Source organism: Arachis ipaensis, chromosome B1 (genome assembly GCF_059453495.1).
Source record: "Arachis ipaensis isolate K30076 ecotype BB chromosome B1, ASM5945349v1, whole genome shotgun sequence".
Taxonomy (NCBI): Eukaryota; Viridiplantae; Streptophyta; class Magnoliopsida; order Fabales; family Fabaceae; genus Arachis; species Arachis ipaensis.
In genome coordinates, this window is record NC_142436.1 from 11,320,128 (window position 1) to 11,392,047 (window position 71,920).

Consider the following 71,920-nt stretch of genomic DNA (forward strand, 5'->3'; position numbering starts at 1 on the left):
AGTACCATTTACAATGTTATTTTTAGGCTATTTGAGTGCAAAAATAAAAACGAAGTCGTTTCACAGAGTCTAACTTGGTATTTGGCTGTTTACGTCAACGTTCTATTGACGTCTATGGGTCGAGAGTTATCTTAGGGACTGACATGAGTTATATTCGCAAAATTTAGAAATTAAATAGAGACAATTGAAACTTCAGAGACTATATTGATGTTCACGTACAAGTTTAGAGACTAAATTAAGTATTATCATATTTGACAGATCACTTCACTATTTTATTAATATCACTTTATTATATTTTATTAATGATATTTTCATAGAAGTATTTGTCATTGGTCATTTTTGTTGTCATCATCCATTGTATGTGAATTTAATTATATATTTTGTGTGCACATAATGTATTTGACAGGGCAATGTTAGTTTTAATTCCCATGCTTAGCACGGATTCATACAATAACTATTTTAGTAAATCACACATATGTTCTCAATATCTAAAAAAGTGAGCCTAGATTAAATGATTATATACATATTTCTGAATCAGATTTCATAGTAGTTGTCTGGCTGACTTGTGAAAAGGGGTGTTTTGAGAGGTTGATAGTCTTACCACGCCTATTTCGCATGAGATTAAGCAGTTTATTTGTGGTTTGAGATATCTTAGTTCGACTGAGTTGGAGCCACAATAGAAGTGGTGGCCTACAGCAACAAAAAAGTATAGTGCAAGGGAGGGTTATAGATGGTTATTAGAGAAAACATTAAATTGGAATGCCAATAGTAACTGGAACTAGTTATGGAATACAAACATTCCAGAGAATTTCAAATTTACTATGTGGCTTGGCTTACATGATGCTCTACCAACTGAGACCTTTCGATTCAAGCGGCATTTAGCTTCTTCAAATATGTGTAAGAGATGTAACAAGGCGCAGGAGACTATGGAGCATTGCCTTAGAGACTGTGAATGATCAAAGGCAATTTGGCATATGTTGGATCCTAGTATCCTAGACTCGACGGCTGGTACTGCTCTTGAAGAGTGGTTTCAGAAGGCCTTGTCTAACAATGAGGCGTCTTTTGGTACATGGCTTTGGTGGGTATGGAGACATAGGTTCAATGACATATTCAATACTGACAACCTTTGGACAGACCACAAAGTTGTTGTCTTGGCCAGAATTTCCGCCAAGGACTTACAGGTTTACAGGAATCGAAACAATGCCTTTAGGTCTCTCCGAAATTGCCTGTGTTGGGAACTACCGGTAGGCAACAGTTTTAAAGTTAATTGTGATGCAAGCTTGTATTTGGATTTAAATTTAGCGGGATTTGAGTGTATTATTAGAGATTCTAAGGGAGATTGGATATCGGGCTGCTCTGGAAGCATTCCCCTGGTCTATCATCAGATGTGAATTATTTGCTGCTTGGAGGGAGCTGGTTTTAGCTTGGGATTACGGTTTGAGGGATATTATATGTGAAACGGATTGCCTTGACATTCTACCCATCATGCATGAGCTTACAAGTGGGTATTCATCTGAAGTAACAGATTTGGTTCACAAGATTCAGGAGCTTTTATCTTATCCTTAGCTTATTCACGTTGAGTGGGTGTCACGAGAAGCAAATAGAGCTGCGAATTGGATGGTTAGATATGGTGCCAAGAGTAACTCTAATCATGTTATTTGATCTGAGCCTTGTGTTGATCTTCAACAAATCATCTGCTCGGATATAGGATAGTGTTTCCTTTGTTTCTTTTCATGTTTAGACAAAAAAAAATTGATTATATAAAAAAAAAAAAAACTGAGCTATAGAGTTGGTGGATTTCCAGCGTGGGTACGTGTCTATATAAAACGAGAAAAAGACAGAGAAAGAAAAAAACTGGAACAGAACAGATAGAAAGGAAAACCGAAACCCGAAGCGTTAGCTCAGAGTAGACGTTGAAATGACAAATTTGCCCCCGTCATTATCAATGAACGCAGCCTTTGGCGGCAGCGGTGCTGCTCCTCCGCCTTCTCCCGGTGGCTCCTCCCAGAGCTCCCCCGGAGGCACCAAGGATCGTAAGATGGCCTCCGCCGAGCAGCTTGTCCTCGAGCTCAGCAACCCCGACCTCCGTGAAAACGCTCTACTCGAACTCTCCAAGGTTCCCCTACTCAACCACTTTCTCTCTCTTTTCCTCCTCAATTTCCCGTGAATTTGTCTCATTTCTGCTCTCAATTCTAGTGATAGAGTGTCCATGTAATTGAAGTGAAATTTTTCTCTATGAATGTGTGTTAATTTCAGTTCTTGTTATGATTAGGTTTTGTGTGTGTTTTAAATGGTAGAGGAGCCAAGGAGTAGAAATGTAGAATAGACTAGATCATGCCACTCTTGAGTTTGGATCCTCAAACATGGAGGCTTTGGCGGACACTTTATCTTGCCATAGCCATACCACTCCTTTCTTCAAGATAACATCAAACCATGGTTTACTTAGCCATCTCCCAAATGTATTTGGTTTTCTTCCCATGTTAATTGTGGAGGCTTGAGATACAATGTAGGTAGCTGTTATACACTTAGATGCATTTGGTTTTGAAAACATGACAAAGACAAGACATTGAGAACAAAATACAAATGACATATACAAAAATGAATGTTTTTATATTTTGTTTGGTAATAAATTAGAACAAATTATCAAAGTCCAATTTATTCTTATTCAAAAAATTTGAGAAGAAAAATATAATAATAAAAAATGTAATTATGAAAAATTAATAAGAATAATGAAAAAAATAAAAAATATTAGTGTTTTTGTGTTCTTTCTGTCAGGATAGACACAAAATACACTAATTCAATATCTTTGGACACAATGTCTCTCCATGTATCATCTGCCAAACATGATTTTATGTCTCTGTGTCTCATGCCGGTAAAGAAATGCAGTCTTATACGGCTTTGTTTAGTGTTTGTTGAGGCTCTATTTCCCTTTCTGCTTTCGGCATTATTTATTTATTTGGATTGAGATTTATTTGTGTTATTAGTACTCAAGTACTGTCATTTGTTTGCCTTTTTTTTTGGTCGAAATTTGTTTGTATTGGTGCACATTGATGTTCTTGGATTTGTTCCACAAACAAGAAGAATTTTCTGTCATAGTACCGAATACAATCCTTCCTATGTCTTTCTCTCTTGTGCCAGTCCTTGAGCTTGAGATTACAATATGTTATAACCAAAATTCATAAAGAGGCTAATGGAAGAGAACTGTAGGAAATGGCCACTGTTGTGGAATTCAGGGTGTTTTACTGCTACTTTAGTTGTTCTGGTCGAACTTTTAACCCATTGGAATTAGGTACGATATTCGGGGTTGAACTGGCTGAGTCTTTGGGCTTCTAATTCTTCTCGCGCTTTCTTTATAGAGGTGGCTGCTGGTTAAAGGGTTGAGTAGGGTGTTTCCTGCTCCTCTCCTCAAGATTGCTGCTGATGCTAATTGACAGGTATTAGATGGAGTAAGCGCGGCAACAAAAACAAAAAGAGAGAAAAGAATGCGAATTAGGTTAAGATGTTAAGTTGACATGCGAATCATAGTTGCTGTCTCATATATAGAACAGAGCGAAAAATTCAGTAAAGTGTGAATAACCAATGCACTGTTAATATGCTTTTGTTAATATATTTCATTACAAAAGAACAAGTTTGCTTAACTAAACTTTGTTGGTCACCTACACATACAATTTAAATGTTATGCATGTACTAAACATTTTAATTGTTCGAATCCCAAAACTTTAAATCTCTTCTTTCGATGATTTGAGGACTTGAAAAAAAGTGACAGAAATAATAGGATGAATCACTTTTGTTCTGTCTGTATGGCTTGATATCAGAAGAAGTGTTATGGTTTCGTGGATGAGGGATGCTAGTTCTGGAAGTTAGAAGAAGCTCAACAACCCTCTAAATTTGCAGTTATATTCAGATTTTTAAATGAAAATTTCAAGTTGAGAATTTTTATCCTAGCTTACCTTGCATAATGTGGATGCTGGACTGGGTCCTTATATTGGCTAATGGACTTATCTAGGCTTTAGTATTTTACTACATGAGGTTATTGGACCCAAAAAACACAATAGACCATAATTTGAAGCTTATTATTATTTTGGCGAGTTTGCAATATTTTTTAGATAAAGGGCTAGGTATATAAACATAGTACTCACATACACACATGCAAACACCAACACCAAAGTTAATTTATAAATCATAATAACTTAACTAGTGAACCATAACATACTTTCAAGCCTACCCTTAACAAGTTCTATTTTTCATATCTAACATCCTCTGTTCCCATTCGAAGTTCCAAAACTGCTAGCATTCCCATAATGCTGAATTCAAGTTATCCATGATGGAAACTGATTGCATATTATGTGATTACTGCTTTTGTTTGACTAGGTTTGTTTTCCATGTCCATTATTTGCTATTGCTTCTCCTATCATACAAGTCTCTGATCACGTTTTTTCCCCCCCTAATATTTTTAGAAGAGAGAATTATTTCAAGATCTTGCTCCATTATTATGGAATTCATTTGGTACTATTGCTGCACTTTTGCAGGTATGCTTCAATAATTCTTGCAAATGTTTACTTCCTTTGTACTACATGCATTTCAAAATAAATGTCACTTAGTTATGTATCTGGACACATTTTGTGAAGATACATTGACAGTTAAATGTACCCAATTACTCAAAGGCCGCACATTTATTTCACATGGAGGAGTTATATTTTTGAGCTCATAAGTTTCTTTATAGTCCAAATACTTTTATTATCCTTCACTCCATTTGGTTTGCTACTATTTCACATCTTTTAACAAGGTGATCCTTAATATTTCTTGAACCTACTCTTTCCATTTGAAATTTTGAATATTTGTCGAAATTGAGGGAGTATGATGGTGACTTAGAAGCAAATGATGGTCAGATAATTTAGTGTTTTTTTAATTTTATTATTTCCTTTTGACGTTTAATTTATATTGCTATATTCTCATCTTTGTACATTTCACTATTAGTGTATCCTCATTAATTTAATTTAATTTTTTTATTTTGGTATTTTTTTATATATATCAAACAAACAAACCTGTATCATATACACCTTTCTTGCATTGGAATTTTTGTTTTCTTTCCAGTAACAGGGCCAATATTAATTGTTGCTAACTTATATTTTATATTTTATTTCTTTCAGGAAATAGTTTCAATATACCCTGTTCTTTCTCCACCAAATCTTACTCCAGCACAATCTAATCGTGTGTGCAATGCACTTGCTCTTCTTCAGGTCAGATTAGCTTATCCTATCAAGTTTTACATCTTGGGTTCATTTCATCTATCAAGGAACAACTTCATTATGTGATTGTATCATTAACTATGCAATTTTGACTTTACATTGTTTTTTAATACATAATGAAAGGGGTTGAACTACACATACTACCTTGAGATTCAGTTATAAGACACTTGGTACCTTAGTATTATATAAAATTTGACCATGACCTCCGCTATAAACATCACTCCTAAGAGGGATGAATAGTGTTTCCCTGACAAATCAAAGAAAGGTCAGCGTAATTCACTCCGATGAAAATGTTAAGAGGGTGTATAGGATTAACACACACAAGAAATTTTTATGGTTTGGACTTCAGGTATGGGAACTTGGATATCAATATTTTGGATTTCAGGTTTAGGTCTACAATTTAGGGGTTTGGCCGTTTGGGGATTGATGTTTACGGATTTGATGTTGGAGGTTTGGATTTTGGGGATCTGGCTTTTGGATTTCAATGTTTTTGAGAGTCTGGTTTGTGGGTTTATGCCGATTTGTTAACTAATGTCAATGTGGTAAAAAGATAGGAATAACTCATGAGCAACTGAGCAAGGAAGGATAATTTCCATGTCCTTGTTTTTCATGTTCTGATCTCCATGTAGGCTGTATTGGTGAGCACATATTTGCTTTCGAAAAATAGGACAGAGTAAGAAACAAATGAGCCATCCACTAACATGAAATTTTCTCTTTCTTATTTATTTATTTATTTGTTTTTCATTTTGAATACAAAAATAAGTTTTAGGTTTCTCATGTTTTTCATGCAGTGTGTGGCATCACACCCTGATACAAGGATGTTGTTCCTCAATGGTAATCTCACTTTATCACTCATTTGAAGGACATTGAAACCTTCTTGTACTTATCATCTTTGTTCTCGGACTAATTTCTTTGTTATATTTATTTTATATGTTCTGGTAGTGATAGAAATAGCATGATTTTAAATAAGCATTTTCTATTTGCTGGAATGCTCTCAAGGATGCTATAAGCTTCTTAGATTTGGTTAATGCATGGTAATGTGAAGTAAAATGAGTGATGTGAAATCTTTAGGATCACCATGAGCATGATATAGACACAACACAAGCCAAGCCAAGCTGATGGGGATAAACATCAGCATTGTAGGAGTATAGCCTTCATGTTGGTCTGTCTTTATGATAACTATATTTTTAAACAGGTCCAAAATTCTATCTTTCGCATACTTAAATGTCTCTGTCTGAATTTTTTAATATATATATAATGAAGATGATGTTTGATGGTTGAACTGCTGTTCTAGAGGATAGTTTATGGGCCATGAATTATATTTTTCCTCCCCGTTTTTTGTTCAATTTTATGTTAGTATAAATGAGGGATGTATGATGATTTAATAAAATGTCTTCTCTCCAACATTTGTTTCTATGGAAGAAATTAATCTTGTCTACAAATTTTAAATGCAACTGTCATAACCTTGTCTCAGTCTGCGTCAAAACAGAGTTTCTTTCTTGCACAATTTGGAACTAAGTGCTTGCTTGGTTTGCATTTTCATTTTCTGTTTTCTGTTTCTGTTTTCAAATGAAAATGTAAACCAAATAGGCCCATAGTTTTTGTTAATCCCTATTATATAAAGTTTGATATTGTAGTTCCAAATTTGTGGAGCATAACTTTCTCTTCTACAGCTCATATACCTCTATATCTGTATCCCTTCCTTAATACAACAAGCAAATCAAGACCATTCGAGTACTTGAGACTCACCAGTCTTGGCGTCATTGGTGCTTTGGTGAAGGTACTTGTCTATTGCTGATTCTGTGATATTAAATGCAGAAAATACATTTTATATTAGTAGCATTCTTGCTGCAAAAAAGTAATTGGTATACCGTCATGATAAAATGAAAAAAAAAAAAAAAAAAGAAAAGCTCTAAGAATCCTCCATTGTCACAAGAAGGTCCTTAAACACAAAAGCTGTGTAATTGAGCAGGGACTTCTGGATCTAACTTGCCTGGAGCATCTAATTACTCTTGTCAAGGATCAAATTGAAATTCCCATCTATTATGCTATTATTGATAATTATTTTCTTTTACCTTGGTGTATTGATATATCATCTATATCTTTGTTTTTTGATATCTAGTAATTGTCCCCCGCCTGAATTTTTTTCACCAGGTTGATGATACGGAAGTCATAAGTTTCCTTCTTTCAACTGAGATAATTCCATTGTGCCTGCGCACCATGGAAATGGGCAGTGAACTATCAAAAACAGTTAAGTTTTTGGCTTTCACTAATGGATATATCATAAATGTAATTTAGTCACTCATGCCTACATAACTTGGTCAACATGATGACGTAAGAAATTGAAATTACGAGGACCCCAACTTAAGAGATATTGATTCTAAAATCTTAATGTTCATTTAGTTTTTTTTCTGCCTTTGAGAAGTTAATCTTGGTTTAAACTTTTAAATATTCATGTTTGAAATTTTCTTGGCATGTTTAGTTATTCATTGTGTGCATGGGATCTGTGCTGTGTGCTTGTCATTGCTATGATCTTGTTATGTACTAGTATTATGTTTGACACATGTAAATCTAGTATGGCAATCTAATGTAAGCTTTGTGGTGACAGGTTGCAACTTTCATTGTTCAGAAAATCCTATTGGACGACGTGGGCTTGGATTATATTTGCACTACAGCAGAGCGTTTTTTTGCAGTAGGTCGAGTTTTGGGAAACATGGTGGCAGCTCTTGCTGAGCAGCCTTCATCTCGTTTGTTGAAGCATATCATCCGATGCTATCTTCGCCTATCAGATAATCCAAGGTTGGTTGTAGCCTGTAGTTGCAATTCCGTGCTTTTGACCTCAACCATTCCCAGCCTTTTGCCAATTTCAATTTGCTCTTTCTTATTTTTGATTGATCAAAAACTCTTGTTTTGTCTAAACAGGGCTTGTGATGCATTAAGAAGTTGTCTTCCAGACATGTTAAGAGATGCTACTTTCAGCAACTGCCTTCGTGTAAGTAATCATTTAAGTTACAAAATGACATTGGCTAGATGCCCAGATTAAAGAAATTACTGGCCGGAGAGAGAGATCATTTCACCCTTTTGCCATATCTTTCAATTTCAAAGTTAGACTTCTCATTGACGTTGATAGATTTAGACAGATAGTCCTACTTTTAGTTTGCTTATATTATGTGTGGTGTGGGTTATGTACTCAGGAGGACCTTACAACCAGGAGGTGGCTGCAACAATTGCTTCAGAATGTTGGTGTGAGTCGGGTGCCCACTCTGCAAGCCGGAGGCGGCTTCGACCATATGATGGTGACATGAGTCTGTTGAATCTTACTTTATGCATGAGCTCATTGTCATTTCTAATTATCCGATCACATTTTCTCTCGTAATTGTAATTATCAAGTCTACTGAAAAATTGTTTTAAGATGTCTTGTAATTTATATAGTATGTAACTTAATAGGTGGTTTTTTATAACAAATGTTCAACCAAGGTTTAGGTGGCTTAAGTTCTAGTTCCTCTAGATTTAGTTATATATTATGGAAAATGAAACATCAAGAAATGTGATGGGAATGGTATGACTTGGTAAATCTCCATAACATTATTTGGAATTACAGTCAAATTAGCAAGATATTTTTGGTTTTATCTTCTAGGAAGTGGATATTGCCAATTTGATAACATCATTCTTTTGTTGTTTCTACTCTTAATGAATATTATTACCATATGTTCGGTTGCTCGTCACGATGAAGGTCGGCTGGGTGTTGGGTCGAGAGCAACTAGAGAGAAGAAGGTATTAGGACCTGATCGTGAGCTTTGCATCGAAGAGTGCCGCCACGAGCGTAGGTGGGTCGGCGAGTGGGGCCACCTGCAAAGACACTTTGATGTTAAAGTAAGTGTCCGTACGATGAGGCGGCTAATTAGGGTAAAAGATGACGTACTTTGGGGGAGGGGTAAGTCCCCCATTTATACCTTGTACTCAGGTATCGTGATTGACATGTTCAACGTGGCAAGTTGCGAGAATCGCGATTGACATGTTCGTCTTACTCGAATCTTCTCGCGTGACAGTCTCCCTCTGCTCGTGACCCTGCCTGTGGGACACATCTTGAGTGCGCGTGGGTTGCCTCCAAGTGTTGCTTGGGGCGTCGTTTCAGATTCCGTGTCCGGGGCATTAAACGCCTTTTATGACTGATTTGAAAGCAGAGGGGAAAATTCATTTTGCCCTTGTCTTTTTGTGCTCCCCCTTCGACGGTTACCATCACAACATTCATATCTTTCTCATATCTCTCTCACTTCCCATTCTCCTTTTTCATTTTCTCCCATAACTGCTACTTTTCAAGTATCACTTCACCTTTTGCTTCTTGTGTGTTTCATTGCATCTGTCCCCACTCCATCGCTTTCTTCTGCTTCACCTACTGGTAAGTGAATTTTTGTGCTCATTTTGTTCATTTTCATGCTTCTTTTGCTGCTATTTGTTGTGTTTGGTTACTACTTGCTTGAATTGAACTTGCCATTATTAGCTAGCTCTTAGGGGGTACCATAGGTGTTTCCTTCCTGGATTTAGGCCTGAAATTGTGTGGAATAGCATAGGATAGTGATATAGTAAAACGTAGTTCAGTTTTAACTTTCTTCGAGTTTTCGACTTTCCGTTTTGACTTAAGTGGTGCCCTACTGTAGGTATGGCACAGCAGCCTATGGCGCAAAACCCTACAAATCGTTACACTTGGGTTATTTCCGACGTGTCGCGCACATCCTCCATGATAACATAAGATGATCTACAATAATTTCGAAATTCGGGGGTATTGTGCAGGGGTGGTTCGGAGGAGGCGAACTACTATGTATTCGTTTTGGGAGCCCAGGAGCGCATCTGCCAATTAAATTTATCGTCTGTGGGTGTATAAGCCCATGTTCACCATGTTGGGCATTCGCCTCCTTTTCTTACCTTTTATCATGACCCTCTTAAATCGGTATGATGTCCCGTCACAACTTCACCCCAGCAGCTGGGCTGCCATTCGATGTTTCGATATGGTATGCGAATATCTGGAGCTCCTGGCCTCCGTTAAGGTTTTTCTCTACTTCCTGGTTACAAACCCCTCCCAAGAAGGAAAGCATAAGAAAGGGTACCTTTCCTTCCAGGCTGTACTGAACTGACGAATCTTCGGTCTTTTCGAGGATTCGTTCCATGGTTTCAAAGAAACCTTTAAAGTGAGACCGGCTCGGGCTGCCACCCTTTTTGGCTCACCCTTGAAGGAGAAAGGCGGATACCAAACTATTGGAGTTTCGGTGCTGGCTCTAACTATTTGATAAAGATGACCTATGATGGACTAGGTCGGGAGAACCAACAGATCGCCGATGTTCTACTAGCGATTTTTTGTTCTAAAAATCTTAACCCCCATTTGTTAATGGGCGACCGAGAATTTGGTCACGAATGTGTAGGTAAAATTCGCTTCCGACTTCATATACCGTTTATCTTCTGATTTCCTAACTTTGCTTTTATTTTATCTTTTTGCTTCTCTTGTAGTTGGGATGGCTGTCGGGCATACAACTTTGACCCGCTTGATGACTCATCTCTTTTCAGGAAATGACAGTGATGATGACAGCTCGGCGACCCTCGCCATTGAGCCCGAGGTCCCTGCAGACGGCGAGGGTAAAGCTCAACACGCCCTCCGCCCGAGGTACCCACCGAGAATATTGCTATTGATGAAGCGAAGCAGGGTAAGGGAATAATGATTGAACCCGAAGCTGAGGTGATCGCTATTTCTAACCCCAAAAAGAGAAAAACGAACTCCGACTCAAAGAAAGTTCTCTCCGTTATGGAGAAGAACTTCGATGTAGGGTTCTTTATCAACTCCCAACTCCTCCCTGGCACTGAGGAGTTCTTCCGAGAAGAAGACCTAGCTGCCCAGGCGAGGTGGACATACTGGAGTCTCCTCCGAGCAGGCGCCATTGCCAGAAAGGTGGAGCCTGTGTTGGCGTACGGCCAGGTTTTTAAAGAAAAACTTAGAGCTGCTTAGAGAGATATCACCAACCACAAGGCCCAAGAGGAGTCCCTGAGGACCCGGCTTACCGAAGAGGAGAAGAGGTTGAAAGAGGCTGCCGATGAGGTCAACCGCCTTGTGGAACGGGACCCCTCTCTCTCCCCAAACAACCCAATGAAACCCGGGGCTGGACTCTTGCATCAGAGGGTAGAGTGAAAGAGTTAGAGAAGAAACCGGCCAAGGCCGTGAAGTCGGCAAACTCCGCCTACATGGAGGCCTTGACCATAAAGAAGAAAATTAGGAAATCCTAAAGGACGCCCAGGAAGCCATTACTGCTACTGATATGAGGAGGCAATCAAAGCTCCCGGCCCCTGCGAACGCTTGGTTGGAAGCTACGAGGAGTTTTCACCGTGTGTTCGAGCCCTCGAAAACATCTCCGGTCACTTCAACCAAGAAATCAACCATCACTTGTGCTTTGATCGCGTGCGGGGTTCATACTAGATGTCATACTGAGATAGTTTTATTGCCCAAGTCATCATTCGCCCCGTCAGGTCAGGTTTCTATAAAATTTTTCGGATCGCCTGGTCGATTCTCACTGTGATCAAGTGTCCTTGAAAGTATTGTCTTAACCTTCGAGAGGAGATTAACAAGGTGTAGGGTAATTTCTCTAGCCTAGTGTATCTCAGCTCCGTTCCTTGGAGCACCTTACTTATGAAGTACACAGACTGTTGCAGCTTGTCCTCCTCCTGAACTAGGACGGCCGTCGTAGCTTCTTCCGTGACCACTAGGTACAAGTACAAAGTCTCTCCTTTTGGTTTACCGAGAACTGGAGGTTCCGACAAGATCCTCTTGAAATGATTGAAAGCTTCTTCGCATGCCTGGGTCCATTCGAAGGTCATCCCCTTCTTCATTAAGTTAAAAAAAGGTAGCGCTTTTGCTGCCGATGCGCCGAGAAAACGTGACAAGGCTGTCAGTCTCCCTGCCAGCCTTTTCACATCATTTACATAACCAGGACTTGTCATGCGGAGAACGGCTTCACACTTATCCAGATTAGCCTCTACCCCTCTTTGTGTGATCATGAATCCAAGGAACTTCACGCCTCCATGGCAAACGCGCACTTTAGGGGGTTCAACCTCTTATTGTGCTTTCGGAGTGAGTCAAAGATGATGCTCAGGTCAGATACCAAGCTATTCGGTTCGAACGTCTTTACCAGTATGTCATCCACGTAAACCTCTACCGACTTACCGATGTGGTCCTTGAAGACTTTGTTCATTAATCTTTGGTACGTCGTCCCGCATTTTTCAGCCCAAACGGCATGACCTTATAATAGTAGGTCCCTGCTGGCGTTTTAAACGCCGTTTTATCTTTGCCGGGTCGGTGCATTGGAATCTAATTATATCCCGAATATGCATTCATAAAGCTAAAAAATCTGTATCCTGCCGCCGCATCTATTATGACATCAATGTTGGGAGAGGGAATGAGTCCTTGGGACACGCCTTGTTGAGATCTGAGTAATCGACTCACATCCTCTATTTTCCATTCGCCTTCTTCACAAGCACCACATTTGAGAGCCATGTGAAATAGTCAAGTTCCCTGATGAAGCCGACTTCCAACAAGCTAGCCATCTTCCTCGCTACCTCGTTGGCTCTTTCCGACAACATTTTCCCCCTTCGCTGTGCGACTGGTTGGGCTTCTGGCTTCATGGCCAATCAGTGCGACATTAAATCAGGGTCTGTCCTCGGCATGTCGTTTGGAGTCCAAGCGAAAATGTCTCTGTTTAACCTAATGGCTTCCATAAGAGGTTCCTTCAATTCATGGGGGAGTTTTTGGTTTACGAACGTAAACTTATCCTCCGTATCCTCTACCTGAAATTTCTCCAGGTCTCCTTGTGGTTCAGGTCTTGGTTTCTTGTCAACCCTGGCATCTAGGTCTGCCAAGAACACCACGGATGCCTCCTTTGATTTCTTTTTGAGTGCTAGGCTGGCGTTGTCCCAAGCAACCGCTATTTCCAAGTCTCTCCGAATCAACCCCACAGATCCATCATCCACCACGAATTTCATTGTGAGGAGCTTTGTGCAATTGATGGCCGACAGCTCATTGATGGTCTTTCTTCCAAGAATGACGTTATAGGCCGTAGAATCCCACAAGATCACAAACTCAGCCATTGTCGACTTCCGGCTCGCCCCGAAACCCACGCAAATCGGGAGGGTGATAGACCTATCAAGCTTGATGTAGTTATCTCCCAATCCTACGATCCCGTGACGGTGGTCTTTGAGGTCATTCTCCTCGAGTCAAAGAGCGTCAAACACATTTCAGAACATGATGTTCGAATCAGCCCCTGTTCCACTAAGTTCTGTTTGACTAGGTCCGTCCCGATTCTCGCCGTGATTACCATTGTGGGTCCTTAGGAAGGTCATGGCACCAGCGATCTCCAGGGCCAAATGATATCTCGAGAAATTTCCCGGAATGGACCTTGGGGTTTCCCGACAACACGGCCAACACCGTAGCGTCCTTCTTCGTCGTTAACCTCAATTTGGGTGGAGCATTTCTCCCGACTACTACGTTTACCACCACCGTTGGGGTTGTGTTCGCATTCTTGGGGGACGTTGCCTTAGCTTCATAGTTCGGCTTCGATCTTCCTCTGAGTGCTCTCTCTCTCTCTCCTTGGTTCTTGGATGAATTGTGAGAACTTGGCTAGCGTTCCTTCCCGGATGGCTTTTTTCAGTATGTCTTTCAAGTCAAAATAATCTTGCGTTTTGTGGCTAAAACTCTTGTGGTAGTCATAGTAAAGACTTTTGTTTCCCCCGTCCTATCCTTGAGCTGCCTTGGTTTGGCTAGTATATTCTTCTTCGCGATCTGTTGGCAGACCTCAATGATGGGAGTGGTTAAAGGAGTGTAGTTGGTGAACTTACCCACCCAGAAAAATGGTTTAAATGGTTTTCTGGATATCCCTTCTCTTGACGCCTCTTTTGGCCTTTCGGTGTTGTCAGCCTAACGAGCTTGCTGATTGGGTGGTTGCCGTTTATTGGAGGCTACCACTTGGTTGACCTCTTCGTCATTGATGCATTCCCTTGCAATTTTTTTAAATCTCCTGCATCGTCCAGATAGGCTTGGTAGTGTGGTGCTTCCCGAAGTCCTCATTTACCAAACCGTTGGTGGGATAAAGTCTTGCCACCGAGTCCGTGAGGCCATCAATCTCCAAACATTCATCGTTAAAACGGTCTAGGGATTTCCTCGTCGGCTCGCCAACACGTTGGGTCTAGGGGTGTCTATGGATCGGATCCGATCCGCATATCCGCGGTGTTTATCCGAATCCGATCCGAAAATTGCGGATATGGATCCGATCCGCAAGGCTTTTGGATCGGATCGGATCGGATCCACACACTAATCGGATCGGATTGCGAATTTTGTGTTGGTATCCGCATATCCGATCCGCATATCCGCGTATCCGCAAAATTAAAGAAATAAATAAGTAAATATTCTTTTTATGTTTTATTTCAATTAATAATTATCATATATGTTATATTATTTTAATTTATTATTTAAGAAAAGTATGTTTAATATTATTTTAAGAGTAAACACATTTAAAAGAATAGAAAAAATGAATTTTATTGATATTTTTTTAATAAAAATAAGCTTTTAAAAATATTTTTGTGTTTTGCGGATACATCCGATATCCGATCCGCAAATGTGCGGATCGGATAGGATCGGATCCAACCTTAAAAGCTGCGGATATCGGATCCGATCTGATCCGATGATTTTAATGCGGATCGGATCGAATTTTTGGCCATATCCGATCCGTTCCGATCCGCGGACACCCCTAGTTGAGTCACTCCTAACAAGTTAATCGGGTGTTTCGCCTTGGCGATCCGGGTGGTGAATTGTACCAAGAACTTTTGCGTGATATCTGCGAAGACCGTAATGGACCCTTGCAGAAGTGTGATGACTTGCATCATTTACCCTTTTTTCTTGCCTAAAAAGGACCATAAAAGAGCACAATCTCATTTGATCATTGTAATTCATGAACTATTTGATGAATATTATGGTACATTGCTTTGAAATGGGTTTGTGCTGAATTTCAGGTGAAAAGAGCAATAAAAAAGGAAGAAAACAACAAAATAAAGCTGGGCGTGTGGACCAAGCGTGCCACTTGGAGCAAACGCCATGAAAGTATGTGGGCGTGGCATGCCAGGAGCTGGGCGTGGCACGCCAGTAATGATTTCCAAAAAAGCATGATTGAATCTTTTACATGGGCGTGGCACGCCAGGAGCTGGGGGTGGCACGCCAATACAATTTTCCAGAGAGCAATACTGAAGGCCACTAAAGGGGCGTGACACGCAAAGCTGGGCGTGGCACGCCAAGCTCATTACACACTATGGGCGTGCCACTTGGACCATTGGGCGTGGCACACCAGTTCATCAATCCAGAGGAGACAAGCACTTGGGCTTGCCACTTGGTGCGAAGGCGTGGCACGCCAGCTCTCAATCCTCACTTGGGTGTGCCACTTGAAGACCCAGGTGTGGCACGCTAATGCAAGAGAAGGCCAAAGCAAGGCTGGGCGTGCCACTTGGTGTCGAAGGCGTGGCACACCAAGCTCTAATCCTCACTTAGGCATGCCACTTGAAGAGTAAGGCGTGGCACGCCAAGCTTAAAAGAACCACATTAAAGAGGGCGTACCACTTGAGCATCAAGGTGTGGCACGCCAGTACAAGTTTCCAGAGATGAAGTTGAAGGTCCAAAGTACTTGGGCGTGCCACTTAGTGTCGAAGGCGTGGCACGCCAGCTCCAAACCATCACTTGGGCGTGCCACTTAAAGAGCCAGGCGTGGCACGTCAAGCCTAAAGGAGCCACCTTAAGAGGGGCGTGCCACTTGAGCATCAAGGCGTGGCACGCCAATACGAAATTCCATAGGAGAAGATAGAGGACCAAATATATGGGCGTGTCACTTGGTGTCGAAGGCGTGGCACGTCAGCTACTGTTTCCCACTTTGGCGTGCCACTTGGGTCTCAGGCGTGGCACGCCAGCATCATCAATCAACAAGAAGAAGACTTGGGCGTGCCACTTGAGTTCTGGGCATGGCACGCCAGACCATGGGCGTGCCACGCCAGTTCAATCATCCAGAAAGAAGAACCAAGCACACATAATGGGCGTGCCACGCCAGTTCAATTTTCCAGAGAGGAGAAGAAGGAGGAGAAGGCCTGGGCGTGCCACTTGGGCTCAAAGGCGTGGCACGCCAGGAACACCAACACATGGAGCATACCACTTGAGGAGTTGGGTGTGGCGTGCCAACCCAAATTGGAGGCTGGGCGTGGCACGCCACTTGAACGCGAATCACACGCCAGCCTGGAAGGTCACGTTTATTGAGTTTTCTTTTCCCTCCAAATTGTATTTTTCTTTTCTCTTTTGTATTTTCTTTATTCTAGTGCTAGGAGTAGTATAAATAACCCCTGAAAGTACTGAGAAGGGGGTTAGCTGTTAGTTTTTTTGGGTTATTGAGTAGTATCTTTGTTGAAGTATAGTTAGATTTACTTTTCACATTATCTCTTCCATCTCTTGTACTTTCTCTTGAGCTATGAGTAGCTAAATTTCCTCTCATTGAGAAAGGGAGCTCTGTTGTACTTGATGGATTAATGATAGTGAATTTTCTTTTCTCTTCATCTTTTCTTTGATTTGCTAGAAGGAATTTTGTTTTAATGTTAGTGTTCAATCATCTTGGGAAAGAGGTTGAATGCAAAATGGGTTTCATGAGAACCTTGGAAAAGAAAACATGAAACCATGCTAGAAATCTGTTCTCACACTTGTGTAGGATATGGGTTTTGGTGTTTGGATATGGTGACATATAATCCTCCCTCTACTTGGACCTATGATGATGTGTGGTATAATCAGGGACCAAGCATATCTCTCTTCATGAGTAATTAGACCAAGAAATTGGCTATTGATCAAGATCTGAGAGATTGAATCACCAAGGGATTGGGGTTCAATCATTTATGATTGCCAAGAGGTCAATGAGTTGCATGATTGAAGATGAGATGAACTGGATTTAATCCAAAGAGAACAACATTTTCTGATCTCAATGAATTTCCCTTATTCTTATCTTCCACATTCTTTATAGCTTTCTTTATATTATGTCAATCTCCATTCCCATTTACAATTAAGTCATTTACGTTTCTGCACTTTACATTATTGCCATTTCCTTTTCTGCACTTTACTGCTTCTCTTTACTTTTGAGTCATTTACTTTTCTGTTCATTTACAATTCTGCAAACACACTCTATATTGTTTAGCTTAACTAATTCACCAATTGATTAAAATTTCTCAAATCTACCAATCTCTATAGATACGATCCCACTCCACTGTGGGTTATTACTTGACTATAATTTTGGTGCGCTTGCCAAAAGAACGGATTTATCATTTTTATATGGGGAGTAAATTCCGGTCATCAAAGGGAGTTGAACCAACAAATCGCCGACCCCGCCAGGGTTACGGGAAACGCACGGCATCTAACGGCGTCGCCCACGCCTTCCAAGTTCATCCTGGCCTCGAAAGCCGTTAAGTGCTCTTGTGGGTCCTTTGTTCCATCGTACCTCATGTCTGTTGGCTTGTCGAAGTACTTCGGTAGTCGAACCTTGAGGATGGATGGGTGGAAAGGAGTGGCCCATTATAATAAGATCTCGCCATTTCTTCCCTTGACCTTTTCTTTGCTCCCTACGAGCTTCTGACCTGCTGTGGGTGTAGGTGAGGGAGTGAGCGTAAGTTTGGTCACGTTCGTCGTCTCTCTTGGTGCTTTCTTGATGATCTTCCGATCTTCTTTATGGAGATCAGGTTCGTGAAAGGCTTGGACAAGAGTCTTGGCTATGCTCGGGATGGAAACGGTCTCTTGCTGCCAGCTCCCTCTCCAAATTTTGCACTCTGTGTCTGAGTTCTTGCTTGATTTGAGAGCTGTCGCTGCCAGTACTACCGAACCGGCGCTTTTCCGGAGATTGGATGTGGGAGTCGCCTTGGTAAGATGGGGACCTTCGACGCTCCTGGGAGGTTCCCGAGCTCACTCTACTCCTTAGGCGGCCCCCTGGACGCTCGGTAGCTCCGCCCTCCTCTCGTACTTCCTCCGTACAAGGGATAAGCCCCATGCCAGGTCCCCACAGACGGCGCCAATATTCGGTTGCTCATTAGAATGAAGGTCGGCTGGGTGTTAGGTCGAGAGAAACTAGAGAGAGAAAGGTATCTGGACCTGATCGTGAGCTTTGCAACGAAGAGTGCCGCCACGAGCGTCAGTGGGTCGGCGGATTGGACCACTTGCAAAGACACTCCGATGCCAAAGTAAGTGTCTGTACAATGAGGTGGCTAATTAAGATAAAAGATGACGTACCTTGGGAGGGGTAAGTCCCCCCATTTATACCTTGTACTCAGGTAGGCCCTCTGACTTGGGCCCATCCGCCTAGAAGCTTCTGCCAACTGTCCAAGTCTTTCCCAAGGGGTAGAGTGACGCGGGTCACTTTTGCACATACGGGTCGAGGACCCGTCAGGTCGGTAGCCTGTAAAGTGGACCTCCGGCCCATATTTAGTGGGCCAGAACAGTGCACAACTGTTTAGTTTTTTCTAAATATTTTTGCAGTAGTGAGTCCCGAGCCTGGTATGTTTCGTTCACCTGTGGGTTCACGACCTGGGAGTCATTGTTGACTTCAAGTTTTGTTACTCCAACCTCCTTGGCTAAGATTAAGCCGCCAACACAACTTCGTACTCTACTTGGTTGTTTGAAATCGGGAATTCAAACTTGATAGATTGCTCTAAGTTATTCCTTTTGAGCTTTCTAAAATGATCTCGACCCCTCCGAACGCTTAGTTGGAAGTTCCGTCAATATGGGGTTTCCACCGTGTGTTCGAGCTCGCGAGAACATCTCCAGTCACTTCAACCAAAAAATCAACCATCGCTTGTGCTTCGATTGCGTGTCGGGGTTCATACTGGACGTCATACTAAGACAATTCTATTGCCCAAGTCATCATTCACCCCACCAGGTCAGGTTTTTATAAAATTTGTCAGATCGTCTGGTCGGTTCTCAGTGTGATCGGGTGTCTTTGAAGGTTTGCCTTAACCTCCGAGAGGAGAATAACAAGGCTAGGCTAATTTCTCTAGCCTAGTGTATCTCAGCTCTACTCCTTGGAGCACCTTACTTATGAAGTACACAGGCTGTTGCAGCTTGTCTTTTTCTCAAACCAGGGCAGCCGTCATAGCTTCTTCCGTGACCGCTATGTACAGGTACAAAGTCTCCCTGTAACACCCTAATACTTTTAAACTGAGTTAAGCTTTTATTTAGATTATATTTAGTAGCTGATATTCAAAACCTTGCGAAATTTTTCTTTTAAAACAAATATGAAATATTTATATAAAATAATTTATAGATAAAAATATTGAATAATGAGTTTTTATTAGAATAGTTACTAGTTGAAAAATATAAGTGGATTTGAAAATACTAACATGAAAAACCGGTGTGCTAAACTATGAAGGCACAACAATGACAAGCTTTACTCTTACCAAATAAAAAAGGGAACATCATAGTTACAATTGCAATCAGTCAATAAGGATAAAACAAAGACACATAGAAAATTCTAATTCTCTTAATTTGTTTAATTATGGCTAAAACAATCGCATATTCTTCCTTCTTAAGGTAAACGTTTAATGTTTTGTATCTACGTCTTCGATAGCTTGCTCCCACTAGTGCACCTGTCTTTTCACCTCAATTGTATTGCTTCGTACTGCATCGTTCCTGAAGATGGTATGGAGAGAGGGGTGAGAAACAAAAGTTTCTCAATAGTTTATCTATATGGTGTCATCGTATCCATCCTCAGCCATTCCGAGTTTTAAAATAAAAACAGTGATGATGCAATGTTGTTCAATTATTATTTTCAAAAGTCTTGATTAGTCGGAGCGGTGTGACTTTTAGATGCTTCTCATTTACTTATGTTATGACATGTGTAATGCATACAAAATACCTATAGCGTTAAAACATATAAAGGTAACTCATAAACCTTGGTATGATGTTCTCATAGGCCATAAAGCAAGACAAAATAAATAATAATTAAGAGAAGAATAGTAACATTGCCATAGATAAGTCAAACAGAATAGATCTGAATAAAATAAAGATCTTAAACAATATCATACACTATACAAAAAGGAACTTTGGAAAAAGAAGGATCTTTGAATGCAATAATAAACATAATCATAAATAAAAAAAAGATAGAAGAACAATCATGATCACTCTTTTCATTGCACTTTTCATTACTTTTTCTCGTAGCTTTTACGGAAGGTATTGAGCTCAAACCGGTATAAAAGGTGGGAGTCCACTTCCCTTATCGAAGGTTCTTATCCCAAACGTTTTGGCGATCACCTTCCCTTACCGAAGGTTATTTAGACATACACAAGAAAAGAGTTATATCAACAAAGATATCTTATTATATAAAATTGATGGGAGTCTCCTTCCCTTACCGAAGGTTTCCAAAAGTTTGCCGATCACCTTCCCTTATCGAAGGATCATCTCGATTATCTTGTCTTTGGGGGTCACCTTCCCTTACCGAAGGATCATTCTCTCAGTTCTTTATGCACATAAGATTTTTATTATAATACATAATACATATGAAGGGAAGAGACATTATATCATGACATGTAATGCTAACATCTATATATGACATAAAAATTAGCATAAAATTCCTACCTTGAGTGAAGTTCCGCTAGGTATTCCGATGCAAATAGATGCGGTTTGTTAGTGAAGAGAGACTTGTTTCATGGCTAGACTTTGTGTTTTTGTATAGAAAAGGGAATAGAATGAGAAAGGAATGATCAAACAGCTCTCAGGTATGTGCAGATTATGTTAGGAGGCATTTAGGTGAAATCTTCAATCTGGATCGTCACTTTGTGAGCCCTATAACTTTTTCTATGTTTGGAATTCGGAATTATCTATTAGAGATAAATTTATAAATAATTGAATTAGTTTTAAAAAGAATCTTAAACGAAGTCAATCGGATAACCACAGCTTGAGATATTCCCGAAATACTGTTAGTATATCAGGGTGGCTAATAAGAGCGTGATTTTCTACTCTGAACTTGTAACCGATTTATCTACCTAATTTAATTTGAATTTGATTTTATACTGAACTAAAGGAATAGAGCTAGTATTCTTATCTTTTCATATAACAAAATATCATTCAAATCTAATAAATGTAGAATTAGTTATGACTATGTTTTAAAAGGTTGTTTACTGTCGGTTAGAGATTTACTACCACTAGTGCTTTCATATGTTTAAATTTTAAATTCAAATCTTAAATCATTACCATTTTAATTAATTAATTAGTTATTAAAAAAATGACTTGATTCAAGAAGTTGGGATGTTACATTCTCACCCCCTTAAAAAAGAATTTTGTCCTCAAAATTCATGTCTTCTAAGAACATACTAATCAACCTCACCTTAGCCTAGTAGGTTTTATCTACCTTTTATCTACCCTTTTTCTTTTTATAGAAATATATGATAGTCCTAACATAAATAAGTTCAATCAATCCATCCATTTCAATCAAATTAAGTAAAGATACAAAACAGTTCTATTCTCTATACCTATCATGAGCTAACTAAGTGCACTAGGAAGAAAAGAAAAAAAAACTAATCAAGGAAGCTAATGTCAAATCATGCTAAGCAAAAACATGATAAACCGGGTTCGAAAAAGTAAAGGTAATTAGTTTCATGCAAGTCAATTGCTTCACATTTTCTTCTTTCATGCAGAGAACGGCTTCACACTTGTTCGAATTAGCCTCTACTCCTTTTTCTGTGATCATGAATCCAAGGAACTTTCCCGCCTCTATGGCAAACGCGCACTTTAGGGGGTTCAACCTCATATTGTGCTTTCAAAGTGAGTCGAAGATGACGCTCAAGTCAGATACCAAGCTATTCGGTTCGGCCGTCTTTACCGGTATGTCGTCCACGTAAACCTCTACTGACTTATCGATATGGTAATTGAAGACTTTGTTCATTAATCTTTGGTACGTCATTCCCGCGTTCTTCAACCCAAATGGCACGACCTTATAACAGTAGGTCCCTGCTGGCGTCATAAACACCGTTTTATCTTTGTCAGGTTGATGCATTGGGATCTGATTATATCCAAAATATGCATCATAGCTCAAAAATCTATATCCTGCCGCCACATATACTAGGGCATCAATGTTGGGAAAAGGGAATGCGTCCTTGGGACATGCCTTGTTGAGATTTGAGTAATCGACACATATCCTCCATTTTCCATTCGCCTTCTTCACAAGCACCACATTTGAAAGCCATGTAGAATAGTCAAGTTCCCTGATGAAGTCAGCTTCCAACAAGCTAGTGTGTGTTTGGATTACAGTTTGTAAACGAGAGTTTGTATAAAATTGATTTTGTAAAATTGATTTTGATGAAAAGTAAGTTTGTGTTAATGTGGTTTATGTTTGACAATCTTTATATCAAAATAAATTACAGTAAACTAAATATTGTTTGGATTATACTACTCAAAATTTCTTTTAGATAAAAAATTACTAAAAGAGACATCAATTTAAATAATTTTTTATATACATGCGAAATCAGAACACTAACAAAAATAATATAAAAATATTTATCATATAAATAAATACAACAAAAAATAAAAATATGAAAGAGAGTACTATAAATTTTATAATGTCAAACAAAAAGAAAATATTCTATAATTTTTCTAGTACTTTCAGTACTCTTTAATTTAGTATTATTTTGAACTATAAATTTTTATTATTTATGACTCTATTGTTACTTATAATTAGTTTTTATTTATTTTGCCTTTTTTTATAGGATCATAATTCATATTATACAAAATTTTAATAATAAACGTGCTATATAATAATTACAATTACAAATTTTACAAAGTCAGAATAAAAAATTAATATAAAATAAAAATAAAGTACATCAAAGAATAAAAAAAAATCATACAGATAAGAAATAATAAAAATTTCATAAAACCAACAACATATATCATATGAACAAAAGAAATACAATAAAAAGTAAACAAAATTCATATGAATAAAGTCAAATAAAAAAATAAAAAAATTTCATACATAACATAAATATAATGTAGTAAAAGATAGAAAAAAAATTCATATGAATAAAAAATAATAAAAATATCATAAAAATTAATAAAATACCTGAAAAATCATAACATTAAGAAAAATAAAAAAATAGTCAATAATATTTGTTATATGAATAAAAGAATATAATAAAATAAATAAAAAATCATATACATATAAAGACTTCATAGAAAAATATACATATAAAGAATAGTATAGTAAATGATAAAAAAAATTCATAAATAAAAAATACAATAAAAAACATAAAAATTAAATAGTTATGCTACATGTACACCAAAATCAACCACCAAAGTCAGCCACCAGTATAAAATACATGCTGAAATACAAATACACATTGAAAATAAATTAAACCACACATGTATTTATACACAAATATATTGGTGGCTGATTTTGGTGTACAAATAATAATTCTCAAAATTAAAATATGAAAGAGAGTATTAAAAATAATAAAGAAAATTAAAATATTCACTTTGTTAGTGATTGAAACAAATCTGAACGATTTTGATGAAAAAAAACTGTAACAAAGAACTATGAAGAACTAGGACGAATTACAAAGAACTACGGTAAAAGTAATAGTTATTGGTATCCTTTGTATAGAAGAAAATGAAGGGTAGAGTTGGTAAAAAAATAAATTTCTAATCTAATTTTCCAACGGTAATCAACCACCTTGAACGTAAATGCAGAAGTTACAAATTTTAGTTTCACCTGAACGTGCATTCAGAGGTAGAATCATTTCTGCGTTCAGAGGGATAAAAGTTGCCATACATAAAAAGGAAACTTTCAAGAAACTCAAACGCGCTTCTTTCTTCCCCAACGCGTTTGCCAAACACACCCCTATCCGTCTGCCTGGCTACCTCGTTAGCTCTTTCCAACGATATTTCGGCTTTTGGCTTCATGGCTAAGTGGTGCGACATGAAGTCAAGGTCTATTCTCGGCATGTCGGCTGGAGTCCAGGCGAAAAGGTCTCCGTTTGCCCTAATGGCTTTCATAAGATGTTCCTTTTATTCATGGGGGAGGTTTTGATTTACAAACGTAAACTTATCCTCTGTATCCTCTACCTGGAATTTCTCCAAGTCTCCTTGTGGTTTAGGTCTCGGTTTCTCGTCAGCCCTGGCATCTAGGTCTGCCAAGAACACCACGGCTGCCTCCTTTAATTTCTTTCTGAGTGCTAGGCTGGCGTTGTCCCAAGCAACCGCTGTTTCCAAGTCTCCCCCGATCAACCCCACAGATCCATCATCCGCCACGAATTTCATTGTGAGGAGCTTTGTGCAAATGATGGCCAATAGCTCGTTGATGGTCCTTCTTCCAAGAATGACGTTATAGGCCATAGAATTCCTCAAGGCCACAAACTCTGCCATTATCGACTTTTGGCTCGCCCCAAAACTTACGCAGATTGGGAGGGTGACAGAACCATCAGATTTGATGTAGTTGTCTCCCAATGCTACGACCCTGTGACGGTGGTCTTTGAGATTGTTTTCCTTGAGTCCCAGGGCGCCGAACACGTTTCAAAACATAATGTTTGAATCAGCTCCTGTGTCCACCAAGATTCATTTGAGTAAATCCGTCCCGATTCTCGTTGTGATTACCATTGGTAGGTCCTCGGGAAGGTCGTGACATCAGCGATCTCCAGGGCCAAATGATATCTCGGGAATTTTTCCGGAATGGACCTTGGAATTTTCCGACGACACGGTCAACACCCTAGCGTCTTTCTTTGCCGCTAATGTATGTATAAGATAAGATTCAAACATCGATAATATTAGTTGGTTGATGATAAAATAATATTAGACTTGGTTGGATAAAATTTTTACTTTTGAAAAGTAATTTATAAAAGTTAGTTTTCAAAAAATAGCTTTTTAATAGTTATAGCACCTATATTTAGTAAATTAAATTAAAAACGACTTTCAATAAGTACAAACAATAATAATTACATTTGGTAAAATGATTTTTAAAATTAAAAAAATACTATATTAGACATAAATACAAAAGTTAAATTTAAAAATTAATTAATATATAAGATTATATTAAATTTTTTAACTTTGATAAATACAAATCATCTTTAAAAAATTCTACCTTAAATGTTTTTAAAAGTACCTCGTGCTTATAATAACGTCAGTTAATCATTTAGCTCTAGCCTCTAGGACCAGTTCTAAGTCTTCTTTAACAATTTTGGACCGTAGTACCAAAAGTTAAAAAGAAAAATCTTACAGGCCCTGATTCCAGAAAAGCCCAAAAGAAAAGGGTTGGAACAGGGTTAGCCCCAGTCAGCCCTAACACCCCACAAACAAAAAAAATAAACCCTAAAACCCTGTCACTCACTCTGAATCCTCCGCGGCTGCCTTCCGGCCTCCAGCCTCGAGCCGTCGCGCCCTCCGCCGCTGCTCCACCGCTCTCGGTCCTCGTGTGCTCCACTACTGGCGCATCACGCGTCCTCTTCCTCCTTCACTTCGCGTCTTCTCTGCCATCCTTCGCATCCTCGCTGTTATTGATCGCAGTAGTCTACAGTGTCAACCACTATGGATGACGGAATGGACACCTCTCCCAGCATCTTCGATCCTCAGAACCTCTCCACTAGACAGAAGTTTCGCAGATACGGGTATTTGAATCTTTCTCTCTCCATTGCTCCATATTCAAAGCTGCATATCAACCATTGCCTTTTTCATTTTTTTTTAAGTTGGGAGTTCCCTTCCTGTTGTGAGTCACTAGGGATTAGGGCACAACACACAATTATTTTTTGATTGCTTGACATCTTAACCTATGAAGCTGCGAAATTCACCTACATTTGTTGTGGTTCCCTTAATTGAGTGTGTTGTTAATGATTGTGGGTTGGTGCATTGGATGGTATATGGAAGATAGTATTGAAAGGTTTGAGTTCCTTGGGAGTGTGAGAACTTGGTGGTCTTCTTTATAATCTTAGCTCTGTATTCTTTTTAGAACTGCAACATTTAATTGCTAGGGTTTTGTTAGTGTTTCTCAGACTTCTGTGTTGACTTTCAAGAATGGAATTGATGCAGGAAGAGGCACTCAACTTCTGGTGCTTCAATCCATCAAGATAACTCAGCTTCCAAGTTGAGTGAAACTGGGCTTTTATATGATGGCCAAAGTATCCACAGCCCTACTAATGCTGCACTTCTTCTTGAAAACATTAAACAAGAGGTTGAGGGTCTTGATGCTGAATACTATGAAGAAAAAATACAACCTTCCTCTAAAAGGATGCTGTCTTCTGATATTCAAGGAATCCCTGTTGTTGATGCTGGTTTTGACTCTATACGCCACTCATTAAAAGCTTGTAAACAAGATGGTGACTCATTGGGAGATGGTGCAGAAACGATTTTTACTTTATTTGGATCTCTGCTTGACTGTGCTATGCAAGGTGCTGCAAGTACATTTATTTATATACAGTACCTAGTAAACTTCATTTCATTCATCTGCCTTTTTCTTTTCTTTTCTTTTCTTTTTTATTTTTTTTTTCTGTTAATTCAGGATACACATGATCTCTTTGAATTTGATGTTTCATTTGATACCAGCAAGTATATATTTTTCTTGTTTGTTTTAAATTTTCTAGAAGCATAATGGTTCATGCTAAGACCTTCTTCAAGCTTGTGGCGAGAACAGGAAAAAAAGAAGGGGGGGGGGGGGAGGGAATGAGAATTAGGAACATATCATGGAATGCAAGTTAGCAATAGACAATTGTATTCATATATACACCTCAAGAGAGGGGGCATGCCCTTAGTGTTTTCCCTGAATCAGCTACTTCTCAAGGATCCACCAATCCTATCGCTCCTGCGTTGCAGTCGCAACCATTCCTTCAACTCTGTGCTGAAGAGTAGGCACGAGAATGGTAATAGCTTCCATGAGCGCAGGAGCATGCAACCCTATGTGATCCTGACAACCATGCTTTCTATCTTTGGCCTTAGGAAAGGGTTAGTTGTTATTTGCCTTCTTTTAGGAGTTTAGCTTGCAATTTTATTGTGAAATTTCCAATCAGCTCTTACAAAGGGAAGGGAGGGATTTATTGCATTGATGTACCCTTTTTGTTGCTTTTGTGCACTCCATCTTTCCCCGAAAAGGACATGGTATCATTTGTATCGTTTGATCTCTTGTAGTTACATAACATTTCTTCATATTTTTTGGGCATTTAGTTGGACTTTCCCATGTTGAGATTACGACTTTGTGCTCCTTTGAGCATGTGCCTTTTCTGTTGCAAATTGTAGGGGCGTGAGAAACGAATCATGTAATTTTGGTTTGGTTGAACTCATTTACAGGATTGATGCCTGTTTCTGATCTGATACTACGTTTTGAGAATGCATGTCGAGATGTTTCAGAATCTATCAGGTACATTTACTACTGTAATCAGCATAAATATCGTTCTACTTGAAAGTCTTGCATCGTAAGCATTCACACACATAGACTCGATATTATGTTGGAATTATTAAATTACATTTTGTCCATAGGAAGTTGGAAAACTGTAATGCTTCCTTCCTTTCTTTTTATCTTACAATATTGATTATCTTGTTGCACGCCATTCATATGTTTTCTTTTGGTCTCTCAACAATCTTACTATAGGTTCAAACTCTTGAAGTTGTTGTTGGACCAATTGGATTAGGTTTCCTTCTTCTTACATGTTACATGAAAACTGGTCTGTTTGCTTCTTCTTGAGTTTATTCCACTGGTATAGGAGAGAGGCTAGCTATACATGATAAATTGGTTGGATCTAACAATACTTGAAGTGGCAATTCCTGTATGGTAATTATCCTCTTGAAATTGATTATAGCTAAACAATGACTAAGTTTCATTAAAGGTGAAATCCGTGGAAACAAAATATGATTGACTAGATGGGTTACAGTGTTTTTACCCTTTCTTTTTTTGAGTATGCCTAGGAAAAGACATCTGACTGAAAGCTTTAGATCTAGTTATTTACAATGCTGATGAGGCACATTGGCAAAGACCACAGAGCCAAAGACACAATGAAGGTAGCAAAAGGTCACTAGGCTCCCAGATTGAGAGGTTTGGGTTAATTTGAAAAAAAAATGTGGAAAATACGAAGAGCTGAATATTATTCGTTGTTGTAAAAAATAGTTGTAGTATATAGGCATTTTGGCAATTAATTTCCATAATTTGTAATTATTGTGTAATGAATATGATTTCTTGTATAAATTAGGAAACAAATATTGGTTACGTATATCTAGAAAATTGACATATTTAATAACTGTCTAGTATGCTAAATATATGATATAATATACAACCTCTCTCAACAGAAACCATTCTTTTTTTTTTAAATTAATTGCAAAAGATTTTCCACTCTTCTAATAAAAGCTCATACAGTATTACAGTGGACCAAAACAAAAAGTACATAGGGCTATCTTCTACTATTTTTTATTTTTCTTACTTAGAAACCTTGTTTTATTTGTAGCATCTTGCTAAGTTTTGTAAGATCATATTTAAAATTCATTTGTTGATGCTGTTTCTGATCAAGACATATGGTGAGTGTACTTTTATTACAAAACTACTTTTCATATCAGAGTAGTTCGCAAAGGTACGCAGTCCACCAGAAATCCACATCCTATTTATAGTTATCTCACCAATTATCTTCGTCTTAGTGCACCTTTGTAGCTTCTATCACTTATTTCAATACCCGAAAGAGTTGAAGAGGCACTTGATCATCTAGGATGGTGTCAAGCCATGATTGATAAAATGCAAGCTTTAGAGCATAGTGGTACTTGGGAGCTGGTCTCTCTTCCTCCAGTCAAAACCACAGTTGGATGTATTTGGGTATACACAATCAAAGTCAGTCCAAATGGACAAATTCATTGTCTTAAAGCAAGGCTTATTGTAAAAGGATACTTTCAAATTTATGGTCTTGACTATGGAGATACCTTTTCTCCCGTAGCCAAAATCACTTCAATTCATCTTTTCTTAGCTATGGCTGCTATCTGTCATTGGTTGCTACATCAATTAGATATCAAGAGTGCCTTTCTTCATGGTGATCTAGGGGAAGAGGTTTACATGGAGCAACAGCCTGGCTTTGTTTCTCAAGGGGTGTTTGGATTAGTTTGCAAGTTGCAATGTTCAATCTATGTACTGAAACAATCCCCCAAATCATGGTTTTTGAAATTCAGCTTTTTTTTGAGCTTTCGGATGAAACAAAGCGAGGCAGATCATTAGGTTTTATACTGTCATAATTCACAAGGGAAAAGTGTTTACTTGATAATGTACATGGATGATATTGTTATCACAGGTGATGATCATGAAAGGATTAATCAGTTGAAAATTGAACCAAAGATTTGGGCAAGCTAAAATGCTTTCTTTGAATTGAAGTTGCCCAATCTAGCATTGGTGTTGTTATCTCTTAAAAGAAGTATGCTCTAGATATACTCAAGGAAACTTAAGATGATGAATTGTAGACGAACTGGCAGTCTAATGGATCCAAATCTTAAGTTACTACCTAATTAGTGGGAGCCAATATTAGTATCTTGAAAGGAATAGATATTAATTCGAAAACTTCTATATCTCACTATTACTGGAGCAGACATTTGTCTTGCATTAGCTGTAGTAAGTTAATTTCTGCAATCTTCTTGCTTAGATCATTGGAATGCAGTAATGCGAATATTGAGCTATATTAAAAGATTGCTTGTACAAGGTATATTTTATGAAGAAAAAGGGAATTCTCACATTATTGGTTTCGGTGATGCAAATTGTGCAGGCTGTCCCGTTGATAGACAATCTACTATAGGTTATTGCTTGTTTCTTGGAGGAAATCTTGTCTCTTGGAAAAGTAAAAAACAAAATGTTGTAGCACACCCTAATGCTGAAGCAGAATACTGTGCTTTGGCCACAGTTAGTTGTGAACTCATTTGGATCAAAGAGCTTCTTTGAGAGTTAAGATTTGGTGACTTAAAAGAAATGAAATTATTTTGTGATAATCAAGCAGTCTTTCATATAGCTTCTAATCCACTATTTCATGAAAGAACAAAACAACGAAGTTGACTGTTATTTTGTTCGAGAAAAAGATCTCTCAAAGGAAGTAATCACTAAATCAACAAGCTTCGGTGAACATCTAGAAGATATTTTCGGTGTACATCGGATTCAGTATCTGTGTAGCAAGCTTGGAACATTTAACTTATATGCTCCAGCTTGAGGGAGGATGTTGGAAAGAAACATTTGACTATGTAGAAACTAGTCAGGCCTAGGAATTAGTTGTATAGAAACTAAGCACTCCTAGAAAATTATCACACTCATTCGTTGTAATTGCTGACTATAGTCTTATATATTCTCAGCCTTTTCAACGACATATAATAAATATTGTGAGTGTACCTGTATTATGAAATTACTTTTCATACTATAATTGATGTTGTTTTATAGGTATGGTTTGAATGTTAAGCATCGAGTTGTTGAGGACAAATTGATGAGGCAGAAGGCTCAGCTCTTGCTTGATGAGGCTGCAACGTGGTCTTTGCTGTGGTTCGTTTATGGGAAAGGAAATATATCTCAAACCTTTGATATTCTATTTTAATAGTTTAATGATGACCTTTTGAGTGGGTTTGATTTTGTGTAATTCTTAAGGTTTCAGGTGCCTTTCAAATCTATTTTTAAAAATATCAAATTATTTCTCTTTGCATTGATGCACTCAACATTGCTATTGGTTGGACTTCTCCTTCATTAAATCACATTTATAATTTGATCTTTTAAGGATGGGAAGGTAATTGATTTGATATTAATCTTCATCTCATACTTCAGAAAACTTCCAATTGGATGTTGAGAAAATTATTTACTGGTAACTGATTTCCCGCATAGATGAATTTCCAGTTCGCTAGGACATTTTCCCCGACATATTCTACTAAGTATCCATCCTTAATCATTATAGGAGAGATACACAAAAGAGTGGCTCTGTAGCTTAAGTTGATCCTTCCAAATTCTGTTCTCCTTTCTTGCATTTCTTTTTGGATGCTATGCATGTTGATGTTTTATTTGTAGCTTTATCCTCTGACAGTTCTTTCTTTTGCAGTGACTGAAGAACTATCTAAAGAGCAAATACCGGTATGTTGTGTGTGTGTCGGCGGTGTTATTTTAAATGGTTAGATAATCAATCACTCATCTGAGTCCTCTGAATAAATGATTGAGATCTATTGACTCATCACAGGTGTCAGGAACCTCCCATGCTGTGGCTTGTGAGTTTGTTTCAGAAGACCATACTGCTCAATTATGCCTTCGGATAGTCCAGTGGTTGGAGGGTTTAGCTTCAAAAGCTCTTGACTTGGAAGAAAAGGTAATTCATTTCTACATTTGCTGTGTGGAAAGTTGATTCTATTCACAAATAATGTGTTAGAACTTAGAAGTAATAACTGGTATCAGTGAGATAGAGCAACGTGCTGAGGAAACCTATAATTCTGGGAGAATGTTCTACACTTAGCTTCCTCACTAGCTTACTCTATTAACCACAATTCACTGTACAACCAAATCTATAAAATATATCTCAATACGTTATCTTCCCTAGAATAGTGTCAGAAACTATTGAAATGCGAAATGAAAATCAAGAATGAAACCTAGAACATATTTGGTTTTTGTTTTTCTTTCCCCCCCTTATTTTCATTTTTCAGTCTGTTTTTCCGTTTTTTATGAAGGAAACAGTGAAAACTGGAAATGTAAACATGAGTTAATACTCAAAATGACCCCGAAATTTGACCACCAACTTAATTTGACCCTCTAATTTCAATTGGCCTAATTTATACCCTGAAATTTTAAAGCGTGGCTCAGATTGACCCTTTCGTCCAACTCCGTCACTGGAGTGATGACGTGACACCCAAACCTCACCACATGCCTCTCCTTCTTCCTCTTACCATCGCCATCACCACCTCCCTTCTACCAACACTCTCGCTCCCCCAACAAACAACAACATTCACAACCCACCAACACCCACACATTTCCACTGCCATAGCTTTGAAGAGCATAACACCTACACTCATCATTCCTTCATGACTGCAAACAGACAGCAAACCAATGAATGTGACATCGTTAGGGGCAACACCATGAACCACCATTTGTGAAAAGAGCTGCAATGCTTGCTTACCGTAACCATTCATCGCCATGTCGCAAATAACAGCACCCCAAGAAATAACATCCTTATGCACAATCATGTTGAAAATCTTGAACCCCATTTTCATATAACCACACTTAGCATACATGTTGAACAATGCAATCCCAATGTTACCATCAATCACAAGGTCACACCACCCATTGCCCCAAATTTGAAGCACCCTCACCCATTGCACCCATCTTTGTGTTCATATTAAGAGGGATCTAAAGTGTGGTGTTGTGTTTCTTTTTCTTTTTCTATTTCTCTTTAATTTGTTAATTTTAGTGATTGTTAATGTTGTTTGTTGGGGAGGGAAGACGTTGGTAGAGGGAAGATGGTGATGGTGATGGTGAGAAAGAGAAGGATCAAATAATAGAAAGGCCCTTCATAAATGGCGGTGGAAATGTGTGGGTGTTGGTGGGTTGTGAATGTTGTTGTTTGTTGGGGAAGGGAGGGTGTTAGTAGAGGGAAAGTGGTGATGGCGATGGTAAGAAGAAGAAGGAGAGGCATGTGGTGAGGTTTGGGTGCCATGTCATCATTCCGGTGACGGAGTTAGATGGAAGAGCCAATCTGAGCCACGTCTTAAAATTTCAGGGTATAAATTGGGTCAATTAAAAATTAGAGGATCAAATTGAGTCGGTGGTCAAATTTCGGGGGTCATTTTGAGTATTAACTCTGTAAACATAAAACTGATATTTATTCTCACTTTTTTTGTTCACAATATTATGAAAACAGAAAACATTGAAAATGAAATAGGAAATGAAATTAGAAACCAAACAGCATAGGTACCAGTCGCATTGCATAATTGAAATTTTACTACTTTGAAGGCAAAGAAAAACCCATGAAGATGCAAGTACTCCAGCCTAGTGAAGTGCACTGAAGAATAATATGCGGCGCCCATACTTTTCATCAAAACTTCACTTTCGTTTTGGTCTATTGTTTACAATTGTTTAAATTGGAGATTTACAATCTATGGTATTTTATTTTGAGGTGACTTGTATTAAGTACATGATTTAAAGTCATTATCATCATAATTTATTTAGGGTTTATAAGAACACAGTAAACCGTAATTTATTTCTTTATTTGTCTCTTATTACATATAAGCACACAATAAAGTATCCATAATAATTGCACCTGATGCACCATGTTATGAAGTTACTTGTTTGAAATAATTTTAGGTGTCATTGAGTACAAGTTGCCAATAAGCTTTGGTTTATTCAAAATAATGGTGCATATTTTTCATTATTGCAATCCGTGGTGTCCCAAATTGATAAACTTTTATATTTCATATTGCCTCACCTTATGTGTTAGTATTCTTGTTTGGTTACATATGATGCATTATTTTGTAGGTGCGTGGATCTCATGTTGGTAGTTATCTTCCTAGTTCTGGTGTTTGGCATCATACTCAACGTTACTTAAAGAAAGAGAGAGCTGATATGAACATTGTTCATCACTTGGATTTTGATGCTCCGACTCGTGAAAATGCAAACCTATTGCCTGATGACATGGTATTTTACATATGATTGCTTTGCCGTTTCATACTTCAGTCACTTGGTTCCCACGTTGATCTATATCATACATGGATATACCATATACCAATTTATTTTCCTTTCTTCTTTACTTACCTTCAATAGATCCTTGAGTTTTGTTTTAAAAGCCATAATTAATACTTTTCATATTGGAACTTGCATATAGTATCATGAAGTTAGCCACTTAGTTGTTATTGCAGAAGATTTTGGATTGATAGATCATGCAATAATTCTCTCCCTGATGCATGGTATCTGTTTAAAAAGTATTGGAAAACAAGATAAGGAAAGTGCATAGAGAGATTTAGAGAATCGAAGAAGATAGATGTATTATGATATGGTTAAAGACACTACTCATAGGACTAGGAGACCTTGCAGGAGAAAAATATAAGTGTTGGAACCTCTAGAGCATCTTTTTTTGGCATTGGTCAAGTCTACCAGTAGCTGGCCACCACAATCTCTCAAAAGAAGAACAGAAAATGCCAAGGTTCTGAAGACCGGATCGGTCATCAAACCGCTTTAGTTATTAGTTTACTGGTTTATTGGTCCAACCAGTTCAACCGTAAAAACTGTTTTATAATAAAATAACAGACAAAATATAAATAAATATCCTAAAACATAAGTATAGTCTAATATAAATCTTAAAATGTCTTCCAAATTTAGAGCAGTATATCAAATGTTATCAACTAAAATCTTATGATCTTATCAAAGTACAATCTTAAAAGTTAAATAACAAAAGGAAATATCCAAATATAAAATGACATCTATGTTCAAGCTTGTGGAGGACTAGAATCAACATAATAGTACCATTGGGATAGTCTTCCTTCTTAATTCTTATATACCTCCAACTATTTCCTACAAAATGAAAATTGAGCACAAAACACGGCCTTAAAACAAAAACAACCTCCTCAGAAATCAATAGAATATTAAGCACCAACTTATGGCAAAATGTACTATCAAGGATACATATATTCATGTTTTGGCGTGTTTGTTGCCACTTTATTTGGCTAATCAAGTTCGGTTTTAAAGTATGAAATCCCAAAGATTCTAGAAGGTGGTTTCTTAACCAATAAATCAAATTGCATAGTGTCAAACAGTTAAATTTTAAGTCAAAAAGTGAGGCTTGTTGGTATTAAGCATAAGGTGAAATTAACAACATTCAAACTTTGCACACAATTACTTTCAAGTTGACATAATAGTGATTAATCACATATCATTTTAGTGTTTCCTTCTATTCAATGGTATTAACATAGATGGAAATGATAATTACCTGGTTTCTGGGAGCTAAAACAGTAAAACATAGTTACTAAAATGTCAGTAAGACGATGATTATGCGAGTTCATTTCAATACACAATTTGTTACATTTTGTGATTGAATTACAAGTATTCCTTTAGGCAATGAGCACAAAATTTATCATCAAGAAACTTTTAACAAAATTTAACAACAGAAAAAAAAAAAACGAACAAGCCAGTAACAATTTTCAGTATCAGTTTATCATCAATCAGTAAGCCAGTAATAGAGTTAAGCAACCCAAAACAAGCAAGAACAAGCTAGTAAGAGAGTTAAAATTTATCATCAAGCAGAGCCATCAACCAAGAAAAAGCACCGAGCACTGACTGAGCATCCGAGGCATTACCTTCGGCGAGGGCAGTGACCATAGATTTGAGGGAGAGCGACGGACGACGGGAAGCTGGCAATGAACACTGGTGAGATGGAGACAGACGATGGGGAGGTGGCGACGAACGCTGGGGAGGTGGCGACGAACACGACGGACAGACGATGTTGGAGCAAGACCTGGAGACGCTGGCATTGGGCGAACGGGGAGGGCCTTCGACCACGATGAACCAAGCGGCGATGGTGAGACCAACAGCGGCGCAATGGAGGCTAGGGTTTTCAAGGAAGAATGGGGAAGAGCTCTGCATGAGTGAAAGCCTGAAAGGGGGAGAGACTGGTTTCTCAATCCAGAAACCCTTTCTCTTTTTTTTTAAGCGGCATCGTTTAGAGTAAACCGGCCGGGTACCAGTTTGGTCTGATCGGCCGGTTCTCGGTCAGTTCAGTGGTTTACAAATGGTTTTATAATCACCTGTTTGGGACAGTAAACCGAACTGTGTTACTGTCCGGTTCGCGGTTGGACCAGTCCGACCGGCTGGTTCGGTCCCGTTTTCAGAACCATGGAAAATGATGATTGTTGAGGAAGTTTGTTGCATCGTAATTAGGAGTCATGATTTGCAACATGTTGTAGAGTAAGGAATTGAAGCTTGTTTTGTTGAGGAAATTTATTATGCACTTTTGGATTCATGGATGTGCTATTCATGGGATGTGCTACTTGTAACATCCCAAATTTCTGATGTATTGACTATTGAGGGGGCATTCAGAAAGTTGGGATCAGACTCGGAATAGGAGAGAATCAGGTCTCTTGAATGCCATTTTTTTGAATGCCCTCTCATTACTTCCCCACAGCTTTATGGTTCCCAACCGCCTCATAACAGAATGCTCACTTTTTTATTCTCTCACCAACTAAGCAAGTTAAATACAAAACCCACCACAGCCCATTGTTCCCTCATAAAAGAATGCTCACTTTATGTTCTGCATTAGGTAAAATGGAGTCCAATTGAAACAATGGAATCAACAGAAGCCCTGATTTGTAAGAAATACTGAGATCGACTGTGAACCTGTTGTAGTTTTGCTGAGTTCACTTTTCATGTGGTGTGGATGAGCTTTAGAGGGATAGTGCACGTAGATCTTCTCCCAAATCTGCCAAGCATAATCACAGCCTACAAGCCTGGGTAGATTAAATCATGGGTGCCATCAACCATGACAAAATTAGCTAATCTTGCTTTTCCCAAAGTTGATATTAATTCAAAACCAGATCTTTGTGTGCTGCTTATGGTGATTCATACTGAGGAAGAGCCTTTGTTATGCGGTCAGGATAATGTAATAGGTTGTGGCCTCTGATTGCTGCTAGTAGTTAATGGCGTCGACAAATATAACTCTTCTCAAGTTTTCTTGAGAGTGTATGCACAGAGGATGCACACAGAGGAGTTAGTGGATCAAATGTGTTCAGTAACCACATCAAATGTATCTTGGATCACTAACCACTTCTGGCTTCTAGACACTTCTAGATGCTTTCCTAACTCAATCTATTATACCCCTTGAAACTGGGCTCTCCACAATTCTGAAAATCTGTTATAAGTAATTTCTTCCTTAGACCTAGGAATTTTGATTTAGGCACTTCCTTAGTCAACATATCAGCTGGCTGCTCATAAGAGGGAATATGGGCAATCAGTAGCTTCCCTTCCATGACTCCATATGCTTTGTCCTATTGTGCAAAACAGGGTTGTGAGCGAGCATAATAGCACTAAGATTGTCACAATATACAACTGGCCTTGAGGTACGATAGATCCACCATACTCCTATACTCGGCCTCAGTTCTGGATCTGGCAACTTTGGGCCGTTTCCTGGACCACCAAGACATGATGTTAGGGCCAAGATACGCATGGGCACCTGATGTTGGACCTCCTGTCATCCACATCAGCAGCCCAGCTAGCATCACAATATCCTGTTAGGTTTGGGTTCTGTGCATCTGCGGCTGGCTTGAACTCAAGTCCAAGCTCCTGAGTTCCATCAAGATACCTAAGGATTCATTTTACTGCCTTGCAATGAGTCTTTTGAGGGGAGGACATGAATTGACAACCTTTGTTGATGCTAAATGAGATTTCAGGTCTTGTGACTGTAACAACTGACCTATAGAGAGTAGGGTTATCAAACTTAGAACTGCCATTATGTGACAGCTTGAGACCAGAAACCATAGGAGTTGAAAGGGATCTGGCTTTATCCATTTTGCTCTTTCCAAGTAGATCCCTGATGTACTTCTGTTGGGACAGAAAAAGAGAGCCATTTAAGCATTTCTGTACTTCTATTCCCAAAAATTAGTGCAAGTCTCCCAAGTCTTTAAAAGCAAATCTGATGTTAAGGTTGGTGACAAGCTCTTGAATATAGGAAGAGGAGGAGCCTGTGATGATTATGTCATCAACATAGACTAGGATATAGCTAACCTGAGACTGATCAGACCTGATGAAGAGAGAGAGTTCACATTTGGCACTGTTGAACCTGAGACTAAGTGTTATTACTTTATCTAATTTCCGTATTATGTATACATGTTATTACATATATGTATTTCCTAAAATAGATTAGGATAGCCTAGTAATCCCTAGAAATTAGCCTAGAGAGAAATAACCTAAGGATCCCTTGAAATTAGCCTACATTTCAGCCAATGATCTTTGTAATATCTATATGTTGAATACATAGACCAGCAAAAGGCAAGACAGTTTTTGCCCACTGGAAATCAAGGTTTGTTAAGTGTGGCTTTCAGCGTCTCAAACCGAGCCCCCGGAGCCTGTTTTAGTTCGTATAGCGACTTGTATAGGTTGCATACCAGCCCAGAATTATCCGTGAACCCTTCCGGTTGCTTCAGTGTACACCTCTTCACTAAGCACACCATCTAGGAACACGTTGTTCACATCCAATTGGTTAAGAACCCACCATTAGCAAGGGCTAGGGTCAATACTACCTGAATAGTAGCTGGCTTCACCATTGGTGAAAATGTCTCATAATAATCAAAACAAACCTTCTGAAGGAAACCCTTTGCGATAAGCCGTGCCTTGAATTTAACACTGCCATCTGGGTTCCATTTCACCCAGAATACCCACTTACAGCCAATGGCAGTTCAGTTTAGGGGAAGAAGAACCAATGACCAGGTGGATTTGCGAGAAAGGACCGGAAATTCCGTTGTCAGTGGATGTGTTGATGGTGATTGGGAGAGGTGATCCCATTATGGTGCACTGCTTGTTTTCCCATACACTTCTTCACATAGAAATTTTATGATTTTTTAGGACAAATTTTTGCTCATATCAGTTGCCGCTGACAGTAGGAAGACCTTACTCTTGTGGATTATTTGTTATGTTTGGAGTTAATGCATTTCTATTTACTCGTCTATTTTCTTTCTAGTAAAAGCCTTTTCAAAGTTTTTTGTTATGGGCTTGTTTGTGTTAACTTTTTGTTGCAAAACAAATGTGCTTTTTCAATTAAATGATATCTATAAAAATATTGAGTTAATATATAAGGTATTTTTTTTGGAAAGGTCAAACTCCATAAAGTGATAAAACAACTATTTTGGTGCTCTTTGAAGCTGCAAAAATAGCTAATGGAAAAGGCTTTATGAATAGTTATAGTATATAACCACTTTTTTAAGCTGAAATTAATGCACTCCATATTACACCCAATTTTTTTTTATACTTTCTTCATAGCAGTTGACATTGAATTTAAAAGGCAGAGATTGAGTGAACACACCCAATTTTACTTTGGTATCAGTGATGGTTTACATTTTCGGTACAGAAACAAGATGAATCTCTTTTAGAAGATGTTTGGACTCTTTTAAGGGCTGGAAGACTAGAAGAGGCATCTGGACTTTGTCATTCTGCTGGACAGGTGAAGATCTCAATGGAAAAGTGAAAATGATAAGTTTATGCTGAGAAGTCTATGCTTTCTGCTATTTACATTTTTGGCTTTTTGCAGCCATGGAGAGCTGCCTCTCTGTGTCCATTTGGAGGTTTGAACCTGTTTCCTTCAGTTGAAGCTCTGGTGAAGAATGGTAAAAGTAGAACATTGCAGGCTGTTGAATTTGAAAGTGGCATTGGTCATCAGTGGCATCTTTGGAAATGGGCTTCATATTGTGCATCAGAGGTAATGTTGTTTGTAAATGAATACTAATTGAAGACTTAATGTTGTTTTATTGACTTCTGTGCTGTTTACTTGTTCTTTTCTCAGCTATGTCTAAAAGGTTTAATAAATAAAATGAATGTACTGCTCCACACGTTTTATCTTTTCCATATGGTATTATTTTCTATAATATGGTTTTATCTTCCTCTCTGCTGTGTTCTTTCCATCTACATAGAACTGTCATTATTTCCTTTAGTTATTTCCATATAATTCTCTCTCTCTCTCTCTCTCTCTCTCATACCATCTTGCTTCTTAAACTCTTAAATCCTTTATTCTCAACATCCTTGTATTGCAATTTCCCTCATCTTTTAACCAGTTTGTCATCTTACCATCAAATTTAAATATTTAATTTAATAAAAGGATAAATAGTTTTATATTTTTGTTCAATAGCATATCATGTTGATTCATTTATATGGACTTCATGAACCTTCTGTTAAAATAGAGTAAGCTAGATCAATACTAGTATAGCCTGTAGAGGATGGTAGTTCTGCCCTGTATGATTGCATAGGCTACAAGCTAAACACTCCTGTATAATGCACTGATTCAGTGCTAATCAATTATAATCTCAAAAACAGTGATTATTCAAGTACATCCTCTCTCTTTCGAATTCTCTCTTCTCTAGACTCTTAACAGTTTGTAATTAAAATATAAAACTTGTTAAATGTAACTTTTTATTTGCAATTTATTCTGCAGAAAATATCAGAGCTTGGTGGGAAATTTGAAGCTGCTGTATATGCAGTCCAATGTAGCAACTTAAAACGGATGCTTCCATTGTGTACAGATTGGGAGGTAGAAGCTTGTCTGCTAGATTCTGATTCGTAATTTCATGCACGTAGAAATAGTAAACTAATTTTTATCCCAAAAAATTAAGTAGCAAAATTAATAACTCATATGGGTATTCTAGGGGGCCAGCTATCTTTTTGTCAACACTTGGCCAACACTGTATTTTTATATGATTGCACCCATATTTTGTCAAGCTTTTGCACATATTTGAGTGATACACACATGAACTAGTATATTTTGCATGCATGCAAACCACAAAGAAAAAGTCTAGGTGATGAATATTTTTTAGCTAATATGTAGTCTACTTTTCTTCTAGGTCATCTTGTTCACTTATTTTTTAAGCAGACTTGTGAGTGTTGGCTATATGCTGGCCAAAAAATCATTGACCACCTAGCAAGGCTCTAAATCTTCTCCTCAATCATGCTGTTAATGTTGGAAGCTTATGCTGATTAATTGCATAACTTGAAACATTTGCAGTCAGCATGCTGGGCATTGGCGAAGTCTTGGCTTGATGTGCAGGTAGACTTGGAAATCACACGTTCGCTGCCTGGTGGAATTGATCAACTTAGATCTTTTGGTGATGTAATTAATGGAAGCCCAGGACACGCTGATGGCTCCTTGGATCCCACAGATGGGCCCGAAAATTGGCCTATTCAAGTTTTGAATCAGCAACCACGACAACTTTCATCTCTTCTTCAGAAGCTACATTCAGGGTAACTGTACAATTATTGTTACAAATGTGCTTTTTTTATGATGGTTTATTGTTATCATTTGTAATCCTTTTCTCCTAATGCCATTTTAGTGAAATGATGCATGAGGCTGTAACTCAACAATGCAAGGAGCAACACCGACAAATTCAGGTATGCTTAAACGCTTGTTTTTATTTCATATGTGAATTTCTGTCATTGTTTTTTCTAGGTGTTCAATATTTTCACGTTTTAGAGCATTTCTACATATATTTTTAATAACAAAAGAAAAAAATAAGGGAATGAAACAGAACAATAGAAGTTGTAAATCTTTTCTTGGTTTAAAATGGAGCCTATTGCTCAAAGGATGCATTCTTTAGCTTTCTTTCTTCTCGGTCTCTTCATTTTCCCCCTTTCAAGAAACTTAATGGTGCAATTGCAATTACTTAAGGCATCGAGAGAACAAAATTTTACCTTTGTGTTATATCTTCCTCTTTTATTTTCCTGATTTCTTAAGCTATTCGTTGCCTTTTCAGATGACTTTAATGCAAGGTGATATACCACGTGTACTGGACCTTATATGGTCATGGATAGCACCATCAGAAAATGATCAGAATATATTTAGGTGAGTAATGTTATCTTTTCTTTCCCATGTTAACACACTTGCTGAAAAGTTGTTATGCCTAGATTTTCAGAGTTATTCCAGCAACTTGTAGATTAGATGTTGCACTACTATTACCTTTCGAATCTCATTTGCTCACTACAGTGAAATTCGCCAATTCTTTATGTGTATACCAAGGTTCTAAAAACTGGGCTGGTCATTGAACCGGCAAAGCCAAAGGTTTAAAGGTTCAACCAAGATTAAGCGGGTTTGGGTCAGATATAAAAAAAAATTTATATATTATATACATTTAAAAAAAATTCAAAGAATTAAATTTTTAGTCCATTTTCCAATAAAATTTGGACCAGTTCAATGTATTTTTTACCGGTTTTACCATATCTTTGACTGGTTTTTTGCAACTAGTATTTTGGTCTAAATTGTACTGGTCAGGTGACCGGTTCCTGGTTAACCTGATTGAACTGGCCTGTTCACTACGGTTTTCAGAACCATGATATTTACAGAAATATTGTGAACTTTAGCTATATTTTTTCTTAATAGTATTTTTTTGTCTATTATTCCTTGTCTATATCTTTTCAATTATTGCTGTTGAGATGGGCCGAAGACACCAAAGAAAGTATTACATAAAAAGTGAGCATCAGAGCAATGCAGAGACATATGTGATACTGATTACTTAGTTTGAATTTTCCCCCACGATTAACATACACAAATAAGTTAACATGTTTCAAGCTTGACGCATGTGATTTATTTCAAGATTAAGGTAAGATGTGTGAATTGTAATTGCTAATTTGGATATTTAGGATGTGAAATCATATACTTAGGGGAAGGGAATGTTAAGGATATGTGACATGTAAATCATATGGAAAGACAATCGAGGCATATTAAAGATATGCTTTAATGAGAAACCTCAGTAATCAGAGCACTGTTATTCCTGAGAATATCTGAGATTGAAATTGAGTAAGGGGTTACCAGAGAAGTATAAGCTTATCTGAATCAAATGTGTGTTCTCTCATACTAAACTCTATCTGGGGAGATCAAATTTTTATTGTTAAATAGAGAAAGTTTAGCTTTGTTGAAAGGAACATCTTCTCGTTTAAGGAAGGTAGTCCTTATAATGAATTTGCCATTTTAGTAGGACGACTTTCTAATTGCTAATTGGTGGGAATCAGTTGACCAAATTTCTGTGTTATGTCCTGTCAGGCCTCATGGAGATTCTCAGATGATACGATTTGGTGCACATCTAGTCCTCGTGCTGAGATATTTACTTGCTGAGGAAATGAAAGATACCTTTAGAGACAAGATTCTTAGCGTTGGTGATAACATTTTGCACATGTATGTATTCTGTGACTTCTTTTTTCCAAATAAAATCAAAGATGAGCACACTGTTTCGAACATTGGCAAAGGTTTCCTTCATATTTGATGACTTTGTGGTCTTTATCAACATGGTTTCAAGTATATGATGGGAGCTGGATACTTTTATAAGTTAAATGTAAATTTGTTATAATATGCATTTATATTGGTATAATATTAGGTATGCACTGTTTCTCTTTTCAAAGGAGCACGAGGAGCTGGTTGGCATATATGCTTCTCAGCTTGCATGTCACCGTTGTATTGACCTCTTTGTGCACATGATGGAACTCAGGCTAGACAGCAGGTATCCTTGCTTTTGTCTTTTATGCGTATCTATAATGTTATTGATGACATTGTCATACCTTTGTATGTTGTTTGCTTGATTGAAGTTTTTGTCAGGTGAACTATGATCATGTGGACCATTGTCAACATGCCAATCGAACATGAAAATTGAGAGCTGTCAAACATGGACTAAATGCTTTACCGTATCATTTTATCTGGAATTTATATGTATATATCGGGGGTGTGTGGATCTATATATATTAGCATTTCTAGATAAAGAATTCATTAAGATGGAATAGCCACAAGATAAAAATGGTATCACGGCAATCTAGTTCCTTTGTATAATGGTTAAATGAAATATTTAATAATACCACGAGTTGAAACTAACAGCTAAGAAAGCAAGACTGTTCTATAAAAGTGCCAAGGGAAAAAAGCAACTAGTGAGTAATTATAATATGGAATCACACTACTAAATATCTATATGTAACATTTATTTTGTTTTTTTCATTCAATAGTGTACATGTCAAATACAAGATCTTCCTTTCTGCCATTGAGTATTTACCATTTTCCTCCGAGCATGATTCGACGGGCAATTTTGAAGATATTATAGAGAGGTATGTAGGTATTTCCTTTAGAGTATGCTTGTTTTTGGAGGGTCATTTAGATGTTTCTGGGAAAATGTTCTGTACATATGAGTGTATGACGCTCCTCTATCTCAAAATAAACATTTTGGAACAGAATTTTATTGAGATCTCGGGAGATCAAGGCTGGTGAATATGCTGACCTGTCAGATGTTGCAGAGCAGCACAGACTGCAAAGTCTTCAGAAAGCCAAAGCCATTCAATGGCTTTGCTTTACACCACCATCAACAATTCCTAATTTCCAAGATGTTAGTAAAAGATTACTTATCCGAGCATTAACACACAGGTAAAGGATGCCTCATTATATTCCAGGCTTGTTGGGGTTTCTGATGAACTCTACTTGTGAAAGTGCAACAATATCGAAACTTTGAAATAAAATTTGAGATTATACCTTTTACTTATCTAAATAATGTTTGACATTTGTTGTTAATCTTGACTGTTTATTCTCATTTTTCTGTGCACATTATTTATTATGAATATTTGAATTTCCTACTTTAGATAAGAACCCGATTTTTCTGGTTCTTTTGTTGATTCTTGGTTGCTGGAGCTTGATGCACACCTGCCTCTTAGTTACTGCAGTTTCTTGTCTCCTACTTAGCATGATAACTTTTATCAAAAAATTAACCTGTTTTCCCCATGTAGCAACATACTCTTCAGGGAGTTTGCTCTAATTTCGATGTGGAGAGTACCAGCAATGCCTATAGGTGCGCACACAGCACTTGGTTTTCTCGCTGAGCCCTTGAAACAGCTCTCCGAAACTCCGGAGACGTCGGAAGATGATATTGTTTTTGAGCATCTGAGGGAGTTCCAAGACTGGGTATGCTAGGTTATGCTTGCCAGATATAAGATATTTCCTCGTTCTTATCATTTCTACCTTAACAATTATGTGTGTGTTTGTGTGATATTTATTTAACACTTAACATTTATATTTTATTTGCATTTCTCTAGCGTGAATATTATTCCTGTGATGCAACCTACCGCAATTGGCTCAAACTTGAACTAGAGAATGCAGAAGTTCCTGCCTCTGACCTGTCGTTAGAGGAAAAGAAGAGGGCCATTTCAACAGCAGAGGAAATGCTGACAGCATCTCTTTCACTACTAGAAAGTGAGTTTAGTTGAAAATCTTAAACAATATTTAGAAATGAATCGGAACATGTGAGCAACTATTATGTTTTTTTAAAAAAGAAATTGATGCATTAGTATTTGGGCTCTAGTCATAGTTGTGACCCTTGTTCTTTATGTAGGACAAGAAACCCCTTGGCTGGCTTCTATTAACGATGGCTATGAATCGGCTGAACCTGTTTACCTTGAACTTCATGCCACTTCAATGCTATGCTTGCCATCTGGAGATTGTTTGTGTCCAGATGCTACTGTGTGCACTACCCTGATGAGTGCCCTTTACTCATCAGTTGGTCATGAGGTTATCTTAAGCCGACAACTAATGGTATGTTCAACTATTGAATGGTTAAGCCCTGCATACTGCCCTGTATTTTAGAATTTGTATGTTAAACTTTAGTATGGTTAAGCCCTCTGTTAGAAACAAATATAAGTATCACTTTACATGTCAATCAAATATCATAATATCAGGTAATATATCTTAGAATTAATCATTAGGGTTTAGGGTTTAGGGTAATATATCTTATTATTATTGTTTCCTAATTTGACTAGGATTGGGGTTTTCCTAATATTATAAATACAAACAACCTCAATTCCTTATAACCACTAGGCGCAGTCTGCTCTATGGAAATGATATTGTTGCGTCATGCCATATGTCATGTTTGCAGTAAGCTATATGTCTCTGGTTTGTCTCCCTTATTGGTCTGTCAGAGATGATTTTAACCGCTGTAAGATCTCCAGAGAAGTTAGGTGGTGGGAGAATTACCTCTATCCTTTGTATTCACTACAAAAATCATGACCCACATGTCTATTTAAGTCTCCTCCAAAGAAAATCGTGTCTCCCAACTATTCATCTTGGATTAAATCTTCTAGATCTAATAGTTTGAAAGAAGAGAAGAGAAGAGAAGAGAATCTGATCTCTTTAGAGTAATGAATCAGTACTTATATACCCAAGTGAGGAGAGTGTTTAGCACACTAGTTGAAGGGGATAGAAGGGTCTTTACATACTTTAGTTACGGGTGATTAGAGACTTAGAAGTTGAATCTGATCCCATTAGAGTATTGAATCAGTACTTATACACAAGTGAGGAGAGTTCAGCACACTAGTTGTAGGGGATAGAAGGGTCTTTACATAAGTTAGTTACGGGCTATTAGAGATTTAGAAGCTTTAACACTATGCCATGGAATCATCTATCGCAAAAGCTTAAGTTGCTAAGTAGAGGCATTTGAATGGGCATATAGCTAACAAGGCATTAACCACATAAAAGGCCCCCGGCTAAACTACTAGTGTAGTGTAATGATCGGATCACTCACTTTTAACCCTTACCACTTCATTCTTCACTACTAATCAACGATAATGCATACTCCATTTCTATTCTTCACTTTTCCTGGATACCAAGTTTACATCCTAAGTTGTCTAACCCCTTTGCCTTCAACCTCACTAGCCTTAGTGCAATTCCATGTTTGATATATGTCTAATCTCAACATATGCAGTGTTCCCTAATATTATAAATATAAATTAGAAGTGTCTTGTCTATTGTCTCATGCAATTACAATATAATCATATCAATAGTACTTTATATTAAACATATAGCCATCCTCTTCTCACTTTCTCCTTACCAATCTAGAAAAGCTAATTCTCAATGTCATTTCAATGTGGAACCATCCTCCTTAACTTCTGCAGAGTTTCTAAACGTTTTTTCAGAACTCAACCTCAGATCTTCAAAATCCGTGTTTTCACCATCATTGTTTTCCAGAAATCACTGTTCACTTCCTGTGTTTTCTCCACCGACCTTTCGAGCATTCTCTCTGGTCAACTGCTGTGTGCAACTTTGGCCGTCTCAAACCTTTGCCTTTTCTGCTGCTTGTCCATTCTGGCAATGTTTCAGTCTTTCATGGCCTTCTGTGGTTGCTGCTTTCCACTGTTGGCTGCTGTCGAACTCATTCGTTCTGATCTCCAACCCAACCATCTGATTCCTTCTCCAGTGCGGCCTATCCCTGCTAGCAAGAACTTGTCCAGCAATTTCACAAGCTATTGTTGCAATGTTGGTCTTTGTTGACAAGCTACTACAAAGAATAAGAATCACAAACATGTCAATATTGGTTGTCAGTTTCACATTGCCCAGTTGATTCTTTGTTGCAATGTGATGTATAAACCACTATCTGGAGTATATGGCTCAGCACAACTAATGCTACTTTATTGATAGATTTTTCTGAGAAATAAGGCTTATGAGGTAGAAGCTAAACTAGTCACCGATAGAATCAATGAAGTATACACCTTTAATGAATTCTTTGAAGCCTTGGAGGTCTTTCCCTCTCAAAACATGTTGGGAGATGGAAAGTTGTGTTTCACTAATCTTTGGTGTTTTTTTTTTCCATCGTGTAATGGTTTCCCCATCTTATTGATATTGGTTTTTTATTTAAAACAAGAAATTTAGCCTTTGCAATTTACTGCACAAATAGTTATTTTTCTAACTCTTCCGCGTTACTAGATATCCTATCAGTGACATGAAATAGATTGATGTAGACTTGTTTGTAATAGACCTTGGATTGTAGTCGCTTGTGTTCAGAGGAACATAATATAGGGTGATGTAGGCTTGCTACTTGTTAGTAATAGACCTTGGTTAGCATAAGGGTGAAACAAGGAAAATATATTAAAAGAATATTTAGAAGCCTTGAACATAAGTTTATTCAAGAATATTACAGGGTTCAAAATATAACTTCTGAAGTGTGTTCTATCCAACCTAATAAACCAGAGGGGGCATAAACCTCTTGTTGCTACAAACTTTCATAAGTTAGCTCTGTTGTTTTCATGGTTTTCTTTTGTTTGTTTTTATCCCTTCACATAACTTTCTACATCTTTGAGTGAACTCTTTTGTGGTTTGAAATATATGGAAAGGGAAAATTGTGGAAGATGGGCATCTTTCCTGCAAATCAGGAAGATGAATGTTTTGTTACTTTGTGAGGAGACTGCTTTTCCAAGCTTTATATGTCATTGTTACCTTCGGCTTCATGTACAATCTAATCTTGTGCAGGTGAATGTCTCCATATCTTCAAGGGACAAGTATTGCATTGATGTTGTTCTCCGTTGCTTAGCAATAGCTGGTGATGGACTTGGACCACACAATCTCAATGATGGTGGTATTCTTGGAACAATTATGGCTGCAGGTTTTAAAGGTAAGCAACATTGATGTGTATGTAGCCGTAGATCAGAATGGGTTGGACATCAATATAGTAAAACAAGCTTGAAATTTATTTTGCAATGATGTGCTTCCTTGGGTCTTCTCTTTTCTTGGTTCAAAATTAATAAGAGGCTAAAATTGGGTGACGTGTGTCTATTTGATGATATTGTTGCTGCGTAACTCATTTTCATAACTGATTTCTTGGTGAGGTTTCTACTGATGTGGGTTCAACATTTGGTGAATAGCCACTATTTGATATACAGAACAACAGTCTTTCAGACTCTGTCTGTGTTTGATGTGTGAGAAAGAGAGGTGAGTTGCTTGTTCTTGGGAATTCTAGACTCATGAAAGGTAGATCATTGGAAATAAAAAGTCTTCCATTGGCATCTAGACACATGAATCGTTTGTGTTTCAGATGAGGGAAAAATAAATTTATTTTTGTGGTATGGAGGGGTGAACGCGGATCGCATGGATATCGGATCCGATCCGATCCGATCCGCACATTTGCGGATCGGCTCGGATATATCCGCAAAACATACAAATATTTTAAAAAGCTTATTTTTATTAAATAATAAAATTTCTTTTTTCACTCCTTTAAACATGTTTACTCCTAAAATATTATTAAACATACTTTCCTTAAATAATAAAAATAAAATAACAGTTTTTGGGAAGAGTTGGTCCTTAAGGTATTAAAAGCGAGTGATTATGGACTTGACAGTTATTACTTCAATTCTTCATTTACTAATTGATATTAGGTCTAGTCTTGACAAAAATTTGGAATAAATTGGTCATTGGAAGAATTTTCATGTAGGTAGTTTTGTGAATTGAAATCAAATGGTGTAGGGTGACCATTATATTTGCTTTCTTCTATGGTACAGCTTGTATGATTTTGAGCTGGAATTACTGTTAAGAGTCCTTAATGAAACTGAATGAAAGATCCACTAATTAAATTTATTTCATATTGCAGGTGAGCTTCCTCGGTTTCAATCTGGGGTAACGTTGGAAATATCCAGATTGGATGCTTGGTACTCCAATAAAGATGGAACCATAGAATACCCAGCAACCTACATTGTGAAAGGACTTTGCCGTAGATGCTGTCTCCCTGAAATCATTCTCCGTTGTATGCAAGTAAGTTAATGAATGGTATTGATCGACATTAAATTTGCTGTTATCTTCAAAATCTATGTAAAAGTTGATAAAATGAGTCAAGAACGTCACAAATAATTACTCATTTACCATTGAGTAACCACTTGGACATCATTTCTCAGTTGATTTGTTTGCCCCCTTGTAGTTTTGGAGTGTACATATAGTTATTCTTTACAAATTTATTGTCATATATAGGTTTCTGTCTCTCTCATGGGATCAGGAGTCATGCCTGATTGCCACGATCGATTGATTGAAATGGTTGGCAGCCCCGAAACTAAGTTTCTTCACTTATTTAGTCAACAACAATTACAGGCAAGTTGATAATTTCTTCATCTTAAAGAAATACTGGAGGCTCTATGTTTAAAAAGTTCACCCTGTGTAGTCTGTTTTATGCCTTTCTTGAGGCATTATCTCTTGGTTACATTATTTTCGTTGGCATAAAAAATAAATAAATAGATTGGAAGATGGTTGTATTACCTTTTTTTTTTAAGCATTGGCTCCTTTATTGTATTATTCTTTAGATTCGCAAAGATGCTGAGCTTTGTGCACGATAAAAATATTGGTTTGGGAGAAGAGAAGGGGGGGGGGGGGGGGGTTGTAGAAGGCATTTGGATCGACTTCTGAAAAAAAAATAGAATTTATTTAACCTTTTTTAGTACAGATTTTCTTTTAAGAATCTTGATGTTTTGATAGATAATTTAAGAAGTATTTTTAATTATCAAAATTCTCTACTGTTTTTGGTTTTCTTAGAACCTTAGTATGATAGTATTATTGGCTTTAAAAAATTTATAAAAGATAAATATTTTTTAATCATATTTTTTATTTTATAAAAGCCAGTCCAAACATGCTCTTGGCGCCTGATAAAACAAAATAATTGTGCTGACAATGGAATTTGTTGAATTCTTATTTTATCAATCTGGAGACAGATTTGACGTTTGACACTTTCTCATTCAGGAGTTTCTATTGTTTGAGAGGGAGTACTCAATCTGCAGAATGGAGCTTACTGAGGTATAATTTGTTGCTCCATCAGCTGAAGAGTTCAGAGAGTGAATTAACTCTGAAAGGCTTATACATTTTGTTGTAGTGCAGTTAAGGTACCTTGTGTTTATTGTTCGAAGAATGTCTTGGAGATTTTCTCTTTCATTTTGTTAAAAAGAATTCACTTACTGTATATATATCTCATCTAAATATTCAACTCACATTTTCCATTTCCTTTCCTCAAAGGTGGTATTCTTAGAACATGTGTGATTGCTACTTTCAGCATATACACCTTGAAATGTATTTTAGTTCAATGTTGGTTTAAACTGGGAGTAAACTATCATTTTAGCCTTCAAAAAATTTTAGTTCTGACAAAATAGTTCTAAATGAAAGAAAGTCTCTTATGGCCATCAAAATATGATTAATGCTAGGCAAAATAGTTCAATGTGTATATTTGTGAATTGGATTACCCATTTTTGTTATACGCATGCTATTAAGGTGAATGGATATTTAGTTATGTACATATTTTGTTAGAGTGTATATGTTTTGAATACCGATAATTTTGCCCATAATAATTCCATAGGTCATGATATTCCAAAATGGCTGTTATACTAAATGACTGGTAATGTATAATTGTGGTGCCGATATCTCTCTTTTGTCTCGCATTTCCTATAAAAAAATTCTTCGCTTCCTTTCTTAATCTTTTTAGTGGATTTTAATTTAATTGCCTTTGCGGGAGAGACAGATATTTGAAAGTATTTATCAATATTATCTTTAAAAAATTAGAAAAAAAATAAAAATAACATAACATAACAATTGTAAAATACATTAATTCAACACAATTTTATATAATCCAACACAATTTTTTTGGTAACAGAAGCCAGCAGCTCAACGATAAACAAAGCAGAAAGGAAGAGCACCTGAACTGTCCAACACCTATTTCCCTCTATCATCCCTCATAACACAACCAAAATCAGCTCGCTGGACTCCTTGAAGAACACTCGCATCACAGTTGACCTTGAAAGTGCCATTGGGTGGAGGGTTCCACTTAAATTTTCTTTCAATATTTGAATAGATAATCCAGTTGTAACGAAGGTTTCTAAGATCAAAGCTCATATTTCTAGCTAGAATCGCCATTTTCTTATCGGACCAAACTTCATCCGGGTTGAAAATATCATGACTATATCCACCAAATTCCGGATGCGAAGAGGCATCCCATACTAGATATGCCCTGTTTGAGCCAAGGAGCTAAATCAGACGATCCTCTAATCTCGATGAACGAAGGGTCGATGATATTCCAAACAGCTTTGGCCCTATCGCAATCTCTAAAACAATGCAGAATTGATTCCGAATGGGCACCACACCTCTTACAAATATCACTAGGTGTTAACTTGCGCTTGAACCGGAGCGCGTCAGTAGGGATAGCATTGTGAAAAGAAAGCCGGAGCAAGAACTTGATCTTCTCCGGGATGAAAGGCTTCCATATCGAATTCTAGTCTTCGCTTTCATCCCATTGGAATTTTCTTTTCGCCAACCAAAGATATCCACTTCTAGAAGAATACTCCTTTGTTGCGGCAGCAGCCCAAACCCACCTTGGGCCATAGTGGTTGTTACCAGGAACAGAAAACTCAATCAAGGACGAACGGATATGATGAGGAAGAGGAGAATAGAGGTTGCTAAGATCCCATCAACCATTGCAAATAACGTCATCTAGAGAAAAGTGGAGGTCAGTTATATGAACGTATGGAATTAAGTTTGCAAGCTTACCCAAAGGAGATCATTGATCAAACCACAAGGATTGATCCAAAGTACCACAGCACCACGCAAAGCCCTCTTTCAAGCTATTGAACGCTTTAATCACACTTTTCCAAACATAAAAAGCCCTAATAACCTCCACAAAACCTTTCCCAGCAGCCAGATACTTCTTGGTTAGGAGTTGTACCCATAATTTCTCTTTGCAGTGAAGAAGTTGCCAAATAAGCTTTCCCAGAAGGGCAATTTTCGCACACCTAGAGTCCCTCACCCCTGGGCCTCTGTGTTTTCTCAGAGCGACAACCTTAGTCCAATTCACAAAGGGTAGTCCCCTCCCATCAGTCTGACCCTTCCAAAGGAATTGTCTCATCATCGAATCAAATTTTTCACAAGCATAAGAGGGAAAAAAGGCTACTTGCATATTATACACTGGAATGGAAGTCAACACCGACTTAACCAAACATAACCTTCCTGCCTTGTTAAGTAGCCTACCTTTCCAGCTAGCTAGCCTCCTTTGGACCTTGTCAATAACCTCTTGCACCGTCTTTTTCGCCGCTCTATCGTGGCCAATGTTTACCCCCAAATATCTGCCTATGTTCTGAGTTAAGTGAATCTGAGAAACAATTGACAAGATCTCCTTCCTCCGCTGAGTGATGTTCTTAGAGCATTGAGCCTTAGATTTGGCCAGATTAACTTTCAATCCAAATGCCTTTGTAAAGAGTTCAAGAACCTGCATAACCATTTCAACCTGCGACCTTGTTGCTTTGTAGAAAAGGAGAAGGTCGTCAGCAAACATAAGATGTGAAATCCTAGGTCCCCCTTTGGAGATGGCAACAGGGACCCATGATCCATTAGACACATAATGAAAGATAAGGCACGCCAATCGTTCCATACACATAACGAAGATATACGGAGATAGAGGGTCACCTTGTCTTAGCCCTCTTTGAGGATTAAAATTCTGTAATCTCTCGCCATTCCATAGGATTGAAAGAGAAGAAGAGCAAACACACCTCATGATTAGGCTAGTTATGTTCTGAGGGAAGCCAAAACTAGTAAGAGTATGTTGAAGAAATCTCCAATCTACCCTATCATATGCCTTCTCTAAATCAATTTTGAAAGCCATAGTACCTTTCTTGGACTTGGTCTTGCACATAAAATTAAGGATCTCTTGCGCAATAATGATATTCTTGCTCGTTCCTCTCCCCGGGATAAATCCCCCTTGAAGGGGACCAATGACCTCCATAAGGAAAGGGTGGAAGCGATTAACAAGGACCTTAGTTAAAATTTTGTATATGACATTACATAGGCTTATAGGCCTAAATTCTTTCATGACCGTCAGCCTGTCCACTTTCGAGATTAGAACAATGAGAATCCCAAAAAAGGAAGCATCTCAAACTTCACCTGCGAAAGCTTTACACACAATCTTCCAAACATCCCTTCCCACTACATCCCAATACTCCTTAAAGAAAATAGCTTGGAAGCCATCTGGTCCAGGTGCCTTGAAGGAGTTCATCTCCATAACAGTCCTCCTCACCTCCTCAATAGAAACTGGTTCAGAGAGAAACTTGCAGGCCTCTTGACTAAGTTGCAGCAGAGGAACCCCGTTAAGAACACTAAAATCCACTTCCTCTCTAGAACAAAAAAAGTCTTTGGAAAAAATTATTAGCTTCCTCTTTCAGGGAGCCCTCGTCATTCGACCAAGTTCCATCTTCTAACATAAGGCTATGAATTTTATTTCTTTTGACAATGGTTTGGAGGTGAAAGAAACTAGTATTTCTGTCTCCGAACTTGACCCATTTTCCCTATATTTTTGGTACCAGTAAATCTCCTCTCTTAAAGAGGACAGAATTTAGCTCTTGTTGGAGTCGTTTTTCTTCTTCCCTCAAACTAAGGTCATCACAAGACTCCAAAGAAACTTGGACTCTGTTAATATTCTGCTCAAGCTCTCTTTTTGTAACAAAGATGTTTCCAAAAACTTCTGAATTAAATTTTTGAGCATCTCTTTTCACAGCAGTCAAGCTTTTAGATATATCCGGAGACCCAGAGTCCCAGGCCTTGTGAACCACTTCATGGAAGAGGGGATGGGTGGTCCACGCCGCTTGGAATATGAAAGGATGGTTTTTCTTCCTCTTGTTCATACCAGCAGGATTACACGTGACCAAGATAGGTGCATGATCAAAGTGATACCTTCCCAGAATTTCGCAAAAAGTCTCAGGATATAGCAGACACCAATCTTCATTAAGGAAGGCCCTATCCAATTTTTTTGCTACATCCAAGCCCCCCTTAACCCTCCTGTGCCAAGTAAACTTCCTTCCCTTCGTACCCATATCCATAAGTCCGCAGCTATCCATGGCAGTTGCAAAAGCAAGAGATCTGTAGCGTTGAAGACACCCCCTTTCACATCCATTGAGACGAGAACTTCATTGAAGTCTCCAAGAGTAATCTAAGGGCAGGAAATAAAAACAGAAAACTTTTCAATATATTCCCAACGGGTTCTTCTATATTGTACCTGAGAATGGGCATAAATAGCGCTGCACACCCACACATTAGACCCCTTTACCACTTTCGAAGGAGACACAATGCTCAGTGATATCAAGAATTCTACTTTCCTTCCAAGACTCCTGTACCAGCACCCAGATACCCCTACTCTGGCCCCTAACCTCAGAGATGCCAACACTACTATACCCAAGCTTCTCCCAAAAAGATTTCATCTTATAAAAGACTATATGAGTCTCAATAACAATAAAGAAGGTAGGATGATGAATCTTCACAATCTCCTTAAAGTGCACGCGGGCTAATTTATTAGATGCCCCTCTCACATTCCAGCTAAAATGCTTATGTTTTCACTATCCATAGCAATAAATAATAAAATTAGAAAAATTACGCTACCTGCTTTATTGCTCAGGCACTCTTTCCTCGGCAATCTCCTTTCCCTTTCCAACATTGGGCCCAAAAAGTTTCTGGTTCCTTTCATCTTGCTCCTTAGCTCCCGCATCTTGTGGTGAGTTCTGAAGGGAGTGTGGCCTTAGACGCTTTCTGTTATAATGCAAAAAGGGAGTATCTGATTTGCTTCCACTTGTTCCTGCCACTGTTCCCTCGTGTGAAGGAGAAAGATTTTTGGTGCTATTGCTCTTTGACTGATTATTAGACTTGCTTAAAGAGGAATTCCCATATTTCATTGGCCTTTTTGAGAGATTAGCTACCACCACATGTTTTTTTGTGATGGGCCTATTGTTCTTGAGATTTAGGATTCTTGTCCACATTTCTTAGAACCTTTCCTTTTTTCTTAACCACCTTAATCCACGCCCCAATTACCTCCTCCTGATTAGTTGCATGATCATCTCCTAACTCCTCATGCACCTTACCAGGCGCTGACTTTGGATATCCCTAATTTCCCTCAGCAATTGAAGACTTTCCAAAAATGAAAGCATGTTGCCGCTGCTCCGTCTCTGCAGAGTCAATGTGCTGGTTATCATTTTCTGGCAAAGAGAAATCTTCCTCCATTGCTTTAGCGTCATTGACCTTCTTGCAATCAACTGCAACATGACCGTAACACCTACACTTCTCACAAATCAATTTAAGATGTTCATAATTCACTTTGTAAATAACATCATCCACTTCAATCTCATCAATCACCGGCACTCCTAAATCGATGAGGATACATGCACGGGCAAATTTTTCCCTCTCTGCCTCTTTTGTCGCAACAACCACCTTAATCGGTTTGCCTACCGCCGACGCAATACGTTGCATGGCCTTTTCCTGGTAATAAAGGATCTTCAGCCCATTGAAACGAACCCACACAAGAGTGGAACCAAAGGATTCTACTGCCGGATGGAACTCAAAAGACCAGGGTTTAACTGCCAAATAAAAGCCATCGATCATCCACGGGCCTCTAAGGAGAACCTTCTCTTGATCTTCCAAAAGATCGCATTTCACCAAGAAGTAGTCATTACCAGCATCCAAAATTTCATATCCTCCCTTAAGCCTCCAAATGAAGCGTAGTCTATGACATAAAGCAGTGTAACTAACATGCTTGCCAAAAACCTTCACAACAATGGAGTCTTTGTAGGGTTCAGCAAGAACCTTCCTTCCTTCACTAGAAAAGGTCACTTTAGGCCTTCTCCCATTGCCTCCCTCAACCACAGCAAGACGATCCCCCTCCAGAGATTCATCAATAACCAAGGGTTTAGGTGTTGAAACCCCAACAACCTTGTCTCTGAAGGATACCTTGCTTCTGAAGGTCCCTTGCGTGGCTGGTCTCCCCCCACCCTTGCTTCCTCCTTCACCCGCCTCCTTCCCTGCACCTCCTACTTCTTGTGAATGACCTTCCGACGGTGCCTTAGCATCCTTGTGCATCCCACGTTGACCCCCTTGCGCGGCCTTCCTCTCGCCCCTGCTCGCACCTTCTCTCATATGTGTGGTTATTTAATTTATACATTAAGAATTCATTACATATTTATTATAAAAAAATATAATAGTTTAGAAAAAATAACAAATATTTCCAAACATTCAACATTTTTTGTAGTAGATCATTAATTCATTATCATAGCTCGAACTTACAAAATCTAATGCACATTATTCTCATTTTGTCATGAGTATTTATGGCCTCAGATTTGTTATCTTTGATGGGCCAAAAATGATCATACATTCAAATTTGTAGAGAAATCATTGAACCAGTATTGACCTTGATTTATAAGAGTAAAATTCCAACTCAGTCCTAACTATTTTGCAAATTCTCATTCCCCTTCATCGATTAGAAGATGACACTACAGTTTCTAACGATTAATTCTGTCAGACATTTTACTTCCTCTATTAATGTCTCCGTCCAAAACTAATGGATTTTGCCTACATGCCACGTTAGTTGATGACGTGCCAAGGAATCATTTCAAGGGATAAAACGTCTCCTGCCATTTTAGCAGTACACTGCAGTAAAATAGGACAATTAAATCCCTAAAAATTTTTTAAGAGACACTTAAACTCCTAACTAATTTAAACATAAGACACATAAATTCATAATGAACCATAAAATAAGACAAGTATCCCTAAATTTCAAGTCATTGTACATGCTATTGCACTAAATATTGGCAGTGATTGGTAGTAGTCTTAGTTCCTTTCTTCTTTTTCTTCTTATGTTGCAAAGATTGTTTGATGACATGTGCAAGAAAGGGTTGGTCTCGAATAGTGATACTTTTACCACTTTAATTGATGAACAAGCAAATATGAAAAATTGATTTGGCCTGGAAGAATTTTCAGGTAATGATCAATCAAGGTATTAGGCCGGAGTTGATCATGTATAATGCACTTATCAATGACCTTTGCAAGATCTATGATTTAAAGGAAGTTAGAAAATTTGTGAATGAGATGAGTGATACAACACTAATAGATAGATATTGTAAAGATGGGGATTGAAACTTGTATTGGAGATCAAGAAGAAAATGATTGAAAGGGATTGAACTTGATGAGATAGCTTTTACTGCGCTCATACCACGACTTTGCAGGAAAAAAAAAAAGAGGAGGAGCAAGGAACTGAGGCTGCCACCAACCAAAGCTAGCAATCAGTGCAGCAAATACAATGGTTTGTTGAAATTTAGGAATACTTCATAGTTTTATTATGGATTTATGTGTCTATGTTAAATTAGTTATGGGTTTAAGTGTCTCATAAAATTTTTTTCAGGGGTTTAATTGTCCTATTTTACTGCAGTATATTGCTGACATGACAAGAGGTGTTTTGTCTCTTGGAATGGTTCCTTGGCACGTCATCAGCTAATGTGATACGGAGGCAAAAGGGGTAGAATGTCGACGGAATTAATCATTAAGGACCGCAATATTATTTTTCAATCGATAAAAGACAAATTGTACATTTTTTTTGTAATATATCAAGAGATCAGCTCAGCTATGTGAAGGGCATATTGTAGTGGCTTTTGTATTTGCAAATAAATGTTTGTGTAACTTTACTTATAGAATTACTTAATAATAGAATTACTCCCTTGTTGCATGAGATTAAAATGGATATATGTATTTCTTTAAAAAGTTTTTAGTATGTAATAAATTAAAAAATATAAGGTAACCTATTTTTTTATTATATTTACTTTGCAATTAAACCAATATTAGCTAAATCTTCATTTTATTAACTAAAAGTACTAAAGCATCTTTTTCTCTCTATCTATTAATTTATCTATCTGTATCTGTATATAATAATAAGAGAGTAGTAGATGGTTAATTGGTTGACAAGTGGTACTTTGTATAATACACAAGTGTTACTCTTTATTGCATGACAAGTGGCAACACAACAAAAATTAATATTAATAAAGCAATAGAAAATTTAAAGATCTATGAACAAAACAATTGAGGGAATTTTGATTCAAATTGAAATTCAAAATTATTTCGTTACAGATGTCCTTGTATATATGTTAGTTAAACGGTGAAGAAAAAAAAGAAGGAAAGAAAGAAAACGACAGTCACAGAGAAGAGGGTGGCGACGAACAAAGAAAACGACGGTAGAAGAAAGAAAAGACGACAGAAGAAGAAGAAAACGATGGTGAAGAAAGACGAAGAAAGATGGTTGACGCCGCAGAGAAGAAGAAAACGACGGTGGAGAAGGTAAGGACAATGGAAGAAGGAGAAGAGGGTGGCAACGACAGCGATGGTCACAGAGAAGGAAGCTAAATTGACAGAGAAAAGAAGAGGAATGAGGCGACGACGGTGATGGAGTCCACCATCGCTGTTGGATCCACAGAGCTGCATCCTCCGCAGAACGGTGTCACAGCCATTTCTTCGCCGGTCGGTGCTACGAATGAAGGATGGTTAGTTCTCTTGCTCGGACATACTTTATTTTGTTGTTTGATTGGTTGAAAACGCTAATCGAAATTGTATATGGCTTTTTGTGTTAATATCTTCAGAATGGCGTGCTACACTTAAAGAAGAGAACGGTGAAGGAGCAGCTAGCAGCAAATTGACGACACCGGGGAAGAGAACGGTGAGCTTTGATATCCTATCGTGGGCGGAATTACAGAGGTAATTTACTTTTAAGTTAGAATAGCCACACAAAATTATTGTGTCTCTGTGAAATCAATGAAACTAAGAAAGTATTTCTTTGACCATTAAACTTTATCAAAAGGCTGTGTCTTCATATATCTGAAAAATTACAACACGTTTAGGAAATTTATGTGATCTAAATCCTTTTTTTTTAGTGGTAGCAAGTAATTAGGAGCTAAAATCATGTTTAGGAAATTCACTAAATTTTGCTGTTGTCAATGAATATGGTTGTGAATGAATTAGACAAGATCTTGCATCACCAAAAAAGAAGCCACTTTCTAAAGGTGAGTAGAGGTACATATCTTTGGTTCTCTTTATTTTATTTAAATGTTTTTTTATGATTGCATTCTAAATATCGTTTTGTTCTGGGAAATAGAGGAAGAATTGACCCCTTAACATCACAAACTAGTGGACTCTTTGTAGCCAACTTCACAAAAACTAGCCATTTGATCTTCCTCAGCTGTCTCCAAAGAATTTGTATTTATTTATTTCAGTTGCCAAAAAATTTTAGATATGCTCTTGCATTAGAAACATTCAAACAAAAAAGTTTTCCATTGATTATTATCATCATGCAGCTAATTAGTTAAATGAATTAAGTATTGTTATCCAATGATACCGTTGTGTTTTAAACTTATTAATATAGCAAAAGGTTGAATTAAACACTTTTGTTAAAGTGATAAAACATAATTGAATTAAAAGAAAGCGTTACACATGTAAAGGAGTCACTCTATGAAGATAAACCAAACTAAAATTTCAGCTCAACCTCATAAAGTGGCAATATCATTACAAACCTGTTAGAATAATTAAATTCTGAATTTTTTATCACTTGCAACAGAACGTGTAGCAGAAATCAGATGAAACTCAAACCATTTTCATCCTCATCAGAGTAAAATATGCCTCCTGTTATATGTATACAAGTAATAGTTTTTGTTCATTAAATTGAAATCTGATCAAACTGCTTTACTCTAAAATGTTTTCAACCAAGTTATGAAAATAAAATGAAATTTATACAAGAATTAATTTTGGTAATATACAGCACGAAATAATAGGAACACAATAAAATTTAAAAGAAAAGAAAGGTTGAAGGCAATATGCAGGGGGAGGCCATGTTGAAAGTTAATATTCATGATAAGTTATGCATGAGATGTGAGCAATCTTAGGCCTCTCTTTCCCTCTATTTCTCTGACAACTTGCTTTTAAGTTTTAACATTGGGCATTTTCTCATTGTTAGATATGAAATTAAGGCAGCCTTTCTGTTAGTAATGACTTGAGCTTGTCACATTCTAACCAGAGACTTTTGAGAGAGGTGAGATCACGAGCAAAGCTAGATAATATTTAGCAGGGGCTAATATTCTTTTTAGTTTTCTATTTTAACAAAAAATTAAAAAGCACTATAATACAATTTAATTAAAAATAACAACTAAGACTTAGAATTTACTTTTTATAAGATAATTGAACATATCGTATATTAAAATAATTAGACACAAATTTTCAAAACTAATTTCAAATATTCTAAATATAGGTTGTTGCATACTTGCTTTTAGAATCTTCAAATACTATTCGATTCCTTTTTAGACGTTTCCTGCAAAATTATTAAAAAATGTATTATGCTTCATATAAATAATTTAAATCACAACCATAAATTATGCAATGAAAAAATTAATAATAATATTACTAGAGCTGAAATGAATTAAAATTTGTAACTTACATAGACAATTGAGTTCGACATTTTTTTCTTGATTCAAAGTCATCTGTTATTGAATATGTGCTGAAAGTAGCTGCAATTTCTTTCTCAATGTAAATGACTAAATTATCTGCAAGAAATTCGTTTGCCATTTTACTCCGAAGCCTTGTTTTAACAATTTTTATTACCGAAAAAGCTCTTTCTGTTGTTGCTGTAGATACTGAAAGAGTCAAGACGTTGCGAATCAGTCTATCAACCAAATGATAAGTTCTTGAATTTTCTGTTTCTTTCAATCTTTGACATAACTCAAAAAGTGTCCCAACATCTTTTAGATGATTCGGTATATCAAATGCATAATGTTGCAATTGAGCATTCAAAAGAATCCTTTCATGATTAAAAAAATCTGAAGGATAAAACTTTTCAGCTAACTTGCATATATTCTGAATATTAAACAACGTAAAATTGTCTTTATGGTCCACAGCAATACTTAAAGTCAAAAGTTCCATGGTTTTCTCATTGAATCTACTATTTAACTCTTGTATTTAAGAGTCAATTGCTGCCAAAAATATATCTACTCGGTAATGATGCTCAATTATTATCTTTGGTTGACGAGATCGACCTCTTCTAACCGTGTATTGTGTACTCATATCAGTTATGTCAATTTCATGTTTCTCACAAAATTTCTTAATAATCTCAAATAAATTGCACCAACCATTATCCCTTAATTTTTGAAGAAGTAGTTTTGATGTGGAAACAACATGCATTGCATTCAAAATATCTTGAAATTTTTGTTGTAATGCTTGGCACAAAATATTAGTAATTTCCATAATTTTCTTCATCAAATGTAACGAAAAAATAAATTCAAACGAGGATAGCACTTTGTTGACATCATAAGCCTCACCTCTTTGAGCAGAAGTCATACTATCATCAATAATGTTATTAAGAATGGTACGGGTAACTGCAAATATTCTTATCAAGCCACAAATAGAATGAAAGTGAGAACTCCATCTTGTATCTCTAGCTCTTTGTAAAGTGCCCACTTGATCTGCACCTTGACCTATTTCTAGCTCATCATTGGCAACTAATTTTGCATTTTCAATTTCTTGAGCTTCTTGTAGTTGATCATGTCGTTTGCAAGATGCACCAACAATATTGATAATAGCAGTCAATTGTGTGAAAAACTCATGAATTTGAAGTACTTCCCTTGAAGCAGCCACCAGTGCTAACTACAATCTATGAGCAAAACAATAGACATAATATGCTTGTCGGCAATCATTGAGAAATAAAGCTTATAAACCATTCCGTTCCCCTCTTATATTGCTAGCACCATCATACCCCTGACCTCGAATGTTTTCAATTTGGAGATTATAAATAGAAAGCACAGACATCAATTCTTTTTTCAAAGTCAAGGCACTAGTATCACTAACATGTACAAGATCAAAGAAGCGTTCACGAACAAAACCATTCACATCAACAAATCTCAAAACGACAACCATTTGCTCCTTTTTAGATTCATCACGAGCTTCATCAATAATGATTTAAAATTTGGCATCTCTAATATCCTTTCTAATTAAGTTTCTCACCATTGTAGCAAGAACATGTAGAATTTCTTTCTGAATATCACTTGAAATATATTTAGCAAATTTATGAGCATTTTCCAAAACAAGCTTCTGAACACTACCTCGATTAAATAAAGTTACCTTGATTATCTGAACTCGGGCTTTCATCATGGCCTTGATGAGCCACTCTTTATGATTTATTTTGTACTGAATTGAGTGGATTTTGTCACTTATTCTCACACTTATTCATGTAATTGCATGTTTTTAAGTTTTCTTCCTAATTTTGTGCTATGATTGAAAACATGCTTCTTAGGCCTTAAAATCGCTAATTCTTGATCTTCTCTTATTACCATTCGATGCCGTCATCTGTTGTTAAGTGTTTTCAGGGTTTATAGGGCAAGAATGGCTTATAGGATGGAAAGGAAGCATGCAAAAGTGGAAGAAACACAAGAAATTGAAGTTTTGGGAAGCTGGCCTCGACGCGCACGCATGGACGACGCGTACGCGTGACCAGTGCAGTAGGCAAGCGCCACGTACGCGTGGCTGACGCGTATGCGTGACGAGCGTCACGTGCTGCAATTAATAGAATTGCTGGGGGCCATTTTTGGGCTATTTTTGGCCCATTTTTAAGCTCAAAAATGAAGATTAGAGGCTATAGAGTGGGACAAATCAGGGGATCCATCATCACTATTCATTCATTCACACTTTAGGTTTTAGGATTTTTATCTTATTTCTTCTTAGATTCAGATTTTCACCTTACTTTAATTTAGTTTTCCTTTACTCTTTTTTGTTCTAGCATCTTACTTATTTTAGTTTCTTTGTTATTGCTTCCGTTTGTTTACTTCATTGTTGATGCACTCTTGCTCCCTTTGATTTAGATTAATGCAATTCATATTTTTATGTTATTGTTCTTTCTTTAATTATTGGTTATTGCTATCTTGCAATTGGGTATCTTAGATTTTATTATCTCCTATTAATTATCTATGCTTTTATTTTGTATCTTCCAAGAGTTTGATAAAATATTTTGGTAGATTTTAATTTAGATTTTTATGTTATTGACTTGGATTGATTATTTAGAGAATCTTGAGTTATCAAAAGTCTTTTGTGGATTGGTGATTGAAGATTGCCGGTTAGCTTGAACTTCACCAAAGCTAGTCTCTCACTATGAGTTGACTAGGACTTGTGAACTCAAGTTGATTGTATGCACTTGATCTTCCTCCATTGGTTAGAGGTTAACTAAGTGAAGGCAATTCATATTTACCATCACAATTGACGATGATAATGAGAATAGGACTTCTATGTCTCTTTCCATGCTAAGAGCTTTCTTAGTTATTAGTTTATTTTCTCGCCATTTCACTTTCTTGTTCCTTATTTCAAAAACTCCAAAAATATACTTTCCCATAACCAATAATAAACTACACTCCCCTGCAATTCCTTGAGAGACAACCCGAGGTTTGAATACTTTGGTTAATTTTATTGGGTTTGTATTTGTGACAAATAATCTAAATGTTGATTGAGGTTTAATTGTCGGTTTAGAACTATACTTGCAACACGAAATTTTTTTAAAAATCTTTACCGACATTTTTTCTCAGTCAAGTTTTTGGCGCCGTTTCCGGGGAATTGCAAATGTGTGCCTTATTACTGGTTATTGTGAATATTGTGAATATGTTTGCCTTTTCGCTTCTTTGTTAGTTGTTTCTAGTTTTAGGAGTTTATTTTCATTATTTCTTATTAGTTTTTGTTTTTACTTTCTCTTGTTACTATGAATTCTCACTCCTTTGGCTATGAGTTTGGTTCAAATTATGTTGTAGAAAATGAAAGCTACAATGAGAACATGCATCAAGGATGGGACAATCAAAGGTGGGAAGAGCCTCAAGCTTATGGACAACCTCTGTGGCAATAACCCTCTCAAATTTACTACGAGCAAGAGCCATTCCATGATGCATACCAAGACAATGGATATGGTGGACCTCCTTGTGACCACCAACAACCACCACTATATGCCTATGAACCCCCTCTTCAACATAGTTTTGAACCACCATACTCACAAGCCCCCTACAATCAAACACTTCCATATTACCCTAACCCATATCCACCATACCAACCACCATATGAACCATCTGAACCATATATAGAACCACCCACATTCCACCACAATTACTTCCAAGAACCACCACCTCAATATACACCATCTCTGGTGCAGAATTTATAACCCACAAACTAACCGGCAAGTGCACCGAGTCGTACTAAGTAGTACCTCAAGTGAATGAGGGTCGATCCCACGAGGATTGATGGATTAAGCAACAATGATTGAGTGATTTCCTTAGTTAGACGAACAAAAAAGAGTGTTGAGAGTTCAAATGCATCAAACAGTAATTCAGAGAATCAGAAAACAAGCAGTAAATTGAGGTGAAATATATATGGAGAAAATAGTTAAGGTTTCAGAGATATCTATCTTCCGGATTGACTTTTCTTACTAACTATTTTAATCATGCAAGATTCGATTCATGGCAAACTATATGTGACTAAACCATAATTCCTTAGACCTTTTTAGTCTCCTCTAACCTTCATCAATTGCCAATTCTTTGGTCACTTGATTCCAATTAGACAGTTAAGTTCAATTCTAGTCTATATGCCACAAAAATCCTAATTACCCAAATATAAGAGGATTATATGTCACGTATCCCGTTAAGTCCAGATAATTAGAAATTTAGGAGAAATTATTTTCAAGCTGTTGTTCAAGTAAAGAGCTTTTCCAAGTTATACAAGAACCATAATAGAACAAGGGTCATACTTCTGTTCCACCCAGATTCATAAAATAAAGAACGAAAACAATTATTGAAACTGAAATCAATACATGAATTAAAATAGAAAAGTAATAGTATTAATCCATAGAATAAATAGAGCTCATAACCTTAACAGTGGAGGTTTAATTGCTCATGGTTCAGAGAGAAAAACTAGGATTCAAAAAAACTGTAAAGTGCGGAATGAGGTAAGAGAGAAGAGATGAGAGAAGCCCAAATGGCTGATTCTTTTTCCTTTTATATCTAATCCTAATTAATGTAAATTATATTTTCTAAAACTAAATAATATCTTTTCCTATTTTAAAATAAAATAAAATTTAATCAAAATTAATTTACTTCGTCTCGTGCAGCCTTGTATGCGAATGGGGACCATTTGAGTTGCAAAGGTTGGCGCCAAACTTGGAGAATCCAAGTTTGGCTTCAACCCAACCAAAAGCTTCCCTTTGGTTCTCTTTGGCTTCAGGTGACCCATAAGCATTCTTCGATTCTTCTTGGTTAAAGCCAAACCTGAGATATCTCAAGTTTGGCTTCAAACCACCCGCATGCATTCCTTGGATTCTTGAGTGTGGCGCCAAACTTGGGAAATTCCAAGTTTGGTGCCATTGAGGCCTGACAAACCCCAATTTGAGGATTTATCTTGTGATTATTTCAGGGGTTTTATCAATGATTCCACATACTTTCTACATGAAAGTACAAGATTTTGCATTCCTTTCCTAGTTTTGCCTCATGAATGAAAACATGCTTGTTTTGCACTAAAATAGATACATTTCTATTCTTCTCTTGATGCCATTAGATGCCGTGACTTGTGTGTTAAGTGGTTCCAGGATATAGAGTAGGAATGGACCGAAAGAGAGAAAGAAGACGGGTACGAAGAAAGGAAGCATGAGGATTAAGCCTTGGGAATTTCCGCATAGGCGCGTGCGCGCACCTGGCGCGCCCGCGCGGATACGGCTACGTGGAGCCGAAGCCAAGAGCTGGCTTGAGAAGCGGCTAAGCCAGGATCTTCATGGGCGCGCACGCGTACATCACGCCCCCGCGCACATTGCAAGACGTCTCAACGGCGCGTGCGCGTGCCTTGCGCGTGCGCGCCGATTTGCGAATATGATTTTTTTAGAAGTCACGTGACTTAGGCGTGGAGGCAGTTGAGGATTCCACTCTTAGAGAAGCACCTTGGCGGGAAAAGCTTAAGAGGACCAAAGGAACAAGGGTTAAGGACACTTTTAGTTCACTTCTTCTAGATCTAGATATTTTTCCTTTTTTTGAGAGAAGAGAGAGTTAGTTACACTTTTTGGGAGAAGAAGAGGGAGATTCCAAGCTTCACTAGGGTTCATCCTCTTCCAATTTCTGAATTTTCAATGACTTTTTGGTGAGATCCACTACAATTCTCACTCCACCTTGTTCATGTCATAGATTTTCTTCTCCAATTTCAAGTAGTAGATACAATTGATCAATTCTCATAGATCTAGAATTCAACTTTGTAATTTTGGATTTCATCTCTATTTTGGATTTTTCATTGCTACTCTTTGAGACTTGTTGTTAGATCTTTGTGTTGCAATACTTTCAATTTGACTTTTCTTCTCATTTTACTATGACTTTCCTTCTTGCTCATCACATGTTTGATAAAATGACAACACTAGCTATGGAGTAGAATTCTCACACTTGGCATAGGGTTTGGTCTTTGGAAGAAGTTGAATAGTGTATCAATAGTTGGTTTGGAATTAGGGATTGCTAGTTGGCTTGGAGTGCACTAAAGCTAGATTCCCATAAGGTGAAGCTAGGACATGTGACTCAAGTTAATTACTTTCATTTGACCTTCCTCTATACCTAGGGGATAACTAAATGGAGCAAGGCCTAATTGTTGCCAACATTGAGTGGACTATAAGGATAGGATTTCCAACGCCAACCCTAAGCCAAGTCTTTTGATAATTGATTGTTTGTTTCTCATTGCCTTGCTAAAATCTTCAAAGAATTCCAACGAAGTTTACTAAATCAATAAGATGCACACTTTGGCAATTCCAAGGGAGAACGACTCGGGAGACTAGTACTCTCGGATATAGATTGTAGATTTGTTTGATGAAGGATTTGCGTCGGTTTAGACTATACTACGATTGATCAATTGATAATTTCTACACCGACAAAAATCCATTTGTCAAAATGGCGCCGTTGCCGGGGAAATTGCTTAGTGTGCCATATTATTGTTTTGGATTAAGTGTGTATATATGTACATAGTTGCACTTCATTGTGAATTGCTCAATTGACTAACTCCTCATCGTTACAATGAATTCCATTTCTCCTTCATTGCATGACGCGTTCACAACCGAATCCGAGCTTAGCCCCTTTTGATCCGGAAATAGAACGAACTTTATTTCATATTAGACAAGCTCGGAGGCGGCTAAGATTTGGAAAAGGTGAAGAGGTTTTCACCACCTCAACCACCTTACTACAAGTGAACATTGAACCGTCACTCAAAGAAGGCATTAATCATACTCCCATCAACCTCACTAACAATTCTTCTTTTGTTTTAGGTACTAATACTATGGATGCTCCAAGGAGAGTTACCATCAAGGAAGCGGGTGCACCGGATTATGTCCTTCAACCCCTCCATGTAACTCACCCCAATTTGAATGCGAATTTTGAATTGAAGACCGCTTTGATCAACCTCCTACCCAAGTTTCATGGGCTTCCCGCACAAGACCCTATTCGACATCTCAAAGACTTCCATCGCATATGCTCAACTACTAGACGGGAAGGTTCCGATGAAGTTGCTATATGGTTGTTTGCTTTCCCTTTCTCTCTTGAGGACAAGGCCAAAGAATGGTTCTACACTCTCTCTAGTGAAGTTACCTCCGATTGGGACCTACTTAGAAGGGGATTCTTGGATAAATTCTTGCCCCCGGAAAAGATGGATAGGCTAAGGAAAGAAATGTCTTGTATTATGCAAGGTGAGACGGAACCACTATATGAGTATTGGGAACGGTTTCGCAAACTACTAGATGCATGCCCTAATCACATGCTCGACACTCAAGTATTGCTTGGATACATATGTCAAGGGATGCGAGAGCAAGATAGAACCCTCTTGGACACTTCTAGCAATGGTTCTTTGTCCAAATACAAAACCGCGGAGGAGGCATGGCAACTCATTATTGACTTAGCCGAATCCAATCAACATATGAGGCGAAGAGTCAACCGTCCAAGGACCGTGAACGAGGTATCAACTAGTAGTGAAGCCACCGCTTTAACTCAATCCTTGAATGAAATGACATCCATTTTGAGGCAACTCCAATTGAATCAACAACAACCACAACAACCTCAATCATATCAACAACAACCTCCACCATCTCAACAACACAACCAACAACAATTGGTCCCTCAAAGAGTATGTGGCATTTGCTCTTGCTACTCTCACTACACGGATGAGTGCCCAAACCTTCAAGAAGACAACACTTTGGCGGCCACCCATAATTTCTATGACCGCCCCAATCAAGGGTACTACCAAGGAGGTAATCCTAACCAAGGGCACCCTTATCAAGGAGGAAGCTACAACCAAGGTAGTGGACACAATAATCAAAACTGGAAAGACAATCATCAACAAGGGAATAGGGATAACAACAACAATGGAGGAGGTCAAAGATGGAACAACAACTCGCAAAATTTCTCACAAAACCGACTATACAACTTCCAAAATCAACCATACAACCAACAAAACTCACAAAGAAACTACCAAACATACCAACCACCGCATCAAAGACCACCACCCAACCAATCACAAGCTCCTCAACTCACATATGCAACCACCCCCTCCAACCAAGACGAAACACTCCGGACCATCATCCAAGGCCAAAAGGAACTACAAAACACACTTGCTTCCGGCCTCACCGGCCTCACCTCTACACTACAAGCTCTTCTTGCACGTATGGACACACCATCGACCTCTACTCCTCAACCCCCAATCCAAAGTGCCATTCCCTCTCAACCTCAACCAAATCCAAAGGGGGGCATCAATGCCATCACCCTTAGATCTGGTACACAACTAAAAGAAAAGGAAGCAAAGGACCCAAGTCCTATCTCAACCGCCCAAGAGGAAGAGAGAATAGATACAGAGGAGGTAGTGGAAGAGGAGGTAGTGGAAGAGGAGACACCACAAGACATAGTTGAAGATGAAGCCCAACCAACAAGGGAGACACCCAAGACCAAAAGAACCTTGGAAGAAGGAATTGCTCAACCACTTCCATTTCCAACACTTGCAAAGAAAGCTAAAAAGCGCGTGGAACTCGACCCCAAAATGGTAGAAATGTTCAAGAAAGTTGAGGTAACCATCCCCCTCTTTGATGCCATCCATCAAGTTCCTAGATATGCTAAATTCCTCAAAGATTTATGCATAAACAAGGATAGAATTCTTGAATTGGAAACCATCCCATTGGGGAGTTCTATTTCCGCTTTGATGGGAACATTACCGGAGAAGTGTGATGACCCGGGCCCTTGTATGGTCACTTGCACCGTCAATGGAGTTCAATTTAGAGATTGCATGTGTGACCTCGGAGCATGTGTTAGCATCATGCTGCTCTCCGTTTATCGAGTATTGAACTTGCCCCCACTAAAAAGGTCAACGGCAAGATTTGTCCTAGCGGATAAAAGCATAATAACTGTAGCGGGTGTTGCGGAAGATGTATTGGTGAATATAAAAGGGTTGGTGTTTCCGATTGACTTCTATGTCCTTGAAATGCCGTCAAGCGAAACCGAGAGAGCATCCTCTATCCTACTTGGAAGGCCCTTCTTGAGAACTTCCAGATTTAAACTTGATGCTTACTCGGGGAACTACTCATTTGAAATTGATGGAAGAATTGTAAGCTTTAGCCTAGAGGAAGCAATGAAGCATCCACCGGAGAATCATTCTCTATTTCGGTGTGACCCAATCGATAACATAGTAGCCGAAGTGCATCTTGCAAGATTAGATGAGAAATACATGGTCAAAGAGGCAAATGAAGAGTCAAGCGAACTAAATACCACACATCATACAAGCCATCCGGAAACTCAAACTTCAAGGGATGACAAGAAGATGGAATTGAAGCCACTACCACCTCACTTAAGGTATTCATACCTTGATGAAGCCCAAAAGCTACCTGTGATAATTGCACAAGAGTTAACTCCTCAACAAGAAGAAAAACTGCTGAATGTATTGAGGAAAAACAAAAGGGCAATTGGGTGGAGTTTGGTGGATCTAGTGGGAATAAGCCCCCAAGTATGCGAGCACCGCATATTTCTTGAAGAAGGAGCAAGACCGGTCCGACAACCTCAAAGGAGACTCAACCCAACTATTCTTGAGGTGGTAAAGAAAGAAGTCACCAAGCTACTTGAGGCGGACATCATCTATCCTATCTCGGATAGTGAATGGGTAAGCCCGGTCCAAGTAGTGCCAAAGAAGTCCGGAGTGACAACCATCAAAAACGAAAGTGGTGAACTTATAGCAACAAGAGTGCAGAATTCTTGGAGAGTATGCATAGACTACCGAAGATTGAATGCGGCCACAAGAAAAGACCATTTTCCACTACCATTTATCGATCAAATGCTTGATCGGTTAGCCGGTAAATCATACTATTGTTTTCTTGATGGCTACTCCGGATACTTCCAAATTCATATTGCTCTAGAAGACCAAGAAAAAACTACATTTACCTGCCCCTTTGGAACGTATGCTTACAAGCGTATGCCATTTGGCCTATGCAATGCACCGGCAACGTTTCAAAGATGCATGATGAGCCTATTTGCGGACTTTCTAGAGCAATCAATGGAAGTTTTCATGGATGATTTTAGCGTGTATGGTGAGTCATTTGAGCATTGCTTAGGTAACCTTGAAAAAGTCTTAGAAAGATGCACCAAAACAAACCTTGTCTTAAATTTTGAAAAATGTCATTTCATGGTCAAACAAGGCATTGTTTTGGGACACATAGTATCGAAGGAAGGCATCTCCGTAGATCCGGCAAAGATAAATGTCATATCTAGTTTACCTTACCCCTCCTCCGAGAGGGAAGTCCGTTCTTTTCTTGGACATGCAGGATTCTACCGGAGATTCATTAAGGACTTTAGCAAGGTGGCCTTACCTCTCTCTCGATTACTACAAAAAGACACCGAATTTGAGATGAGCAAGGAATGTATGGAAGCATATGACAAACTCAAGGTAGCATTGACACAAGCCCCTATTGTACGAGGACCCAATTGGACTCAACCCTTTGAAATCATGTGTGATGCTTCGAATTATGCGATAGGAGCCGCGTTAGCACAACGCGAAGGTAAGATTCCCTATGTCATAGCTTATGCTTCCAAAACATTAGACGGAGCCCAATCCAACTACACCACTACCGAAAAGGAACTTCTAGCTATTGTTTTTGCTTTGGACAAGTTCCGGGCCTATCTTCTTGGTTCCAAGGTAGTAGTGTACTCGGATCACGCGGCACTAAAGTACTTGTTGGCAAAAAAGGAATCCAAACCGAGATTAATTCGTTGGGTGCTCTTGTTACAAGAATTTGACTTGGAAATCAAAGATAGGAGCGGTGCCCAAAACCTAGTGGCGGACCATTTAAGTCGCCTCGAACACACAAAAGG

General features: G+C 37.9%; 4 protein-coding genes across 5 annotated transcripts; 2 read left to right on the top strand and 2 right to left on the bottom strand.

Annotated features, from left to right (window-relative positions):
* The first annotated feature begins 1,841 nt into the window (after positions 1-1,841).
* On the top strand, positions 1,842-8,908 carry LOC107624884 (uncharacterized). Its single transcript, XM_016327363.3, has 9 exons — positions 1,842-2,116; positions 4,458-4,529; positions 5,151-5,240; positions 6,041-6,083; positions 6,923-7,029; positions 7,404-7,499; positions 7,858-8,048; positions 8,172-8,241; positions 8,444-8,908. Exons 1-9 carry the CDS (start codon positions 1,919-1,921, stop codon positions 8,552-8,554), a joined length of 978 nt encoding a protein of 325 aa, XP_016182849.1. The 5' UTR covers positions 1,842-1,918; the 3' UTR covers positions 8,555-8,908.
* A 16,687-nt stretch (positions 8,909-25,595) lies between these two features.
* LOC107624891 (nuclear pore complex protein) lies at positions 25,596-51,499 on the top strand. Of its 2 annotated transcripts, XR_015902231.1 has the most exons (25): positions 25,596-25,925; positions 26,344-26,702; positions 27,595-27,664; positions 30,692-30,805; positions 31,333-31,366; positions 31,470-31,595; positions 33,752-33,910; positions 39,324-39,416; positions 39,504-39,671; positions 40,401-40,496; positions 40,968-41,203; positions 41,293-41,350; positions 41,713-41,801; positions 42,996-43,127; positions 43,327-43,449; positions 43,943-44,041; positions 44,166-44,354; positions 44,711-44,885; positions 45,017-45,173; positions 45,313-45,512; positions 48,219-48,360; positions 49,333-49,493; positions 49,707-49,823; positions 50,466-50,605; positions 51,367-51,499. XR_015902231.1 is itself a non-coding variant. In XM_088501007.1 (24 exons), exons 1-24 carry the CDS (start codon positions 25,846-25,848, stop codon positions 50,523-50,525), a joined length of 3,237 nt encoding a protein of 1,078 aa, XP_088357133.1. In that variant the 5' UTR covers positions 25,596-25,845; the 3' UTR covers positions 50,526-50,734. The 2 variants fall into 2 exon arrangements, 1 of the variants encoding a protein (XP_088357133.1); XM_088501007.1 differs by lacking the exon at positions 51,367-51,499 and having other exon boundaries at positions 50,466-50,734.
* A 2,132-nt stretch (positions 51,500-53,631) lies between these two features.
* On the bottom strand, positions 53,632-54,592 carry LOC148575710 (uncharacterized). The gene is made up of 2 exons (XM_088502512.1): positions 54,059-54,592; positions 53,632-53,868 (listed from the first exon to the last, which is right to left on the bottom strand). The coding sequence occupies exons 1-2, from the start codon at positions 54,590-54,592 to the stop codon at positions 53,632-53,634; spliced, it is 771 nt and encodes a 256-aa protein (XP_088358638.1).
* A 6,196-nt stretch (positions 54,593-60,788) lies between these two features.
* Positions 60,789-62,456, bottom strand: LOC148575711 (uncharacterized). The gene is made up of 4 exons (XM_088502513.1): positions 62,388-62,456; positions 61,839-62,186; positions 60,985-61,400; positions 60,789-60,858 (listed from the first exon to the last, which is right to left on the bottom strand). The coding sequence occupies exons 1-4, from the start codon at positions 62,454-62,456 to the stop codon at positions 60,789-60,791; spliced, it is 903 nt and encodes a 300-aa protein (XP_088358639.1).
* Positions 62,457-71,920: the final 9,464 nt, after the last annotated feature.

Excerpts from the sequence above, each read along its gene's own strand:
- LOC148575710 (XM_088502512.1), bottom strand. The coding sequence starts at position 54,592 with ATGGATAGCTGCGGACTTATGGATATGGGTACGAAGGGAAGGAAGTTT. Across the intron at positions 53,869-54,058 it reads TTAAGAGAGGAGATTTACTG|GAAGTGGATTTTAGTGTTCT; the intron begins GTACCAAAAATA and ends TGTTCTAGAGAG.
- LOC107624891 (XM_088501007.1), top strand. The coding sequence starts at position 25,846 with ATGGATGACGGAATGGACACCTCTCCCAGCATCTTCGATCCTCAGAAC. Across the intron at positions 39,672-40,400 it reads CTTCATATTGTGCATCAGAG|AAAATATCAGAGCTTGGTGG; the intron begins GTAATGTTGTTT and ends TTTATTCTGCAG. Across the intron at positions 45,174-45,312 it reads ATCTCTTTCACTACTAGAAA|GACAAGAAACCCCTTGGCTG; the intron begins GTGAGTTTAGTT and ends TTCTTTATGTAG.
- LOC148575711 (XM_088502513.1), bottom strand. The coding sequence starts at position 62,456 with ATGGTTGTCGTTTTGAGATTTGTTGATGTGAATGGTTTTGTTCGTGAA. Across the intron at positions 62,187-62,387 it reads GCTTCTTTGATCTTGTACAT|TTAGCACTGGTGGCTGCTTC; the intron begins GTTAGTGATACT and ends CATAGATTGTAG. Across the intron at positions 61,401-61,838 it reads AGGCTTATGATGTCAACAAA|AATATATGCAAGTTAGCTGA; the intron begins GTGCTATCCTCG and ends TTTAATATTCAG.
- LOC107624884 (XM_016327363.3), top strand. The coding sequence starts at position 1,919 with ATGACAAATTTGCCCCCGTCATTATCAATGAACGCAGCCTTTGGCGGC. Across the intron at positions 7,500-7,857 it reads GCAGTGAACTATCAAAAACA|GTTGCAACTTTCATTGTTCA; the intron begins GTTAAGTTTTTG and ends TTGTGGTGACAG. Across the intron at positions 8,242-8,443 it reads CTTTCAGCAACTGCCTTCGT|GAGGACCTTACAACCAGGAG; the intron begins GTAAGTAATCAT and ends TTATGTACTCAG.